The sequence below is a fragment of the Humulus lupulus genome, chromosome 2 (genome assembly GCF_963169125.1).
Source record: "Humulus lupulus chromosome 2, drHumLupu1.1, whole genome shotgun sequence".
Lineage (NCBI taxonomy): Eukaryota > Viridiplantae > Streptophyta > Magnoliopsida > Rosales > Cannabaceae > Humulus > Humulus lupulus.
In genome coordinates this window covers 73,937,092-74,009,180 of record NC_084794.1, presented here as the reverse complement: position 1 = coordinate 74,009,180, position 72,089 = coordinate 73,937,092, and the positions used below count along the sequence as shown (strand labels likewise).

Below are 72,089 nucleotides of genomic sequence, written 5' to 3'. Positions count from 1 at the left end.
TTGAGAAGATGGATCTGGAGTGGACGAAGTAGGAGGCAGAACCTGTTTGGACTTAAGAGCTTTGCAAGACTTTCCAAATGATGGAACAGCTGAAGGCACATCATGAAGAGTCAATGTTGGACCACCTCTTAAGGCAATTTGATGAACTAGGCAAGGAAACGGGAGAACATTCCTTGTTCCCGTGGCTAAAGCAGCATCCACAATCTTTCCAAAAATAAGGGCAGGTAAATCAATAGAGACCCCAGTACCAACAGCAAATAAGAACTTAACAATCTCAGTTGTGATGGAAGTGGTATGAGTATTGGGCAACCAGTTATTTAAGGCAATGCGATGTAGCACCTTGTAAAAATGAGATAAAGCCGGAACAGGCAGATCACCATTACCCCATTCAAAAGAATCAGAACCAGTCAGAGTAACCCCCATTTCGAGCTTAGATGGTGTAAATTGAGGGTTAAAGTCAGGAGACAGCTCTTTTTGAAAAGACAACACCCTAGACACAATTGAAGGAGAAAAAGGAAAACGTTTTTCCTGAATGTACGCTCGGTACTTGAGAGCACTTGTTTCACTAATGATCCTTTTATCAATATTGGCATAGAACTCACGGACAAGTGTCGGACAAGGTGGTGTGAGATTTGTAACTGTACTGAGCCACCCCCGAGATTCTATTAAGGCTTTATGGAGGGGAAAATCATCAATAACAACATTGTATTCAAACCATAATTTTCTCCGAGAAACCTCATCCCTATAACGCAGTAGTTTATGGTCCGAGCAAAAAGGATGGTTAGGTTGACTATGGTGTAGAGTTGTAGTGGTTGGAGGAATGGAAGAGGTAGCTGGAGCCCTAGACGTTTTCTTGGGTCGCTTAGGCGGAGACTTCGATGAAGAGGGAGGTGATTTTCTTTTTGATGATGGGGTGGGTTTGGATGTGGCGGGTTTGGAGGGATTGGGTGAGGACAGTGGGGTGGATGGACTGGACAAGGCAAGAGACGACCTAGTAAAATGTTTAGGAAATGAACTAGGTGGAGAGCTCATACCTTTGGGTGAAGGAGGCGAACCCGTGGGTGTGGAGGACGACGGTGAGGGTGACCGTACTTGAGGCAACTCCGTGGGTGAAAGAGGCGACGCCGTGGGTGAAAGAGGCGACGGCTGAACAGGAACAATGCCCACAGACAGTGACGGAGAAGACGCTGGAGGAGGGAGAGGCCGATTGGCATTTTTGGTTTTCACCATTTTTTTTTTAAAGAAAAAACTGAGAAGAAGAAGAGGAGTCGGACTCTAAAAACAAATGAGGTGGGAAAATGAATAACACTATTGAGATATATAGCCGTGAACACAAAAAAATGAAATGACTCATTTACCCTTTTATGTTGAAATTTTTTTATTTTTTTATTTTTGATGCTTAGAACTCAACAGACTAATAGAAATCCCAAAAATGAATTGAAGGCACTCATGCAACTCAATTAAAAGGACCCACACTCAATAAAAAAAATGATATCAGTGTATGACAAATGAGACTAATACAAATCTAAGCTGAGTATCGTAACTAAAAAAAAATGAGGCAGAGGACACACACAAAAACCATTGATGCAAAAAGAGACATTGTTAAAAAAAAAATGCCTGATCAATATGAGAATGCTTATTGAGAAACACCCAAGAATGCTATAAACATCACAGTATTAACCCCAAGCAACATAGGACATCTTAGCTTTATGAGAAGATCAAGGCACATACCTCACTCTTGATTGGCAAACAGAAGACCCTCAGCCAGAATTCTTCATGTGTGTGTGAAGATGTCCTCATGTGAGCTTTGATGCACATAAAGCAGAAAGCTCACTCACTCTTGATTGAAAAAAAAATTTATATATATTTTTTTTTGTTTTTTTTTTCACTCTGAGTTTTTTTTTAAGAGCAACCAGCTACGGCTTTCACTCCTATCTAGAGATGTAGCCGTCTCCTTAGGTTCAAGCATGTACCAAGTGGAAGGAGCAAACTACCTGAGGTACATATTTACTGAAAGGCGGCTCTTCCCATTGCATCTAGATAAGGTAGCCTGTTTAGCTGAGAAGAACTTGGCTGAAGATCTTTGTTTAGATGAGCAAGTTAAGGTTGTACTCTGACCAAATCAATAAACCAGAAACCACAACTGCAGGGAACACAAATTGTGAGCTATAGAAAAAAAATGTGATCAGACAAAACAAGAGAACTCTCAGATGGTACAGATACTTATACTTTGTCTCAAATGAATGTAGGTTTTTGCATCAAGAGCCTTGGTGAATAAATCAGCTAGTTGTGCATTAGTAGGCACATGAGAAATGGATAACAGCTTAGACTCAACCATATTTCTTAGAAAATGATACCTGATATCAATATGTTTGGTTCGTGAGTGTTGGACCGGATTTTTGGACATGTTTATTGCACTTGTATTATCACAGAAAAGGACTAAAGAATCTTGGGAAAAACCATAGTCTGTTAGCATCTTGTTCAGCCAAATTAGCTGAGTACAACAGCTACCTGCAGCAATATACTCAGCTTCGGCTGTGGAAAGAGAGATAGAGTTCTGTTTTTTGCTTAGCCATGACACTAGATTATTTCCTACAAAGAAACATCCCCCTGACGTACTTTTTCTATCATCTACACTGCCAGCCCAGTCAGAGTCACTATAACCAACCAAGGACATGGTGGTATCACATGAGTACCACAATCCTAAATCTATTGTGCCAGCTAAATATTTAAAAATTCTCTTGACAGCAGTAAGATGGGATTGTTTAGGATTGGCTTGGTACCGGGCACAAAGTCCAACACTAAAACTATTATCAGGACGACTGGCAGTTAAGTAGAGGAGACTACCTATCATACTCCTGTACATAGTTGGATCTACCGACTCGACAGTTTCATCTTTGGTCAACTTAGTAGTTGTGCCTATGGGTGTATGTGCATGCTTTGAGTTTCCTAGACCAAACTTCTCTAACATGGTTCTGGTATACTTGGATTGAGAAATGAAAATACCAGTCTCTAATTGTTTGATTTGAAGTCCTAGGAAATATCTAAGATCCCCAATTAAGCTCATTTCGAATTCACTAGTCATGAGGTCAACAAACTTAGGAATTTCACTTGCACAAGTTGAACCAAAAATAATATCGTCCACATATATTTGAGCCACAAATATACCTTCAGTTAAGTACCTGATGAATAGGGTGTTGTCTGCATTTCCTCTAGAGAAACCATGTGACATCAAAAACGTAGTAAGACGGTCATACCATGCCCGTGGAGCTTGCTTTAACCCGTATAAAGCTTTGTTGAGTTTGTATACATGATTGGGGAACTGTGGATCTTCAAAACCTTGAGGCTGTTTGACATAAACTTCTTCCTGGAGGACTCCATTCAAAAAGGCTCTCTTGACATCCATTTGGTGAAGTTTAATCTTGAGATGACATGCAACAGCCAGTAAGAGACGAATTGATTCCAGACGAGCCACTAGAGCAAATGTCTCGTCAAAATCGATACCTTCGACTTTCTTATACCCCTAAGCAACCAGTCTTGCTTTGTTCCGTGTAACCGTTCCAAACTCATCTGACTTGTTCTTATAGGCCCATTTTGTACCTACCACATTTGCACCATCCGGTAAAGGAACCAGAACCCAAACACCAAGTCTCTTGAAATTTTCCATTTCATCTTGCATAGCAGCTAGCCAGTATTCATTTAAGAGAGCTTCAGCCACGTTTTTTGGTTCGTGTAAAGCGACATAGCAAGCATAAGCGATGAAATTTGCGATTTTCCTTCGTGTTACCATAGTCTCATTTGGATCCCCAATAACTACTTCTGGCGGATGAGCTTTTTGAATCCATGCAGGTGGTCCGTTCTTATATAGCTTGGCATGTGCAGTTGAGGATTGTTGTTTACTAGTGACTGGAGAATCTAGATCAGTTGGATCTTGGAGGTTCTCAGTGGAAACAGTCTGGTCTGTGTTTGTGGAGGAAGTAAAATTTTGATTATGAGTCACGGGACCAGGAATACTTCCAGAAGGACTGGTTAGCACAGGTTGATCTTCTTCTTCTGGGGACGCTTCTTGCACTTCCAGATCATCAAACTTGACATTGATAGATTCTATCACCGAATGAGTCCATTTGACAAACACACGGTAAGCACGACTGTTTATCGAATACCCAACAAAGATACCTTCCTCACTTCTGGAATCAAATTTTCCAAGGTGCTCACGATCTTTCAACACATAACACGCACAACCAAATATATGCAAATGACTTAGGTTTGGGGTTTTACCTTTCCAAATCTCATAGGCTGTCTGAGTAGTTCCAGTCCTGAGATGTACTCTATTACTGATATAGCAAGTTGTATTCACAGCTTCAGCCTAGAACCTTTTGGTTATTTTCCTAGCCTCCATCATTACCCTTGCCATTTCTTGAAGCGTCCTATTCTTTCTTTCCACAACCCCAGGAAATCACTGATTCTCATAGAATCAGAAGGCTCTGATACCAATTTGAAGGTGCAATACCTAACTTCTTGAATCAAGAAACTAATGTACTAGAACGAAAGAGACAATTAAAGCAAAGTAAAATCACACATAGAATTTTACAAGCTTCATCTACACTGGAACAAATTCCAGTCGACTAGTGCTTGGATCGGGTAAGATGTAACTTTCACTAATAAATCCAAATGTTAATTACAATGACTAGTTCAGAAATGAAATCAACATCTTAACACTACTAAAGTTACAGATTACCCTAAAAATCTTGAATAACCACTCAAGAACAATTTCCAAATCTCTTGGAACTTATGAACTGAATCCCTCGGAACTCATGAACCGAATCCCTCGATTCTAAAACGCTCAAGATCCCCTCAAGCACGCTAGTTGAATCCCTCTACTAGCCGGATCTGAACTCCCTTCGAATCAGATCAAAACTTCCCACAGCTCTGCAACAAGCTTCACCTTCAACAATGGTGAACCTGCAAAAAAACAAGAAAGAAAGAAGAAACAAAGAGAGAAAAACAAGATTCTGTTTTCTCAACAAAATGAGCAACTAACTGAAAGAGGGTTAGGTTGTTAGGAACAGATTATTATATTTATAGCAACCCTAACCACTAACTGATGAACAAAACAAACAGCTAAAAAGATTTAACATGTTTCCAATTATACTGACAATAGCTGACGTGTACTCATTAATCTGCAGCACCCAGTAGATGTAACTGGAGACTAAGTAGTACGAACAGACACAACATATGCAAAATTCAATTCAAAGACTGAACAACAAACTCTGTAGATGAAACACCACAGACATATTTTGACAATCATATCAAAAAGGCTGTTACAATATCTTCTTGGAAAGGCTTTGCTCCCCGAAGTGATTGTCGTAGAAACCTTCATGTACTTCCCACAGTATTGAACTGGCTTCTGGTCTGGACACGCACCAAACCAGAGGTAAAGAATAGCCTCGTCTGTAAAGCTTATTATCCATAATTATGTACCTCGGCACTTGGTACAGCAACTTCCTGGCTACCTTCTTATCCTAGGACAACTCCCCTAAGACGAGGTATTTAATTATCAGCTCCATCCCAACCATCTTGGGGTTGTACTGTTTCTACCTCGCCTGGAGCCATGATACTCGAAGAATCCAAGTAGTTGATGGGGACAACGCTAATTAATTCGGTGTCTTTAGTTGTAGCCAACTTTTCTAGGGCGTCCGCATTGGAATTTTGCTCCCTCGACACCTGCTAAATAGTGAATTTTTGGAAGTTGTGTAGCATTTCTTGAGCCTTTGTCAAGTATGCTGCCATTTTTGTGCCTCGGGCTGGTATTCTCTGAGAATTTGGTTCACCACGAGCTGTGAACTGATAAATATCTCGAGTCCCTCGGCCTTGAGTTCTAATGCCACACGAAGTCCAACAATTAAAGCTTTGTACTCTGCTTCGTTGTTAGAGGCGCTAAATCCAAAGCGAAGAGTACTATGCACTTTATGCCCCTCGGGGGAGACCAAAATAAGTCCTGTCCTTGCACCATTCTCATTTGAAGATCCATCTACAAACAATTTCCTCACCAGTCCCACCATCGGGGTGTACTCGGCTCTCTCCTGATTCCCAGTACACTCGGTGATGAAATCGGCGAGTGCCTGTCCCTTTATGGCAGTCCTTGGGAGGTAGGTAATGTAAACTGACTTAATCCCACCGACCATTTTAAGAGCCTCCCCGAAGACTCAAGCTTCTAAAGGACTTGTCTGAGCGGGCGGTTGGTTAAGACCTTAATTGGGTGTGCCTGGAAGTAAGGTCTTAGCTTCCGAGAGGCCACCATCAAGCAGAAGGTTAACTTCTCCATTAGCAGATACCTAGACTTTGCTCCAAGGAGCCTCTTGCTAATGTAATAGACGAGGTGCTGAACGCGGCTTTCCTCCCTAACCAGCGCGGCACTAATGGCGTCCTCCGACACAGCCATGTAGAGTAGAAGGGGCTCTACTGGCTTGGATAGTATAGGAGGGTTTGCCATAAGCGCCTTGAGCTGTTGGAACGCCTATTTGCACTCTTCTATCCATGCAAATCTCTGGCCTCCTCGGAGAATGTTGAAGAAAGGGACGCACTTATCTGTTGCCTTAGAGACAAAATGGCTCAAGGCTGCAATCCTCCCTGTCAAGCTTTGAAAATCCTTATGCTTCCGAGGAGAAGGCATTTCAATTAATGCCTTGATTTTTTCGAGGTTTGCCTCGATCCCTCAAGTACATACGATGAAGCCTAAGAATTTTCTAGAAGCCACCCCAAATGTGCACTTCTGTGGATTAAGCTTCATCTCGAACCGATGGAGCACAACGAAGACCTCAGCCAGGTCGCTTACAGATCTGGGGCGATCCGGGATTTAACCAGCATGTCATCCAGGTAGATCTCCATGTTCCACCCTAACTGGTTCTTAAACATTGTATTAACCAGTCTTTGGTAAGTAGCACATGTGTTCTTCAGCCTGAATGGCATCATAATGTAACGATATACACCCTTGTCAGTCCGAAAGCTAGTTTCCTTCTAATCAGCGACATGCATGGATATTTGGTTATATCCTGAGTATGCGTCCATAAACGACAGCAACTCGTAACGGCATCGACCATCTGGTCTATCATTGGGAGTGGAAAATAGTCCTTCGGACATGCCTTATTAAGGTCTGAGAAGTCTATGCATGTCCTCCAAGTGCCATTCAGCTTTGGCATAAGGACACAATTTGACAGCCATCAGGGCAACTGAGCTTCTCGGATAAAATCGTTGGAGAGGAGCTTGTCTACCTCAGCCTTGAGGGCTTCCTTCTGGGTTTGATCGAACATCCATTGCTTCTACTGGACGAGGGAAAAGCCTGGGTCGGCATTCAAGGCATGGCATATGACATTGGGGTCAATGCCAGTCATGTCAGAATGTGACCATGCAAACACATCTTGGTTCTCCCAGAGGAAAACCACTAACGCTTCTCGAACTTCTGGCTTCAAGTCTCCCCCGACTTTTACCTTCCAGTCGGAGGTGGAGGTAATCAGAATCACCTCCTCTGTCTCCTCTAAATGTTCAATGGACCTCTCCTCTTGAACCCTCGGGTCTAACTCATCAGGCCCCAAGTTTTGCACAACCCCCGGGATTCTAAAGATCTCTGGGACTTCTTTCCTTACCATCATTATGGGAGGCTTGAGGGAGACATTATAGCATTGTCTTGCCTCCTTTTGGTCACCAAAGACGATGTCGATTCCCACATTCGTGGGGAATTTCATGCACAGATGGCAGATGGAAGTGACGACTCCGAACTCCACTAGTGCTGGCCATCTCAAAATGGCATTGTATGCCGAGAGACAATCCACCACCACAAATTTCCAGTACTTAAAGGATTGGCGAGGTACTTGCCCGAGCATTACTGGGAGCTTTATCTATCCCATCGGGATGAGGGCCTCCCCCGAAAACCCATAAAGCGTCAAGGCACATGGGGACAGGTCTATCGTAGTCAATCCTATCTTCTCGAAGGTTGATCTAAACAGGATATTCACCGAACTTCTGTTGTCTACCAGAATTCGAGCCACCATCTTGTTGGAGATTTGGCTTTTAATCACCAACGAATTATGATGTGGGAAATGCACTCTCCGAGCGTTGTCTTCGAAGAATGTTATGACTTGGTCAGTCATTCGTGACATTTGTGCAGGTAATTGGGTCAAAGCCATTACCTCATCGTCGTGGTTCAAAGCTCGTGCATATCTATTCTTTGAAACGTTTAATGTAGGCCTTGAGGGTTTCAAATGGCCCTTGATTGATATTGGCCAAGGCGTTGACCTAAAATCTCACTTTCCAGACTCCTATGAATTGTCTCCGGAAGGCGGATGATAACTGTTGCCACGTCTAAATGGACCCAGGAGGGAGTTTCTTAAACCATTCATCTACTGGTTCTGTTAGGGTGAGGGGGAACACATGGCATTTTTCATCATCGGAGACGCGATGCACTGACATTAACCTATTGAATTTGGACAGATGGTCTGTGGGATCCCAACCACCATCATAAGCTCGTATGTTTGGCATCTTGAATCCCAGAGGTAGTGGGGCCTCAATGAGGTGCGAAGTGCATGGCTCCACCTCCTCATCTTCCGAGTCCAACTCCTGGCCTTGCCGCCTGGCCATCCGAAGCATTATCCACTTTAGACTTTCTAACTCGACTCGAAGTGGGTTGCATTCCCTATTTATGCTATGCACTGGGCGATCCTATCTTTGAGCATTGAGATCATCTCGGAGGTTGGACGGGCCTCTACCAGCAGACTCACGTACTCCAACTTTATTACACCTCCAAGCATTGAGGTTGTCTCGGAGGTCGGCTTGTCCTCAAAATGCACCGTTATCTTCTAAGCGGGCCACCTCTGTTTCTCCATCGGACTCATTTTCGTTTACCGAAACGCTGATGGCCCACTTCCAATTCCATGGGACATTCCTTGGGCGATGGTTTCTATGGGGCTGGTTAGGTTTTGAAGGGATACCAGCTCCAGGTCTTGCGCAGCCCGTATGAGCGCGTCGGGGTGGAGGCCCCCGCGCTCCACGAGCGTGGTCTACCTGGCGGTGTCCTCAGGCCCTTGTCCCATTTCCCTTATCAGCTTTATGCGGCGCAATGTGGCCATCGGGCTCTTGACGGGCCTTCTTACGCTTCAAGGTGGGACCATCATTGGCCTTCCCTTTACCAAGGTCTTGCGATGGCACCAAGGCTCCAACTCTTGCTGGGTTCCCTTTGGGTACCCCAGTTGGCAGATCCTGCGCCTCCGCAGCCGAGTGCTCAAGTGGCACCTTTGTTATGTTGATAGGCGGCACTCCAATCAGGTGCACCGGTGGTACACCTATTGGGTGTCCCAGTTGGTGCGTTACCGTGGGGGTCCACTCTCAACCCTTGGGCTGCAAGAGTGGACTTCATGGAAAGCACCATCTCTTGAAGAGCAATGATGTTACCCTCTTGAGTGTCAAGCTTCTGCTGCTGGTTAGCCACCTGCTCGCGGAGCACCACCACTTCTGGCGTCTCTTCTGCTTCCATGGGTTGAGGATATTCATCCTCATAATACCCATGGTCGGCATCGTTGTCCTCACCATCGAACTTAGCCTATTCATCGTAGTCCTCTGCCATCTCAGGCACGTCCTGAGGTGGTGGTCTACTGGGCTCTCCCCCTTCAACTCCGGCGGTAGGAGGCACTTCATATGTAATGTTTGTGTAGTCACCATGATCATGGGTGTTTCAAATTCTTTCTCCAGCCTCTCAATGAAAGCACCAAAATGTTGACTACCTTTTTTGACCTTCAACGTTTATAAAATAGGTTGAAGAAATAGCTATATGAACACAAATTTTTACGTGGTTCAGGTTATAAAAGAACCCTAGTCCACGAGTCTTTTTTATTAAAGAGATTGCTTGTCGGTAGTTGTAAGCTTTTACAGTATCTTCTCAGGAAGCGTTTAGATTGCTTTGAGTATCAGTATTTCTCCATTAAAAATCGATCCCCTTACAATGAGACTTCCAGCCCTATTTATAGTGGCTAGGGTCATTGATGTTAATCATACACAACTAATGCACATTCCTCCCATAATTGAGGGATTAATACACTTCAATGCATTGGGCTACAATGAACAGAGGCTTTGGCCCAATGCGGGATTTGCAGGGCCCGCAGCAGAAAGGTAACCCCTTTACGGGGAACATGCCCCTGGGACTTTCAGGGCATGCTGCACACATTTCTATGTCAGGCGGCATAGTGGGCATGCGAATTGTCGAGTCATACATGGGCAAACCTGTTGACGGATCACCCACAAAATTAGACAGACAATCTTTTGACTCTGAAAACTCGCTCCTACTAACACGTCGCTTTTTGTCCTAGGTCCGAGAACTAAGACCTCGGATGTGGGAGGCGACCGAGAGATGAAAACCCTCGCCTTAACTATCTGAACTAGAGAACTTTCATCTTCGATCCCGAGCATTAGGGGGATAACCCACCAAAGCACCTGCGGTCCCCTTCAAGGATAAGGCCTCATCTAGGAAGACCCTTGTTCAGACTATAGGCCTCAGGCAGTAACATGCCCCAAGGATGTCCATGAACATCCTATACAAGCATTGGGGGTTGCCATATGTCGGTGGTAAAAAAATATGGACAACATTGAGTATTCTCAGTAGAATTTTTGCCTCAGTACAAATGAAATTCCCCAGGCTATTTATAGACCCGATTGACATAATATATTTCCCTTCTACTCTAGGGTCGATTTCTTCTTCGATTTCAAAGACAGACTCATTTATTTCCCGGATAACATCAAGTGCATGTGCACTTGTTTGGCTCTTCCCTCTCATGGAAATGGTATAACATTCCCGAGCGGCCATCTGGTCTCCCTTCAGTGTCCCAATGCCACTAGATGTCAGGAACTTGATGGCCAGGTGTCTAACAGATGATACTGCCCCCAGTCCAATCAGGGCTGGTCTCCCGAGCAGTATATTATAGGTTGATGGGGTGTCCACCACTATAAACTCCATTCTCTTTGTAACCGAGACTAGATAGTCTCCCAAGGTTACTGGGAGCTCGATGGAACCCATACTAGCTATCCCCTCTCCTGAGAATTCGTACAACATCGTTGCACAGGCCTTCAAGTCTCGAACCGTGAGTCCCATCTTTTCTAAAGTGGCTTTATAAATGATGTTGACCAAGCTCACGTTATCTATCAGGACCCGACGCACCCTTTTTTTGGTGAGCTGGAGTGTGATGACCAGAGGGTCATTGTGGGGAAACTGGACATGTGATGCATCCTCTTTTGTGAAACTGATGGGTTGAGTTTCAACCCTTTGGTGTTTTGGAGCTCGCGGCTTAGTTCGTAGGGAGATCCGTCCCCTGTCTTGAGCTCGTTGACATATCTTTCTGGGCATTCCAACTCGACCCAGCGAGGTGTGGGCCTCTAGAAATGGTTACCACGTCCTCCCCATTTATTGGGGGAGGACGATCATCCTCCCTCATTCGCGAGGTCGTGTTCTGTTGGGCAGGCTGTGTAGGAGCTACCATTTGTCTAGTTAACGCTTGGGCTAGATTTTTGTTCCTTACACATTCTCCAAAATATCCTCTCGAGATCAAACCTTCGATCTCGTCCTTCAGTTTCGTGCATTCATCAGTGGTATGTCCAATATCTTTATGGAATCTGTAGTACTTATTAGTATTTCTCTTTGATTTTTGATTTTGCATTGGTTCAGGTCGTCTAAACGGGACCTGATTTTTGTTTGCAATAAAAATGTTTTCTTGAGTTTCTGTAAGCTCGGTATAAACTATGTAAATGGAGAAATATTTATCTCCTTTTTTCTTTTTCCCCCCGTCTGCCTCCGAGTTATTCCCTTCATTTTTCTTCCTTTTTGAAGGGTTGTCTCTTAAGGGCCGCAACGTTGATGGAGCAGCCAAGGTTGAGGCTGAGTTGACGTTCGTCATTGTAGTTATAATAGGTTGGGAGGTCAGTTTTAATGCTGACCTTGCCTCATCTACATTGACGAACCTCTGAGCCTTTTTATTGAACTCAGTTATTGTCCTTATAGGTTTCCGTTGCATATTGTCCCAAAGGGGACTTCCTGGCAATATCCCAGCTTCATACTGCCATAGGATGAACATTGTCGTCGACATTATGGGCTCGCGCCACCTCTATGTTAAACCTTGCTAGGTAGCTTTTTAATGACTCTCCCAGTTGTTGTTTAACATTAGTCAAGGTCGAGGCTTTGAGTCTAATGCCCACCATGGCTTTGAATTGTTTGTTGAACTCTTTTGCTAATTGTTCCCAAGATGAGATCAAGTGCCTTTGGAACTTGTCGAACCAATTTTTTGCTGGCCCCATCAACGTGGTTAGAAATAGCATGCAATTGAGCTCGTAAAAAACATTGCTAGCGTGAATTATTGTGTTAAACGTGCTAAGATGGTTGTACGAGTCTGAGTTCCCGTCAAAAGGAGCCACATGGGGTATCTTGAATCCGTAAGGAAATGGAGTGTTCGATATGTGTAGAGCAAAAGGCTCAAGCTCCTCATCAGAGTCGTCTACCTTGTTCTTATTCCTTTCATCTTGAAGGAGTCTGAATGCTCTTTCGAGCTGGTTAATTCTTTCCTGGATCAATTCCACCGGAGGTTGAGCTTGCACTTGGGGCAGCTGGTTATTGTTTGTGAAAACTCCAGCTCCTTGCCCTAGTATAGGGTTATACTGATTCCCGTATACTAGCTGCATGGGCTCTTTTCGGCTATTCAAATGTGCTCGTAAGTCTGGGTTTGAAGGGTTAACTTGCCCCTGGTTTTGATTCAAATGATCTTGAAGATCAAGGTTGTGTTCTCATAATTCTCCGTATTCATGGGCTCGGTATTATATACACTCACCGGCCTACTGAGGTCCAAACTTCCACTCATGAAACTAACACTTCTCTCTGGTTGTGTGGCTCAATGGTTGCGAGGTGGATCTTCCACTGGCCCCCTGGCTCCCTGTGTCCAGGTCAGGCCCTGTGGTTCTTGTCTCGGCTACCATTCTGAGACGGTCTTTGAGGTGCTTATTCCCCCATCTAGTTCCCATCAGGAGCTGGCTTGGATGCCTCTCGAACTAGAGATGGGTGCCTTATTAGCGACAGAGGATGCCTTATTGGCGATGGCATGGGCCTTCCATTGTTGGGCCTGGAAGGTCCAGAATTGGCTCTCTCTGGGTCATTCCTAACAGGCTCGGGGTTATTGTTCTGAGCTACAGAGGGAGATCGGTTATTCATCGTTCCAACAATTACACTCACCGTAGGATTGCCAGTAACATCATTTTGAGTATTTCTCCCAGGGCAACTGTTGCCGGTATTAACCCTAGGCCTCGGCTGGGCCTAGTGGGCCCTTTGTTCGGCCATTTTGACGGCTGTAATCCAACGAGGATGCCCTCTGGTCCTCCGAGGAGGTGCCTGTGCCTTAGCGACTTGCCTAGCAAATTCCTCGTTACGTCGTGTGGCTTCGGCCAGCTATTGGCGTGGTTGGCAATTCTCCAATTCCACAATGGGCACATGCCTCTTGGGATTATAATAAAGATCCTCGCCGGGCCTGGGGGTTGAGCAGGTGACCCCTTGGAGTCGGATGATGCACTTCCTTCATCCGGGCCCTGATCTACCATAGGTTGCTTCCCAGGCCTTCGCGGGTAGTTCTCAGTCTGAGGAGTTCGTTCCTCAGGGATCTGTTGCAATAGTCGTCCACCATTTCCTAGATTGCTTGTGGCGGCCATCGAAGCTATGCAGGAGGTTTCTGATTAAAAAATACATAGATTTGCTTAATGATCTCAACAAAAGCACCAAACTTTTGACGCTATTTTTCATCAACTTAATTATGAAGAGCACCAAACAATGTTACAGAAAAAAACAGAAGAAATTTGCCTAGTCCACAAGTCAATATTATTTATCTTAATATTCTCTCAAAGCTTTTTCAAAAAGAAATTTGGCAGAGTATTCTCAGTACAATTTTTGCGTCAATACAAATGAAATTCCCCAGGCTATTTATAGACCTTGTTGACAGAGTATCTTCCTCTTATTTCGGGAAGTTACAATCAATCATTCAAATTTGAAATAAATGCAAATAAATACACACAATATCTCATAATAATTGAGATTTAATATCTGATAATAACAATTCCCTAAGAAATAAGGATTTCCTAATAGTTGTCGCGTGGAAAACGCGTCGTTGAGCTCGATTGTAAGTGTTGACGGTGAGAACTCGTCAACTAAGTTGAGTTGGAAGAAATTATCAAGTCAGGATCATCAATAAAAAAGCTATAGAAATCAAAGCAATAACTCAAGAATTATGACAGAATAACAATGGAGAAATCAATCAATCTTTCATTAACTCTCAAGCCTTTGCTACAGTAAAACTTCCAACCCCCTTTTAGGTGGTCTTAGAGTTCATTTTATAGTAGGCTCTAATGGCCTTAGGTACATAGTGGTCCAGGAGACCATGGGGTACATGAGTACTATGTCAGGGGAGTGGCTTCAGAGGTTGTGGTCGTACATCCAACACAGGAGCAGGTGTCAGGAGAATGCCTCCACTACTTGTCTGTACCCATGTCTGATGAGTGGTGGCAAGCGTAGTGGCGCAGGAGGTAGTGGTGTCGGCTCTGACCTTTGGCCGTAGACGTACGGACCATGACTCTTACCCCAGCAGCCTCACTAGCACTGGTATCCGTACTTAGTACTAGGTCGTACAAGTATGTCCCATTCGACTCGTACTGGAGCCTCTAAGCATTGGTGTCTCAGGGTATGAGGAAGGGGGCACTTGGTGCACATAATGGTCATGGTGCGAAGTGGGGGGCTCTCGGGTCCTCGGCACGAGATTCCTGAAGCACCCCGAAGCCACCCACCAGCATGGGTGATAGGCACGTGGCCTCGCCAGATGTCTAAGTGTGTGAGGCTAGATGCCTCCCCCGCAAGCCTCCCACGCAGGGCCTCCCTCGCGTGGTCTCCCTTACGTGGCCCCCTGACGGTGTGGCTTGGACCCAGATGCGTAGTGCGACGGGGCAACGGCCTCCTGAGGAGATGATGGCCCGTCGGGCCTCTCGGGAGTGTGCGCGCAAGGGCCTCGCGCATGGGCGCCGCTGGTGGCCTCGCGAGATGTAGGAGGTCCGAGGGCCTCGCGTGATGCCAGCCTCTGTCGGCCTAGCATGGCTTCGCGCAGGGGCGCGCCCAACAGGCCTCATGGGAGCGCGCGCGCAAGGGCCTCGCGTGGCCTCGCGCATGGGCGCCGCTGACAGCCTCGCGAGATGTAGGCGCGCAAGGGCCTCGCGCATGGGCGCCGCTGGTGGCCTCGCGAGATGTAGGAGGTCCGAGGGCCTCACGTGATGCCAGCCTCCGTCGGCCTAGCATGGCTTCGCGCATGGGCACGCCTAACGAGCCTCACGGGAGCGCGCGCAAGGGCCTCGCGTGGCCTCGCGCATGGGCGCCGCTGACGGCCTCGCGAGAGGTAGAAGGTCCGAGAGCCTTGCGTGGGTGCAAGCACCTGATGGCCTCGCGTATGGGCGCGCCTCGCGGCCTCTATGAGAGAGTGACGGGCATAGGATCTAACAAAGGCGTTGGCGCATTGGGGCCCAAGCGCGTGCTTTAGATCTTTTACATGCCTGAGATTTTGAGCATCAACAGTAAGGCTGATGCACTTTTCGAGACCGGTCCAGACTCGAGCTCGTAACTCTAGTCAACCTCATTCTCATCTAGCGACTTTGCCGACCTCACTCTTTGGAGAAGACTAGTGCCTTCGAGCCTACAACCTAAGCTCGAACAAGGTTACCCATGCTTGAGTTTTAATAACTAACCAAACCTGGAATCATGTCAATTTATTCAAGTGTACAACCAACACTTGTTATTTTCGAGCTTACTCTTTTTGAGCCTACATTTTGAGGCTATTTATTCATTCTCGAAATTTCACCGTCAAACCGATGGTCAGTCAGAATGTACCATACACATATTAGAAGATATGCTGAGGGCATGTGCATTAGACTTCTCAGGATCATGGAGTAAGTATCTTCCATTAATAGAAGTCTCTTACAACAATGGTTATCAGGCAACGATAGACCTGTCACCTTATGAGATGCTATATGGACAGAAATTTTGATCACCACTTCATTGGGACGAGGTTGGTGAAAGACGATACTTAGGACCCGAGGTCGTAAGAGAAAGAACAGAAGCAGTAGAAAAGATAAGACAAAGAATGATTGCCGCTTAAAGTTGCCAAAAGAGCTATGTAGATGCTAAGACACGAAACATTGAATTTTCAGTAGGCGATCAAGTCTTTTGCAAAGTATCTCCAATGAAGGGGATTATGCATTTGGAAAGAAAGGAAAGTTAAGCCCGAGGTTTATAGGTCCTTTTGAGATATTGGACAAAGTAGGGCAAGTAGCATATCAGTTGGCTTTATCTCCATCATTGGCTGAAACACATAATGTTTTTCCATATATCTATGTTGAGAAGATATGTATCAGATCCATCCCATGTGCTTGATTACAAGGCTCTAAAGTTGAAACAAGATTTCAGTTATGAAGAACATCCAGTATGCTTTCTGGAGCGGGGAACCAGGGAGTTAAGGTCCAAAAGTATCCCTATAGTTAAAATTGTGTGGAGCAATAGCACTGAAAGAGAGGCAACATTGGAATTGGAGGAAGATACGAGTGAACGGTATCTCGAGGTATTTGGTAAGTAAAATTTTGAGGATGAAATTTCTTTAAGGATGGAAGATTGTAATAACCAAGGTTATTATTTTCTCCTTAATTATGACTATATGTTAGTTTTTATTATAATTTATAGTTTAATTTGAGTGGTGAAAATTAAAAGGATTGCTTTAGGTTTTAATTAATTATTTTAAGTTATGATTTCTATGACTTAGAAAATATTTATAATTTAGATAATTATAATTATTATGGTTAGTATTTATAAGATTTTAGTATATGAATAAATTAGTGTATAGTTTTAAGTTTTTAATTAAATTAGAATATAGTTTTTAAGGATTATACATGTGACATAAAATTAAGTCCCAATTATTTAAAATATAGTGTATGGACAAATTCCCCTATAGTATTATTAGGTGGAATTTTTGTGAATTTACTTCTTAAGTAACAAAGTTTAATTTGAAGAACCAAGTAAAGACTTACTTAGTCATAGGCGTGTAACACATAAGTAGGAAGGATTTTGACTCATTTTGAATTTTAAAGATAGGTGTGACACTAAGCTTGAATCAAGTTACCAAGTTGAATCATTTGAAAACATTTGAACTTAAGAATGCATAGGTGTAGGAGTGGGCATGAGTTTTGGAGTTTTGGAGAAGATACTGGAGACTTTGACTACTTTGGTTACTTGTTAGTATATGTCATATTGAGAGGATTTGTAGCACCTTAGAATGGGTAAAAGTGGGCTGGCCCAAACTACTATTAGGGAGGGAGTTTTGAAAGTTAAAAACTAGTTGAATGGTGGAGGAGAAAATCAAGGAAATGAGTTGGGTTTGCAGCCTATAAATAGAGTTATACCTATCATTATTTTTCACACAAATCGAAGCCTTCAAGTGCTCTCCATTTTCGAAGTCTACATCTCCCAAAAGTTCCCATCTTTTTGCTCCATAAACACACCATATAGTCGAACCACTATAGCCTTTATAGTGCTCGGGAATTCTTTTTCTTCTATTTGCTCTATAAAGCCTCAAACTCTATAGCCATTATAAACCTCTATATAGCCAAAATACACAAGCCTATCAAACCACTTAAATAGCCGAAATTACCAAGTATCAAGCTCTTAGCATTGTTGTTGAGGATAGACATTTTTGATGGAGGCTCGGAATTTTGAAATTATTGATCTTTTGGTTCTAGGTTTAAGGTATGACTTTTATAAGGTTTAGAATTTTTGGAAGTTTAGTTATTATTATAAGTCTCTAATCTTAAATATTTTATGTCATATATAAGGTTTTGAGCGATTCTTTATAGCAAAAGCAATCTCTCTTTTCTTCTCTTATTTCCACACTCAAGGTAAGGAAAATTAGGTAGTTTAGTTTATGACCTATGATTATGACTTATTGTGACATATGATTATGATCTATGTTATGACCTAGAATATATTATGATTTTGTGTGATTAGTATAGGTTAGCATTGTTATGGAATTTTGTATGATTTATGATATATCTGATATGACTATTTTTGTTTGTATTTTTCTTATTGGGCTTAGAAGTTCACTCCTTATGATGTTGTTGTGCAGACAATTGAGGATAGAAATGTCTGTGGTGAGTGAGACCTAAAAGCTAAGTGATGTATTCGGGGGACCATATAGTCGAGGAATGATCAACGCGCCTATAATAATTATAAATTAGGACGTTAGAACTACACAAATTTAGTGTCATGTAAAATCCCTTATTGACTTTTCATGTTGTGTAACAAAAGCTGGCCTTCCTTTTGTAGCCCTGAATGAGTACAAGCCGCAAGCACTCCAAGAAGGACAACCCCATCAGGCCTGATCCCATCTTCCTTTTTCATCCTCTCCTAACAATGAATTGCTTTCCTAGCATGCCCATGTAATGCAAATCCTCCTATAATGGCTGCCCAAGAGAACACATTCCTTTTAGGCACGTTTTCAAAGACTTCCACAGCCATGTCCAGAAAACCACATTTTGCATTCACATCAACAAGCGCCGTCCCAATGAAGGTATCTGATTCAAATCCTTTTCTCTCCTTAGTGTACTCATGTACCCACGTCCCCTGCCAAAAAGCTCCCAAATGAGTACATGCCGCGAGTGCAGTAACCACACAAAACTCATCAGGCTCAAACCCGATTGACAACATATCCTGGAAAGCTCTTAGAGCCTCAGAAACAAAACCGCATCGAATATACCCATTCATAAGAACATTCCATTGAAATTGATCTCTTTCAGGAATTTCATCGAACATCTTCCTAGCATCATCCAACAACCTAATAAGCGCGGTCTGCACGTGACCATCCAACAAACCCAATTGTGAATTTGCTTTCCTTCAAGCAACCAAACGCCATTGACGCTGGTCAGAAGGGCAAAATGAAAGGTGCAGTGATCACTAATAACTTCGTCGCTTGTTCTTAACTTGAGCTGGAAGTAACGTAGAGCTAAGTGAGGCTTAGAACTGCGCGAGTAGGCTCTGATAAGGGTGTTGTAAACATACAAATTGGGTTTCTCGATATAATTAAAGAGATGAGAGGTATATGAGAGGTTGCCGGAGCCTGACAGTGCAGAAAAGGCAACGAGATTGCTGATGACGTAGTTGTTGAGGTGGAGACCGTGGGTGATAAAGATGGAGTGAATGACCATTAGTTGAATCATATTGGCGCATCGTTGAGCCAGAGACATGCACCGCTTCCATGCTCGGAGCTGCAGCTGCCACATGGATGAGTAATTAAGCAAACTGCCGCCGGGCTGGGCTATTGACTGTTCATCAAGCCTAGCATATCATATTTTGAAAAAATATTTGTCGTTTCAGTACAAAAACGTCTTGTCGTTTGTGAAGTGCTCTAGTATATCTACTCAACTCAACTATCTGATTACGAATCTGTAAACTCAAACTTGATAACCAAAGAGCCAAGCCAACTGGGCACACATGAGCTACACTTCGACTCGCTTCATCCGCCATTTTGGTCTCTCCTCGGCCATTGCATGCTCCACTCGAGACATTGGCTACCTCCTTATAACCCCCGCGAAGCAGAAACTTTGTACGGCTGCCTTTCCCATGGCCCAAAAGGTAAGACTCTTTTAACACTTTTTTTTCTTAATCAAATTGCAATGTTCCTACAATGGAAGTACATCAACAAATACGTCCTCCAAACATTTATATTTAACCGAGTACTAGGCTCAGTGATGAAAATAATAATTGTTTGTTTCTATCAGGAACCAAATTAATTTTTGTGTTTTTTCCTTCTATTAGTTTGTTGTTTTTTATCATTTTTCTTTGGTGGGCAGGGAAGTGAAGAGTTATTGGCTGTAGTTGGGGGTGGAGCAGCTGGGTTTTATGGGGCTGTTAGAGCTAAGACTGTTGCACCTAAGCTTAATGTGGTGGTTATTGAGAAAGGAACACCTCTTTCTAAGGTTTGTTCTCCTTACAATTTTCTTATTCATAGCTCTTTATTTTTTATTTTATTTTTTGGATTTATGCTTTCATTCCTTCTAACCATTTGTAGCTGTTGCATTGGCAGGTAAAGATTTCTGGGGGTGGCCGTTGCAATGTGACTAACGGGCACTGTGTTGAGAAAGTGGTGAGCTTTGTTATTAGTTATTACTTAGTACAAGGGAATAAATTTTAGTTAAGTAATTTGAGAAAGAGGACAATATAATTTGCTTACTGTGACTTTAACGGCAACTATATTTTGATTTTTCTATTGATTTATTTGTCCTCTAGAGAAGCCTTACATCAATTCTAAATTTAAGAAAGCGAAATTGAGCATTTTACTTTGCCTTCACGTGAGCTGGACAAGCTACACCATATTCTTTTTACTTAATTCTGAGCTTTAATTCTAACTAGTATGATTTCTTTGATATGTATTTATAGAACTGTTGTTTAAGCCATTTTTATATGTAATTTTGTTTAAAATGATAAATTGTTCATAGATTTTGGCAGAAAATTACCCAAGAGGTCATAAAGAATTCAAAGGATCTTTCTTTGACATGCATGGGCCAGATGATACCATGTCCTGGTTTTCTGATCATGGAGTGGACTTGAAGGTTTTTCCTATAAACCGGTGTGGTGTGTCAGTTGTTTCTTATTTTATATTTCTTCATGTGAGCTATATATGAAAAAGCTCTTATAGGTTGAGGAGGATGGAAGGGTATTTCCTGTCAGCAACAGTTCTTCTACAATAATCAACTGTCTCATGTCTGAAGCAAACCGAACAGGAGGTAGTCTATAAATTGAACTATAGTACTACTAAGTTACCTTATAGTAGGGAAGAGGGTGTAGTGAAGTCTCTCAAGTTGCATTTTACTATAAAATCTGTTGATATAGTTGCTGCAGAAATAAAAAATAGGAACGAAATTACCGATAATCTGGGTTGAGTCGCGGACTAGGTCGCTCTCTTTAAGACGTTCGCGGCACAGTTCAAAAATGTGCAAGCAGACTATCAGCCAGGTTGTCTCCGGGATAAAACAGCCCAGTCAATACACTGTATCGAACCTCCACTGCACCGTAGAGAACCGTCAAATACCACACCCTTAAAATGTTACTACTCGGAATCGATAAAACTCAGTTTAATTTTTTGATAGAAAAAATGAGATCGCACGAAGTGGATCTCAATTAACGGGAAAAAAAATGTTTTATTAAATAATTTTTTCCAAAAATAATAAGGTGCTCACCACACCAACCAGCTCAGCTCGGCTCGATCGGCGGCGCGCGTGTGTGGTGTTTAGGTGAGCCTTTATGTGACTCCTTCCTCTTCTATAAAAGTGGGTACCCCTTGGGGCACAACTCCAATGCTCAAGTCCACTATATATATACTCTTACAAATAAGTATTCCAAAGCAATGTGGGACTCTTCCTCTAGGGAGACAATAAAGCACATTTTCTATTTTTTAACAATTCACACATATATCTATAAGTTCCAACAATCCCCCACTTGAATTATTAAAAATATTTTTCCATCGAGCAGTAACCTAAAACAATAAGATTGAGCATAAACAAAGGTATCTTTTGACTTGAACCTTTGCAAGTGAATGCAATTTAGAATATACTAGAGTGACACGTAGTCTTAAACTCTATCTCTAACATTGCACCACGCACAATCTTTCTAGGGTGTAGTCCAAAAGTCTGTGCTTTAATGGTCATGCAAGTCTATCCCAATATAGTGAACGCTCTAGAAATTTGCCCAAAATTTCATCGGAAGAGGCCCCACTTCCACATTCACGTAGGTGAGTCTATCAAGAGTACTCCTGTAGCTCGGTACTCCACTCCACATAGAGTATAGATCTCATTAAGAGTTTCTATTAACTCATCCTTATGTCGCTTCAGTGTTTCATGCCTCAAGTTAACTTTAAGTAATAGCATGATCTAACTCATATCACATCATAACTTGTTATTACCCATTAAACCTATTTCTTGGGATCTCCAGTCTATAGGTCGGGTTACCATCATGTGTGACTCATCATTCTAAGGGCAACAGTCCCATTCCTTTTGATGTTTTAAGGACTTTCTCTCTAGCTAATCCTTTCGTCAAGGGACCAGCTAAATTTTCATCAGTGTGTATATGATCCAGTCTTACAGTTCCTGTAGAGAGGAACTCTCTAACAGTACTGTGCTTACGTCGTATCTGACGTCTTTTACCGTTGTAATAACGGTTCTGAATTTTTGCAATAGCCGCGGCACTATCACAATAGATCAACACAGCTGGTATTGGTTTTTCCCATATAGGGATCTCAGCTAGCAGGCCTCTCAACCATCCTGCTTCTTCACTAGCAGTAGCTAGTGCTATCATTTCTGACTCCATTGTAGATTGAGCCAGAATAGTCTGTTTCTTAGACTTCCATGAAATAGCTCCACCAGCTATGCTAAAATTATAGCCGACAAGGTGTTCCAGTCAGCATCGTTGTATCCTTCAAGGACACCGGGAAACTTATGATAATGCAATCCAAGGTTCATAGTTCTCTTAAGGTACCTCATGACCCTTTCTATAGCATGTCAATGCTCAACACTAGGTTTACTAGTAAACCTGCACAGTAGTCCCACAACATAGGCAATGTCGTGTCTAGTACAATCAGTGGCATACCTAAGGCTGCCAATGATGCTCGCATACTCTGTTTGTCTTACACCATCACCAGTGTTCTTAAAAAGCTTTATACTAGGATCATAGGGTGTACACACAGGTTTACCGTTAAAGTAATTGTATTTCTTTAAAATCTTTTCAATGTAATGAGATTGATCCAATGAAATTCTCTTTTCAAACCTAATGATCTTTATACCAAGGATCACATTTGCTTCTCCTAGATCTTTCATGTCAAAGTTTTCACACAGCACAGATTTCACATCATTCACGACATGCAAGTTTGAACCAAAAATAAGCAAATCATCCACATATAAACATATGATGGTGCTAATGGCATTCTCAGATTTTGTTGACGGTTAGAAAAAATAGGGTATTAATGTTTGATCTTTGGGATTCCTATTTCTATTTCTAATTCTGTGAATCGATTCCAAGGAATCGATTCCTAGTTCTATGATTAATGTAGTTATTCCTGTAAATTCTATATATATCTCTAGTCCTAGGTTGTACAAAGTGTATCAGTTAATAGAAATACAGCTAGAAAAATGTTTTTTTTTTCTCACCATTTCCACATGGTATCAGAGCTGTAAGGCTTGATTCCGACCACCCTCTTTTTTTCCTCCATTTTTTCCAGCGCTCGTCCCTCCTTCCAGTCACAAACCAGTCTAGTGACACTCCAGGCACTCCAGCGAAGTCGTTTAGCACCTGCTCCAGACCGGCAATCCCTTCAGTCGCTCCACTCCGGCGCTCAACCTCCAGTCGCTCCACTCCGGCATCTCGACCAGTCCAGTCTGACGACAGTCCAGCCCGGCGGCGCTACACTCGGCCCCCGTAGCCCTCAGAAGCTCTCGGCCAGCCCTCAGAAGCTCTCCGCAACACTCCTCAGCTCTCCCTCACAGCCTCCAATCTCACTGAGATGTCGAGCAGTGATGAAGTTACCTCTCAGACTATTGGGCCTCAGTCAACCCAGCCCAATGAAGGTAACCCTAACCCCAACTCAACCCAGTGGGTCTATGGGCTCTCTTTATAGCCTTGATAGTGGTTCACTTAATATTACAACCCATAAACTTGATGGAAAAAATTATTTACAATGGGCCCAATCTGTCAAACTTGTCATTTGTGGTCGTGGTAAACTAGGATACATTACTGGTGATCTCCCTGCACCTCTTTCCAATGATCTTACATACAAGGTATGGCAAGCTAAAAATTCTATTGTACTTGCATGGTTAATTAATTCAATGGACTTAAAAATCAGCCGCAAATATCTATTCTTTAAGATTGCTAAGGAGGTGTGGGACACTGCCCGAAAAATGTATTCTAACCTTGGTAACGTCTCTCAAATTTACGAAATCCGTACCAAGCCTAAAGAAATCAAGCAAGGTAATCAAACTGTTACCCAATATTTTTCCGACTTACAAGACTTGTGGCAGGAGCTCGATTTGTATCTAGATACCACACCACTATGTGCTAACTGCACTACAATCCAGCGGCAACAGTTTGAGAAAGAACGAGTTTTTGAATTTCTTATAGGGTTAAATAGTAATCTTGATGAAGTTAGAGGTCGTCTTGTGGGTCGTGCCCCATTTCCTGACACTGAAGAAGCCTACTCTGAGGTTAGACGTGAAGAAGCACGTCGTCGTGTCATGCTCACTACTCCTGACCTGCAGCCCATTGAAAGCTCAGCTCTCGTATCAAAATCTGGCCCCCTACCACATGGCAGATCCACTCCTGACCCTCAACCTAATCGTAAGGGTGATCGGGTGATCGGGTGATCGGCCTTGGTGTGATCACTGCCAACGTCACGGTCATACTCGATCTACTTGTTGGGTAATCCATGGTAAACCACTCAATTGGACCCCTCGCCGCCAAAATGAAAGAAAGGCCTATCAAACTCAAACTGAGAGTACCAATGATCATAATAGTGCTGATACCCCTTTATTCAATTTATGTTTTTAAAAACCCAAATTGATGATGTTTTTTTTAATTAGAGTTAAGATTTTAATTTTTTTTAATTAATTATGATTTTGGTTATAATTTAGATTTTGGATTAAGTTTTTTTTTTAATTTAGTATTTTAATTAGTAAATATTTACAAATTTAGTAATTTTGATTTGTTAATTAGTTTTAAGCTTTTAATTTTCTTTTTCATATTAATTTCTATATTTTTTTAATATTTTAAATTCATTTTTAATTATTTTAAAAAATTTTAAATCCATTAAATTAACTTTTAAAAATAGTTATGAGCTGAACAAATCAGGTAATGACATGTAATAGTCCAGTCATCACCAAACGAAGATCAACTGACGGGACTAACGGAATTACAGTTTTTCTGACTTTGGTTATTATTGCCACTAAAAATAAATATTGGGTCTATACCGCGTACAAAACCCAAACATTGGGTACTTATGTCGCAAATATCCCTTTTTGTAAATAAGAATATTACTGATTTTCATTGTGATATTTGTCAATTTGCCAAGCACACACGTATTTCGTTCCCTCACAAAATATATACACCTTCCAACCCATTCTCTCTAATTCATAGTGACACATGGGGACCTTCCAAGGTCAATACTTCTCATGGTAAGCGATGGTTTATCTCTTTTATTGATGATCACACACGTCTCACTTGGGTCTATCTTCTTAAAAGTAAGTCTGAAACATGCCAAATTTTTCAGAACTTTCATCAAATGATCCAAACACAGTACCAAACATCTATAAGAATACTTCATGCTGACAATGGTACTGAATATTTCAATACCACTCTTGGTCCCTCTCCTCTCAAAAATGGGATTGTCCATCAAAGCTCGTGTGTTGATACTCCGCAAAAGAATGGAGTTGCTGAACGCAAAAATCTCCATCTCTTAGAAGTAGCTCGTGCTCTTATGTTCACTATGCATGTCCCTAAACATCTTTGGGGCGACGCTATCCTTACAGCTGCTTATCTCATTAATCGCCTTCCTAGTCGACCCCTTCAGTTCAAAACACCATATTCTGTTCTTCAATCTCTATATCCTCACATCTCTACAAATACTCTACCAGTTAAAGTATTTGGTTGCACTGCTTTTGTGTATGTTCACTCCCACCATCAGAGTTAATTTGATCCTAGAGCCATCAAGACTGTGTTTTTGGGTTACTCGCCTACCCAAAAAGGTTATCGGTGTTATTGTCCCATTACGAAAAAAACATTCATTTCATGTGACGTCACCTTTTTCGAGAATACTCCTTACTTCACTCCCACATCGCTTCAGGGGGAGTCCAACCATCACCAACAAGAAGCTTAGTGGTCGTGGGGGTTAGAATTACCCTTAACAACTCTTTTTCCATTTACCTCTTCCATTCCATTCTCTTCTGAATCAGATATCCAGACTTTCTCTCCTGAACAAGGAAACCCAACTATTTCTCCAGAAAATCCACCAATCTCTCCTAAAAACACTGAACCAGAAGGACATCCTCAAGACCAAAACGTACAGAAAGAGATTAGGGTGTATTCCAGGAGAGAGAAATAAACAAGTTATGAATCCTCAGCAGAGTCAAACGCCCAATCCGGTGATGGAACCGCTTCCCTCAAAAGATTCAGGTATTCTCCCATCTAACAAACAGTCAGATCTAGATAATCCTATTGCATTAAGGAAAGGAACCAGATCATGTACCCAACACCCAATTTCAAAGTTCATTTCTTACTCAAAATTGTCATCTCCATTTAAAGCTTTCACCTTGAATCTATCAAATGTTGTGATTCCCAGGAATATCAAAGAAGCACTTGATTCTCTCCAATGGAGAGCACTTAAACATAATGGAACGTGGAAATTAGCGGAGTTACCACCAGACAAGAAGGTAATAAGGTGCAAATGGGTGTTCAGTGTCAAATTCAATGCAAATGGATCTATTGAGAGGTACAAAGCTCGGTTAGTTGCCAAACCTATGGAATTGACTACACGGAAACATTCGCTCCAGTTGCCAAACTCAACACTATCAGAGTTCTACTCTCACTAGCTGTTAACATGGATTGGGGATTACACCAACTTGATGTAAAGAATGCGTTCTTGAATGGGGAACTTGAAGAAGAAGTGTATATGAGTCAGCCTCCGAGATTTGAAGAATCTCTCAAGACAACCACAGTTTGCAAACTGAACAAATCACTCTATGGCTTGAAACAATCTCCCTGAGCATGGTTCAATCGTTTCCTAAAAGTTGTCAAAGGGCTTGGATACATACAAGGCCAGACTGATCACACTCTTTTTGTCAAACACTTAGGAAGTGGAAAAATTGCGGTACTAATCGTATATGTTGATGACATAATTATCACTGGTAATCACATTGAGGAGATAAACTCAATCAAAGAAATGTTGGCAAAGGAGTTCGAAGTCAAAGATCTCGGTGCTCTCACATATTTTCTGGGTATGGACTTTGCTAAAAGCAAAAAAGGTATTTCTGTGTCCCAGAGAAAATACACTCTAGATCTTCTAAAGGAGACAGGAATGTTCGAAAGCAGGCCCAACAGAACTCCAATTGAGCTTGGAGACCAAAGGAAAATGTTTGAAGGAAGTCCAGTTGACAAAGGGAAGACCAACAGCTGGTAGGAAAACTCATCTACCTCTCACATACTAGACCTGACGTTGCTTTTGTAGTGAGTCTAGTCAGTCAATTCATGCATGATACGTGTCAGGGACATCTCAATGCAGTGTATAGAATTCTGAGATATCTCAAGCAAACACCAGGAACGGGCCTCTTTTTCAGGAAGACAACTGAGAGAAAGGTTGAAGTGTTCACAGATGTAGACTTGGCTAGTTCAGTTGATGATAGAAAGTCTACATCTGGATATTGCACAATGGTATGGGGGAATGTAACCGCATGGCGAAGTAAAAAGCAAACTGTGATTGCAAGAAGCAGTACAGAAGCAGAGTATAGAGCCATGACTCATGGAGTGTGTGAAGCTATATGGATCAAACGTCTACTAGAAAAATTGAAGATTGAATATGAAGCCCCTATTCAGCTCTACTGTGACAACCAATCTACTATTAACATTGCACATAACCCTATACATCATGACAGAACCAAACACGTGGAAGTTGACCGTCACTTCATCAAAGAAAAAGTTGATGGAGGAGTTATCAACATTAGATATGTGCATACTAATCAACAACTTGCTGATATTCTCACAAAGGGACTATCTGAACAAGCATTTGATTTTCTTGTAAACAAACTTGGACTCATCAATATCTATAGTCCAGCTTGAGGGGGAGTGTTGACGATTAGAAAAAATAGGGTATTAATGTTTGATCTTTCGGATTCCTAGGAATAGGAATCGATTCCTATTTCTATGATTAATGTAGTTATTCCTGTATGTCCTATATATATATCTAAAGCTAGGTTGTACAATGTGTATCAGATAATAGAAATACAATCTCCCAGAAAAGTGTTCTTTTTTCTCACCATTTCCACTGATTTATAATAAATGCATTTGTCACTTTCATTCACTTTAAAACCATGAGAGATAACTAGATTGTCAAACTTTTCATGCCATTGCTTAGGCGCCTGTTTCAAAGCATACAGAGATTTATCTATATTGCACACTTTATGTTCTTGACCAGGAATCACAAATCCCTCAGGTTGGTCCATGTAAATCTCTTCTTCTAATTCACTATTTAAAAAAGCAGTTTTAACATCCATTTGATGCACAACAAGATCATATAAAGAAGCTAAAGCAATAAGCACACGAATAGATGTTATTCTGGTGACAGGTGAATATGTGTCAAATAAATCTACGTTTTCTCTCTGTCTAAAACCTTTGGCAACAAGACGTGCCTTGTACTTATCAACAGTACCATCAGGTTTCAATTTCTTTTTTAGAATCCATTTACATCCTATTGTCTTACATCCTGGTGGCAAATCAACTAAATGCTAGGTTTTGTTAGACTCAAGAGAGTCCATTTCATCATTAATGGCTTCTTGCCACAGGTCAGCATCTAATGAGGTCAAAGCTTCTTGGAGGTTCAAAGGATCCTCCTCTAAAGTATATGCACAGAAATCAGAACCAAAGTCTTTAGAGACTCTAGCTCTTTTACTTCTTCAAGGTTCAGTTTCTTTACCCTTATGATGCTCAATGTCCCTAATCACAGGCATGTTACTAGATGATGCACCCCCACTATTTCTCAATTTAAATGAAAATCTATGTTCATAAAAATCAGCATCATTTGATTCCAAAATAACATGGTCTTTCAAATAAAAAAATTGATATGTTTTACTATTAACAGAATAGCCAATAAACGCACATTCATATGCTCTACTAGCCAATTTTATCCTTTTAGGATCAGGAATTCTAACATATGCCAAACAACCCCAAGGTTTAAAATAAGAGATATTTGGTTGTTTATTTTTCAAGATTTCATAAGGAGAAATTTTGCTTTTAGATTTTGGAACTCTATTAAGCACATAGCATACAGTCAATAATATTTCTCCCCACTAATAAGATGCAGTACCAAAATTAAGCAAAATAACAACAATTGATTCAGTAAAAGTTTTATTCTTCCTTTCGGCTTTGCCATTCATTTCAGGTGAGTATGGTGCAGTTTTTTCATGTATAATTCCATGTGAGTTATAAAAATCAACAAACATGCTAGAATCATATTCAGTGCCTCTATCACTACGAAATCTCTTTATCTTTCTATTAAATTGATTTGCAATTTCAGTCACAAAAGATTTAAACATATAAAGAGCATCACTTTTATTTTTCATTAAGTACACATATGTAAAATCAGAATAGTCATCAATAAAAGTGATAAAATAACGTTTTCCATTTTTGGTCAACGTTTCATCAAGTTCACAGATATCAGAATGAATTAAATCTAGAGGTTCAGTTTCTCTGGTCACAGATTTATGCGGTGTTTTTGTGATCTTAGCTTGGCTACAATAGTCACATTTTTCAAAGTCATTTAAAGATAATTTAGGAATTAAGCCTAAACTACTCATATTCTTAAATAAACAAATCAGCCCCCAATAGTCTGTGTAAACCCCGCCTTGTTGAGAAGGTAGCCCAAGACCAGATTCTTTCTCATCTCTGGAGTGTGCATGACTTCCTTAAGAATCACAGTTCTTCCAGAGGTAAACTTTAATTCCACATCTCCAATACCAGCAACAATCGTAGTGTGTGAATCTCCCAGCAACACTTTCTTATCCTCAATAGCAGCAGTATATGTCTTAAACATGGTTCGATCATAGCAGACATGGCGAGAAGCGCCAGTGTCTACCCAACACCCTTCTGATCCAGCAACAAGGTTGATTTCAGATTTCATAGCCGTGAAAGGCTCTTCAGTTGTCAGGTTAGCTTGCGGTGCAGAGCTTGGCCTGTTCCTGCACTTGCGTGCCATATGACCTGGTCTGTTGCAAACAAAGCACAAAAATAGTGCAGGTTCATTCTTATTATTATTATTAGGGGGTGTTGCTGCTGTCTATTTTGGTTCCTTTGATGATTCCAATTCTGATTATTGTTCCGAGGTTGATTGTTGCGGTTTGAGTTCTGCTTTTGATTCTGAGTCTTAAGGTTTTTCCCATTGGGTTTCAGAACCGCAGTAGACTTTTTGTTAGCATTGTTGTTGCTGGATACACCAAGCACTTCTTCTTTCTGGTCTTGTTTACGAATTTCCTCCTCAATACGAAGGCGAGTGATCAGACTTTCCAGTGAAAATTCTTTTGTTTTGTGCCTGATAAATTTTTTAAAATCTTTCCACGCAAGGGGTAGTTTGTCAATAATCACAGCAACTTGAAATTGTTCATCTAAAGACATACCTTCAGAAATGATTTCATGAGTGATTTTCTGAAGTTCATGAGATTGGGCTTCCACTGACTCGTCATCGGTCATCTGAAATTTGAGGTAGCGATTGACAGCGTACTTCTTGGTTCCAGCCTCCTTAGTGTCATACTTCTTTTGCAGTGCGTCCCAGATTTCCTTAGCATTTTTGTTAGAATTATAATAATCATACAGGTCATTAGATAAACCATTGAGAATGAAATTTTTGCATAAAAAATCATTTCGACCCAAGCCTCTAATACCTTAGTTTGTCTGTCTTATTCATCGTTCTTATCTTTTTCAGAGACAATAGGCTTATCAGTAGTCAGAGCAGTTGTTGACAGTTAGAAGAAAATAGGTTTTTAATGTTTTGATCTTTGGGATTCCTGGAATAGGAATCGGTACCTATTCCTGTATTTAATGCAATTACTTATGTATTTCCTATATATACCTCTAGTCCTAGGTTGTACAAAACTATCAGTGAATAGAAATATAGTAAGAAACAGTTTTTTCCTCACCATTTCATCATGGTATCAGAGCCATAAGGCTCGATTCTGTCCCCCCCTCAGCTTTCCTCCATTTTTTCCGGTGGTCGTCCCTCCTTCCAGTCGCAAACCAGTCCGGCGACACTCCAGGCCTCCGGCGAAGTCATTTGGCACCTGCTCCGGCGCTCAACCTCCAGTCGCTCCTCTCCGGCGTCATCTCCAGCGTCTCGGCCAATCCATTCCGGCGGCAGTCCAGTCCGGCGGCGCTACAGTCGGACCCCTGTAGCCCTCAGAAGCTCTCGGCTCCACTCTCGGCACAGAAGCTCTCGGCCCCGTTGCCCTCCAGTAGCTTCTCTCTGTGATGTTGAATAGTGAGGAGGTTACCTCTCAAAATATTGGGCCTCACTCAACCCAGCCCAATGAAGGTAACCCTAACCCCAACTCAGCCCACACTCAACCCAGTCAGCCCATTGGGTCTATGGGCTCTCTTTATAACCTTGATAGTGGTTCACTTAATATTACAGCCCATAAACTTGATGGCAAAAATTATTTACAATGGGCCCAATCTGTCAAACTTGTTATTTGTGGTCGTGGTAAACTAGGATACATTACTGGCGATCTCCCTGCACCTCTTTTCAATGATCCTACATACAAGGTATGGCAAGCTGAAAATTCTATTGTACTTGCATGGTTAATTAATTCAATGGACTCAAAAATCAGCTGCAGATATCTGTTCTTTAAGACTGCTAAGGAGGTGTGGGACGCTGCCCGGAAAATGTATTCTGACCTTGGTAACGCCTCTCAAATTTTCGAAATCCATACCAAGCTTAAAGAAATCAAGCAAGGTAATCAAACTGTTACCCAATATTTTTCCGACTTACAAGACTTGTGGCAGGAGCTCGATTTGTATCTGGATACCACACCACTATGTGCTAACTGCACTACAATCCAGTGGCAACAGTTAGAGAAAGAACGAGTCTTTGAATTTCTTACGGGGTTAAACAGTAATCTTGATGAAGTTAGAGGTCGTCTGGTAGGTCGTGCCCCATTTCCTGACACTGAAGAAGCCTTCTCTGAGGTTAGACGTGAAGAAGCACGTCGTCGTGTCATGCTCACTACTCCTGACCTGCAACCCATTGAAAGCTCAGCTCTCGTATCAAAATCTGGCCCTCTACCACAGGGCAGATCCACTCCCGACCCTCAACCTAATCGTAAGGGTGATCGACCTTGGTGTGATCACTGCCAACGTCACGGTCATACTCGATCTACTTGTTGGTTATCCATGGTAAACCACCCAATTGGACCCCTCGCCGCCAAAATGAAAGAAAGGCCTATCAAACTCAAACTGAGAGTACCAATGATCAGAATAGTGCTGGTACCCCTTCATTCAGTAAGGAACAACTTGCCCACCTATACACTCTTTTGAGTCAATCATCCATAAAACCCAATTCCGATCCTGAGACTCATAGTGCCTCTGTTGCACACTCTGGTAATTTTTCTTCCACCTCCAACACACCATGGATCATCGATTCGGGCGCCACTGATCACATGACAGGTTTACCACATTTGTTTGATACTTATTCTCCATGTTCCACTAAATCTAGTGTCACAATTGCAAACGACACCTATTCTCCTATTGTTGGAATAGGCACTATTAAATTATCTGCCGACCTCATTCTTAAATCAGTACTTTATGTTCTTTCTTTGAAATGCAATTTAATCTCTATCCAAAAATTAACCAGTGATAATCATTGCTTCGCTAAATTCATGTCAAATTCTTGTCAATTTCAGGATCTATCATCGGGGAGGATGATTGGTAGTGCTAGGGTTCATAACGGACTTTATTTCTTTGAAAGGCAACATCCAGTTAACGAGCTCTCTTCTCTACTACGTTTGGGTTCAAGTTCTATTTCTAATTCTTGTTCAAGTTCATCGTTTGTTTCAAACTCTGTTTCAAAAACAATTATGTTATGGCATTGTCGACTTGGGCATCCAAGTTTTTTATATTTAAAACACTTATTCCCATTGTTTTTTGTAAATAAGAATATTGCTGATTTTCATTGTGATATTTGTCAATTTGCCAAGCACACACGAATTTCGTTCCCTCACAAAATATATACACCTTCCAACCCATTTTCTCTAATTCATAGTGACATATGGGGACCTTCCAAGGTCAATACTTCTCATGGTAAGCGATGGTTTATCTCTTTCATTGATGATCACACACGTCTCACTTGGGTCTATCTTCTTAAAAGTAAGTCTGAAACATGCCAAATTTTTCAGAACTTTCATCAAATGATCCAAACACAGTACCAAACATCTATAAGAATACTCCGTACCGACAATGGTACTGAATATTTCAATACCACTCTTGGTCCCTATCTTCTCAAAAATGGGATTGTCCATCAAAGCTCGTGTGTTGATACTCCGCAACAAAATGGAGTTGCTGAACGCAAAAATCGCCATCTCTTAGAAGTAGCTCGTGCTCTTATGTTCACTATGCATGTCTCTAAACATCTTTGGGGCGATGCTATCCTTACTGCTGCTTATCTCATTAATCGCCTCCTTAGTCGACCCCTTCAGTTCAAAACACCATATTCTGTTCTTCAATCTCTACATCCTCACATCTCTACAAATACTCTACCAGTTAAAGTATTTGGTTGCACTGCTTTTGTGCATGTTCACTCCCACCATCGGAGTAAATTTGATCCTAGAGCCATTAAGACTGTGTTTTTGGGTTACTCTCCTACCCAAAAAGATTATCGGTGTTATTGTCCCATCACCAAAAAAACATTCATCTCACGTGACATCACATTTTTCGAGGATACTCCTTACTTCACTCCCACATCGCTTCAGGGGGAGTCCAACCATCACCAGCAAGAAGCTCAGTGGTCGTGGGGGTTAGAATTACCCTTAACAACTCTTTTTCCATTTACCTCTTCCACTCCACTTTCTTCTGAACCAGATATCCAGACTCTCCCTACTGAGCAAGAAAATCCACCAACCTCTCCTAAAAACACTGAACCAGAAAAACATCCTCATGACCAAAACGTACAGAAAGAGATTCAGGTGTATTCCAGGAGAAATAAACAAGTTATGAATCCTCAGCACAGTCAAACGCCCAATCCGGTGATGGAACCGCTTCCCTCAAAAGATCCAGGTATTCTCCCATCTAACAAAGAGTCAGATCTAAATATTCCTATTGCATTAAGGAAAGGAACCAGATCATGTACCCAACACCCCATTTCAAAGTTCATTTCTTACTCAAAATTGTCATCTCCATTTAAAGCTTTCACCTCAAATCTATCAAATGTTGTGATTCCCAGGAATATCGAAGAAGCTCTTGATTCTCCTCAGTGGAAAGCAGCAATGCTTGAAGAAATAAGAGCACTTAAACATAATGGAACGTGGAAATTAGTAGAGTTACCACCAGACAAGAAGGTAATAGGGTGCAAATGGGTGTTCACCGTCAAATTCAATGCAAATGGATCTATTGAGAGCTACAAAGCTCGGTTAGTTGCCAAGGGGTTTACTCAAACTTATGGAATTGACTACACGGAAACATTCGCTCCAGTTGCCAAACTCAACACTATCAGAGTTCCTCTCTCACTAGCAGTTAACATGGATTGGGGATTACATCAACTTGATGTAAAGAATGCGTTCTTGAATGGGGAACTTGAAGAAGAAGTGTATATGAGTCAGCCTCCGAGATTTGAAGAATCTCTCAAGACAACCACAGTTTGCAAACTGAACAAATCTCTCTACGGCTTGAAACAATCTCCCCGAGCATGGTTCAATCGTTTCCTGAAAGTTGTCAAAGGGCTTGGATACATACAAGGCCAGACTAATCACACTCTCTTTGTCAAACACTTAGGAAGTGGAAAAATTGCGGTACTAATCGTATATGTTGATGACATAATTATCACTGGTAATCACATTGAGGAGATAAACTCAATCAAAGAAATGTTGGCAAAGGAGTTCGAAGTCAAAAATCTCGGTGCGCTCAAATATTTTCTGGGTGTGGAATTTGCTAGAAGTAAAAAAGGTATTTCCGTGTCCCAGAGAAAATACACTCTAGATCTTCTAAAGGAGACAGGAATGCTCGGAAGCAGACCCAGCAAAACTCCAATTGAGCTCGGAGACAAAAAGAAAATGTTTGAAGGAAGTCCAGTTGACAAGGGGAAGTACCAACAGCTGGTAGGAAAACTCATCTACCTCTCACATACTAGACCCGACATTGCATTTGCAGTGAGTCTAGTCAGTCAATACATGCATGATCCGTGTCAAGGACATCTCAATGCAGTGTATCGAATTCTGAGATATCTCAAGCAAACTCCAGGAAAGGGTCTTTTTTTCATGAAGACAACTGAGAGAAAGGTTGAAGTGTTCACAAATGCAGACTGGGCTGGTTCAATTGATGATAGAAAGTCTACATCTGGATATTGCACAATGGTATGGGGGAATGTAACCACATGGCGAAGTAAAAAGCAAACTGTGGTTGCAAGAAGCAGTACAGAAGCAGAGTATAGAGCCATGGCTCATGGAGTGTGTGAAGCTATATGGATCAAACGTCTACTAGAAGAATTGAAGATTAAATATGAAGCCCCTATTCAGCTCTACTGTGATAACCAATCTACTATCAGCATTGCACATAACCCTATACATCATGACAGAACCAAACACGTGGAAGTTGACCGTCACTTCATCAAAGAAAAAATTGACAGAGGAGTTATCAGCATTAGATATGTGCATACTAATCAACAGCTTGCTGATATTCTCACGAAGGGACTATCTGAACAAACATTTGATTTTCTTGTAAACAAGCTTGGACTCATCAATATCTATAGTCCAGCTTGAGGGGGAGTGTTGACATTTAGAAGAAAATAGGTTTTTAATGTTTTGATTTTTGGGATTCCTGGGAATAGGAATCGGTACCTATTCCTGTATTTAATGTAATTACTTATGTATTTCCTATATATACCTCTAGTCCTAGGTTGTACAGAATTATCAGTGAATAGAAATATAGTAAGAAACAATTTTTTCCTCACTATTTCATCAGCAGTGTTAACATTTTTCATTGTGAGAAAAAATAACATCTTCTGTTTCCATCTTTTAAAATGGTTACCCTCAAAACGAAATGGTTTATTAATGTCAACAACACCAGAGTTATCATCGGTAGTCATGGCAAAAACTTAACGTCTTAAAATAGTTGATATAGTTGCTGCAGAAATAAAAAACAAGAACGAAATTACCGATTAATAATCTGGGTTGAGTCGCGGACTAGGTCGCTCTCTTTAAGACGTTCGCGACACTGCCTAGAAATGTGCAAGCAGACTATCAGCCCCGTCGTCCCCAGGATAAAACAGCCCAGTCAATACACTGTATTGGACCTCCACTGCACCGTAGAGAATTATCGAATACCACACCCTTAAAATGCTACTGCTCGGAATCGATAAAACTTAGTGTAATTTTCTGATAGAAAAAATGAGATCGCACGAAGTGGATCTCAATTAACGGGAAAAAAAAACATTTTATTAAATAATACACCACACCAACCAGCTCAGCTCGGTTGGCGGTGCGCGCATGTGGTGTTCAGGTCAGCCTTTGTGTGACTCCTCCCTCTTCCACAAAAGTGGATACCCTTTGGGGCTCTAGGGAGACAATAAAGCACCTTTTTATATTTTTTAACAATTCACACATATATCTACAAGTTCCAACAAAATCATAGTTACTGTTATTACTATATCCACCCTACCTGTCTTGCTTATAGTATGAACATCATCTAATTTAAAAACATTTAGATGTGAACTTTTTGTATCATAGCTCATGAGTTTTTTTTTACTGACAGCCTTAGGTGCATATTCATTATCAGTTGTTTTGCAGACTGGAAAAACTGTGAGAACAGCATCTGCTAATGGTGGGAAATTTCTTCTTGGTATTGGGAAGCAGGCAACCAGTCCTATTGAATATGTTGAAGCAGATTATCTATTGATTGCTAGTGGAAGTAGTAGTCAGGTTAAGACGGACAAATGAGGTTTCAAATTCCATTCCTTTGAAATATATCATAGAGTTACTGAAATATGCTTGTTCTTGTTACAGGGTTTTAGTCTTGCATCTCAGCTTGGTCATTCGATTATAGACCCAGTGCCAAGTTTGTTTACTTTCAAGACTCTGGATCCACAGTTAGCAGAGTTGTCAGGAGTAATGTTTCTAATTCTTTTTTTTAGAGGTTAACCATATCATGTTTATAGTTGACTGTTGTATTTGGAACCTAAATTCATAAGGAATACATAACTGGCTGAAGCCTGGAATGATAAACTAGTGGTATCCAAATATACATTGCACCTGGCTTAAAAAGTGTGAAACTAGTTGCTAGTAGATTCTTGTGCGGGGCTGATGGTTTTCTAATTCCGATAGCAGAACATCTCTTTTTATTTATTTTAACTCTTCCAGCTTTCATTTTATGGATATGATTTCTTTTTGCTTAGAATTGTTATAATAATTAATATCCTTCAGATCCCTTAATATTCAGACTCATTATTTAACGCTGCATGACATTGATGATATGTTAATTGTTAACATGTAACTTTTGGATAAAATAAATTCAGTTTATAAATATTAACTTTTTTTCATGATATACAGGTTACGTTTCCAAAAGTAAATGCAAAGCTGACATTAGAAAGTGTTAAAAGGAATGTACAACAATTTACACAGGTCTGCTTTGCTCCTTGGTAACTTTGTCCTTTGATTTGAATCACATATGACATACCCAAGACCTGTATAATTGTAGGTTGGCCCCATGTTAGTGACTCATTGGGGACTTAGTGGGCCTGTAATTCTTCGGCTATCTGCTTGGGGTGCTCGTGATCTATTCTCATCTGGTTACAAAGGTAAAGAAATTTCCCAAGTTTTCCTGGTTAGATTTCGTCATGTAATAGAATTTTGTTATTTTTCAACTTGATTGCATTGGATGCAGGGACTGTTACTGTGGATTTTATGCCTGATTTACACATAGAAGACGTCAAGTCAATGCTTAGTCGACACAAGCTTCAGTTCTTGGTATATCCACATGTTATTGTTTGTTTTGTGAAGCTTTATCATTGTATCCAAGTTTTAATTTGTACAAGTAGGAAGTAATTTATTAATATCTGTCTAAATATCATTTGAGTTATGCCTACACTGGATATGGTATGTCAAACGTGATGGAGCTTACTAATTTTAAGTTTGCTTCTTAAAATAAAACCCACATAACATGACAACCCATTTAACTCTTCCTATAAACAAAAATATTACAAGCAAGCTGGTAAATGAATTCCACGTTAAAATTATAAATTTGCAGTTAGGCAGCCTAATCTGTATCTGGTGTTTTAGACTAGACGGTGGATAAAATATTAAGTTGGCTTCTTGGCTTTAAAACTGCATAACATTGCAGCCCATGTAGCTTGCTGTATACCTAAATTTTCAGGTTGACTTATGCCACCTTAACATTGTAACACAGTAATTAGGCCATCTTAACATGGTATGTTTCTCAACAGGTAAAACATTCAAATTTGGTTAAGTAGTTTGGTAAGATGTTAATCTCAATATTGGGCTTGACTTCATAGCAGATGCAAGATAATTTGGTGATGACTTCATTTGTGACCAAAACTCTGTGTATGAAGTGTCAATTATTTTTCTCTTTCTGGCTACCATGCAGAAGCAGAAAGTGTCCAACTCATATCCACCAGAATTTGGTCTTGTGAAGAGATTCTGGAAGTATATATTGGATCGCCAGGTTTTACGCCTTTTTTTAAGCTTCATCTATTGTTTTCTTGAATAGAACATCTCCCCATATATTATACTTAAATTTGCAGGGTTTATCTGGAGATGACTTGTGGTCTTCTATTCCAAATAACACTTTGACTTCTGTTGCTTTTCTATTGAAGAATTGTGACTTCGGAATTACAGGGAAGGTGAAACTCTGAACTTCCAAGTGATTTTTCTTCAATTATTCTTTTGATTTTCAAAATCATTTTGTTATTCATACTGGGATTAAGAAGCATTTTTCATGTTGTGTAGGGTCAATTTAAGGATGAATTTGTCAAGGCCGGGGGTGTTCCACTATCTGAGGTCTCTCTCTCTCTCTATTTCTATGTATATACCATATATGTGTGTGTATCTATTGTTCAAGTACATTTTATTTTTCTACATGTACATATTTTAATAAATTTATGTTGCTCCTCTGAAGATTTCGTTGAATACAATGGAAAGCAAAATTCATTCAGATTTATTCTTGGCCGGGGAGGTAATTTTCCATGAAGACTTTGTGGGTCTAATTCTATGACAAAATTTGACCAACGTTTACAAACTAGTATCAATGTTCATAATAAACCCATGACCATAGTTTATCCATTTCTTGACACAAGTGAAATATGTTTCAGGTACTGAATGTTGATGGGGTAACTGGTGGTTTCAATTTTCAGGTAATGAAAATTGTCATAGTCTCTTCAAAATTAATGTGTATAACTTAGTAATCTTTTACATACATAGCAAACAACACCTGCTTTAAAATTCACACCCTTGTAAGCAGTTTTTATGATTGAACTTATCCTCAGGATAGCAGTACAAACATACTGTCATTAAAAATTTTCATTGGTGTAAGATTCAATTTAACTTTTACATGGTGAAATATTATTAAATGTCCAATCTATAGGCGTAAGATTTTGTCCATTCCTTTTTGTATTGCTAGTGATTTGTCCATCACTAGTGGATTCTGGCTAATCCACTAGTTTCATTTCTTTATGCAGAATGCTTGGTCAGGTGGATACATAGCTGGAAGTACTATTGGTACACGAGTAAGTGATGCTCATCTCAGGGGTTTGGATTTAGCATAAACTTGGTTAACATAGAGGATTGCTTATTGTGTCAAATCAAATATTTCGTTTATTTTAAGAAAAGTTAATATATATAGAATCTCCTTCGTGAGTTGTCTTTTTTTTTTTTTTTTTATTTATATAGGCTTTCGATTTGAGACCCATTTCGGGATAGTGCCTAAGTGATGATTAACTTTGATTAATAGGAGGTCCTCTCTTCAATCATGGCTTTGCTTAATTATGTTTATCCCTTTGGTTGATCTTTGAGTAAAAGAAAAGCCATACTTAAAAATAGGTTTTTTCAATTGTATGGTTGTTGTATGGTGTGTATGTCCTGGTCCACCTCTTTTGGGTAGTTAGTTTTCATGTAGCTTTTTGTTGCCTTTTTCGACATATAAGGATGTTGTAATGACATACCTGTTCCACCTTTTGTGTGTGTGGTAATTTTGGTATAATAACGACAATATGTGCATACCAATTTCTTATGTAGACTGATAAATAGCTTACTAAATAAATAGATATGGGCAATATATACCCTCTTGGGTAGAGAATATGCTCGCATAACTAAGATATCACCTTTGAGAAAAAAAGAAAAAAATGAAAACAAAACAAAAAATCCTGAGATGTCACATTTCACAATGGTCGTCAATCATGAAAGAAATTGTCAAGAAACTACAATGAAAATGCCCAACTGCCCAATTGTATTATACTACACTTTTACGTTATTTGTCTCTGTGTTTGTGTCTTTCTTGGAATCACACAGGTAAAATAGTTGAAAGGTGACATATGGGTTATTTGGAAATAGGTGATAAAATTCCAAAACCAAATCATTAAAAAAACCAAGAAAGTGAAAAAGTGACTTTCCAACCAAGTGATACAGTTTATTGGATAAAGATTGAATTAATCAAAATATTTCCATCTATAATAGTAAGATTCCGCCGAATAAAGTACTTATTGAATTGACAATAAGTCTTCAAATTCGCATGCAATCTGCTAACCATTGGCGTGCAATCTCAAGTTGATGAGTCAACGGTCAATCGGCGTTTTAGACCATTTGAACCGGCATGAATGTTTGACCTATTAACAAATAAATAAAAACTCCCTACAAAAAAAATTAATAAATAAATAAAAACTAACAAAATCGTAACATTTTACAAAGTAAAAAATTTGGGATGGGATATTACTTGGATAATTCTATTTATAAAATGTAATTAGCACGTTAATAATTTTTTTTTAATGATTAAGATATGTGAATCCTTCCTTAATAAAAAAGAAAAAGAACGAAATGCATTTAAACTGTTAAGAATTTGGAGTGCATTATAGGGTAATTGATATAATATTCTTTTGGGGTGAGGTAGAGGTAGTACACTGTACATCACTAGTTTATAAATAAATATATATTATACTCATAGGACTATTATAAGTAATTTTTTAGGGAATTAAACAGCAAGTACTAGTAAGATGGCCATGTGTTTATATATAAAGACTGTTTGGAAATAGTTGTGGAATTATTAATTACATTATATTTTAAAATACAAACTATATTTAGATGTTAAGTAATAATTATTTATGAATTTATATTATTATATTTGACAAAATAATTAGGAATTATATTATAAAACAAAGTGTCATTACACTGGAATGAAATGAAAACCATTAGAAAAAGAAAAAAACAGGAGCAACATAGTCAGATAGAAAGATCCCAAAGCAAGACTTCCAAACCAAATAAGATCATTTATTTAGTCCAAATAAATAATTTTAAGTAGTACCGAACAAAATCCACCACCACCCATTTATAATGATAATTCATTAATTTATTTTCTCTTAAATGACAGTTTTCTTGGGTGAGAATTAGCCTATAGAAAATTAAATGGACCACAACCAATATTCGGAGTTGAGGTAACTGACTGACACAGATGGCTATAATGCATTCAGAGAGAATCCAAATCTCTCTCTCTTTCTCTCTCTTAGTCACAAGCACTTCCCTTTCCACGTCGTCGTCCAAAGCCACTCCAGACTCCTCCCAGTTTTGGCTTTGTATATTCTAGAATCTAATAAATAGATAAATAAATATGTTTTTATCTCCACACAACACAACCCTTACATATATATTACTTTCATCTTCATTTGCCTCCTATAATCGTCTCATTCTTTTCTCTCTCTCCCTCCTATATTTTTTATCTTCCGTGACTCATTTCATTACTTTCCTCTGTCTGTCTTTCGAGTCGGCGAACCGAGTTTCCTGAAATTTGCTTCTTCTCTGGTATGCGCTTGCTCTCATTTCGCTACAAATGAATCTGTTTGTTTTGTATTTGTATTTGTACTTTTTCTTTTTGTTTTTTTTGTAGAGTTTTGTGTGGTTAACAATGGCGGTGACTCGTTGATGAGCGTGAGCTTTGTGGTTTCGTGTTTTTTGTTTTAGCACTTGGATTTTAGTTGTGAAAGTAGTAGGAACTGACGATTAGGAATGCAATTGGATTCAGATTCTGTTGTTTTTGAGAGAACGATGGAAGACGATGGAGATTTCGGAAAGAAAGTCACGATTGGAGTGTGTGTAATGGAAAAGAAGGTGAAGAGTGGTCCCGAGGTTTTTGTTTTTTGTACTGTGTCTTGCCATTTTTGCTCATGATCCAAACCGTAACACGTTTTTCTCTAAATTCGCACACACTACACTCGCACATGAGGTATATGTAATACGTGTATCTAACTTGTTCATTGAATGTAGATGTTCTCTGCACCAATGAAACAGATTCTTGATAGATTACAAGCATTTGGCGAATTTGAGGTAGATATTTGTTTTGATCTGTTTCATTCGTATGCATATTTTTTTAATTGGATTTTAATCTGTGATTTGTTTTCACTAGTAAAGCTAAATCATTTAGGATTTGTTATTGATTTGCGCTTTGTTTGTGTGTATACTGTAAGATTATTCATTTTGGAGACAAGGTCATCCTCGAAGAGCCAATTGAAAGGTACATTTTTAAATGATTGTTTGAAACATGGAACTTTAGTGTATGTTCTTTTAGTGGATCAAACAGTTTTGTCACAATCTATTCAATAGAATTGTGATTTACCAAGTATTTCTTTGGTGGTCTGAAATCTTTACATGAGCATGTACAAGTACGAAAACATAGAGATGTTGATGATATCCTGGTTCAGTAACTTGTGACTTTATTCATGTTGTTTCAGATGGCCCATATGTGATTGCTTGATTGCCTTCTACTCCAATGGCTATCCTCTTGAGAAAGCTGAGGCATATGCAGCCTTAAGGAAGTAAGAATTTATTTTCATAATGTCGCCATGTAGTGGAAACCCTCAATTCTGTTAGTTTTAATTACAATATATTTATATTTATTATTTCTTAAAATTTATTATTGTAATTACTATTTAAAGATAAAGACTACTTCTGAAGAATGCCTTTTGGTGTTAAAAGATCCATAGAAATCCTTCCCAAGTTTAATTAACTTGTGGAAGAGTAGTATTAAATATTTCGGTGAATTGAAACAATTCCTGAACATGCAGTACTTATGTAGTGTTATGAGAATTATTGCCGAATAAACATGTAGGATGGTACTTGATAAAAATGAGATTGACTATCAGCTTGTCTTTTGGGATACTATAATTATTATTATTATTGTTATTGTTATTGTTATTATTATTATTTGTTTTTGGTTTATTATTAATATTTTTCAAAACTCCTTCATGTTCGATTCCTCATAAAGTTGGTTTTTTATATTTTGCTTACATATGTGTGTGCGTACGTATATTTATTTATATTATAAGCTTCTACTTTTTTGTTCTAGGCCTTTTCTTGTTAATGAACTGGAACCGCAACACCTTCTTCATGACCGAAGGAAGGTGTATGAGGTATGTGAAGTGATTTTTTTTCCCTCTATTTGGTGTTTCCATAAAATGGTAGCTGTTTTCAGATGTATAATTGCACCCAACATGAAAAAAATGTAAATAAATAAATCTCTTTCTGCAAACTCTTACATCTCTTTAGCATTTTTGAACGTGTACAGTCTTGCTTAAAGCCTAAAATTGAACTTATAAAGAATTATGGATCGAAAGAGGAAATTTAGAAGTATTACAGACTACAGTTTGGTTCTTCTGGGCTTCTGTATATGCTCACTTGTTCAAAAGGTTCAGACTTTATGACCCAAGTAAAAGTTTAAAATTGTAGAAGTTACTAGGAAGAAAAGACATAATATGGTGTGATATGGTATTTAGAATGGTCATTGGTTCTTGTTATTATTGCTCGTCTGGTTCTTATTTCTGTTTATTTTCTTTTTTTCATCTTTATTTTAACAGTACTTGCAATATTATTTAGCCATGTGTACACTTATTAGAAAGTGCCTGATGTAAGTGAGGTTAAGGATTAGCTTTATAAGTCAATAATAGGTATCATTTAAAATACAATTCTCTTAATAAAGAATATTTTGTTATTTTGTAACGTATTCTTTTCAATATTTATGGTTTGTTAAAGTTGAACGACATAAACTAATACCTTAATCTTGTGGGCTCAAGCGCCTTGAAATGTATGGCATTCCTGTTCCAAGATATGCCCTTGTAAATAGAGAAAAGCCTTATCAAGAACTGGACTATTTTGTCGAGGAAGAAGATTTTGTTGAGGTTCACAATAATCGATTTTGGAAACCATTTGTGGAGAAGCCTGTTGATGGTAAGCTTGTTCCAATATTTTAGCTTTTAAAATATTATATTAATATGTATTATTGCTTTACCTGTATGTTGTAATGAATGACTGTCTGTCTTGTCTTCTGTGAAGGGGATAATCATAGTATAATGATATATTACCCTAGCTCAGCAGGAGGAGGAATGAAGGAATTATTTAGAAAGGTGAGCTGCTACTATATTTCCATTTATTTTCTAATGTTATATGGATTTGACTTGGAGCTAATAAAGGTTTGTGGCTGTTTGAGATTATTATCTGTTACATTGTAACAGTGTCCAAGTCCACGTGGAATGTGCTTTTAAGGATTGGTGGGAGGTTCACTAGATATCTTGAATCATTTTCTATTATGACATGTTTTTGAAATAATATTTAAACACATTTCTATTTTAAAAAAAAAAAGAAAAAAATAGAAAAAAGAAATAACAATTAAACATAATGATTGTCATATTAATAGAAATGTTAAGCTATGAACAGTTCACCCATGAAAAGCGTTGATGATTATTGCTATATATACTTGTGCACATATTTTTCATTTCAGGTTGGCAATCGATCCAGTGATTTTCATCCTGAGGTTAGAAGAGTGAGACGTGAGGGCTCTTACATATATGAGGAATTTATGCCAACCGGGGGGACAGATGTCAAGGTTGTATAGTTTGGTATATATTACCTACATAGTGAATTTCTTTTGTATTTTGAATTCTGCAAGTAGAAAAAGGCACAGTGAATGGCATCTTATTTATTTCTTATCCTAGCATCTTTCAAGTCAGTTTTGAAATGATTGAATGTCTGGAGTAGCACTTTATGTCTTTATAGTTGATGAATTACGTTTTTTAAATGGTAGAGTTTACTGTACTCTAGTGGAATATGTACTCTAGTGGAATATATTGTTTTGCTTTTGTGTTTACAGTTGAAATACACCATTAGCTCATGCTGTATGATTGCTACAGGTATACACAGTTGGTCCTGAATATGCGCATGCTGAGGCAAGGAAGTCTCCTGTCGTTGATGGTGTTGTCATGAGAAATCCTGATGGCAAGGAAGTAAGTACATGTAACCTTGTTCTAGTCCAAAATGGTTAATATATATCTACGTGTAGTTTTCTCAAGTCATTTGCTATTATCAAGTAGCTGTGTGACTTATGTACCATTTCCCACATCTGAGATTTGTGTGTCTCTCAGACATCCAGACAATAGCCAAACCCGTAGGAATATTGATATTGGAACTACTTGAAAGTTATTATGTTCAATATCTGATTTGACTAGAGACTCATTGGTCAAGCTAGTGACAGTGATTCTCTTATATTATACTATTGATGTTTGAGGTGCATTTAGGAACTATTTGCTGGGGTACATATTCTGCAGCATGCTAGAGTAAACTAACATTCTCATCAGGACGAGTTGAAATGGTGATTTGTGAAACATTTTGTTATTTTATTTGACAGGTACGATATCCTGTCTTATTGACACCTATGGAGAAACAAATGTCGAGAGAAGTCTGCATTGCATTCAGGCAATCGGTATGATATTTCTATTTGACAAAACATGGTCATGTTATAATCACTTGGTATTTTTATTGTCCACCAGAAATGTTTTGAGTTTTAGATCAGTAATTTGTTTGTGGTCATGGTTACTATATAAATGTTAAATCAACATACATGTGCCAATTTTCTGTCTTCTTGTATGAAGAAAGTGTTTGTAGACTGATGTAATATTGGGTTATGTGGTGTTCTTATAGTCATTGAGTATCAAACTGTCAGAAACACTAGTTATTGAGTACTGTTAACCATTCTATTTTTAGAGTTAGGATGTAGAAGGTCCTATACACAACTATGCATATGTTCAGATATGCTGATGATTTTCTAATGAAATGGAATATACTTTGGTCCATTCTTAAAGTCGTACTCATTTTATAATCCTCATAAGTTTTTATGATAATTCTAGATACTCTGATGATTTTCTTATTAATGGTCTATACTTCTGGGCCATTTATCAATTCTTCTTGTTGTATGCAGGTCTGTGGATTCGATCTTTTGCGTTGCGAGGGGCGCTCCTATGTTTGTGATGTGAACGGATGGAGTTTTGTGAAAAACTCTTACAAGTAATGCTTTTAAGATGGTGCTGTACAAATAACTAAGTTTTGTGGTCTTATTGCTGTAGTGGCTTATTTGTGTCTAATGTTGTCAATGACTTTTACCTTACATTTTGATTCATCAGTTCAGCCTGAAAATTTGTGTTTTTTGAATGTTCAGAAGAATTGTCGTTGACCTTGTTTTGCAAGCCCCTTGCCCCCTCCTAAAACTGCTTAAGATGTTGAGATTCTACGTGATGATTGTAGCTGGACAAACACATTTTATTCTTCATTAAGCTCTTATCATTTTCATCAATTAGTGACAATGAGTTCTCTTAATCCTGCATAGAACCTTCACTCAAATGTGTTGGATTCAGTACTTAAACTTACTGACTGGTGGATCTTATTTTGGCTCATTGAGTCACTAATTTTACTTACCTGTTTTCATTAAGATTTTATAATGCTTCATATATATGTATATTTTTAATGATGTCAGGCACTTCTGTTCCTTTCTTGGCAAGAGTAAGTGTTTATTTTTCCTCAATGCAGGTATTACGATGATGCTGCTTGTGTTCTTAGGAAGATGTTTTTAGATGCCAAAGCTCCTCATCTTTCTTCAGTAATTCCGCCAACTTTACCATGGAAAAGCAATGAACCAAGCCAGGCTTCTGAGGGTTTAACTCGTCAAGGAAGTGGAATCATTGGCACATTTGGGCAGTCTGAGGAGTTACGATGTGTGATTGCTATCATTCGTCAGTATGTTATATTTCACTTCCTCTTCTCTTGGTTTTACAAAAGATTTATATATATATATATATATATATATATCCTTCTAAGCCTTGCTATGTTTTTGAGCAGTGGTGATAGAACTCCCAAACAAAAGGTGAAGCTGAAAGTGACCGAGGAAAAGCTTCTAAACTTGATGTTAAAGTACAATGGAGGACGCCCTAGATCTGAAGTTATTATTTGCTCCTTTTACTTTTACATTTAACGTTTTCTTGCTCGAGATATTGTATAGTCTAACCACTAGTTGCCGGTTCTCTTTGTGTAGACAAAACTGAAAAGTGCTGTCCAGTTGCAAGATCTGCTAGATGCCACTCGAATGCTTGTACCTCGTATTAGGTAGTCTCTAGATCCCTTCATGAATTACATTTATAGCTTGCCATTTGTTATGTATATCATAACTTGCATCATTTTACACCTTTCTTCCTTTCTCAAATTTAATGGTGTTTGAAGTCCTTTATGGCAAATGTAAAACAGTTTGATATTTGATTTTTATATGAAAAAGCAGAAATGTTCTTAATTATTTTTTTAAGAAACCTTTACAAGGGACTTGAACTCACCATTCAACACACATCCATACCCAACCACGTGAGCTAGCCTTGAGTGGCACAGAAGTGTTCTTAATTTTTAGTTATTTTTTGCATTGTTTAGGCCAGGTCGAGAAAGTGACAGTGAAGCAGAAGATTTTGAGCATGCTGAAAAACTTCGCCAAGTTAAAGCTGTCCTTGAAGAGGTTCCATAGTAATTTCAGATTTAGCATTTTTCTTTTAAATACTCAGCTAGTTGTAATGTGATCCAAGGGTATAGATTATCTATGTGTGAGTTGAGTCCTGAATTCATTACAATATACCATTAAACTGCCTCTAATCATCTGCAAATTATTATATTCAGGGGGGACATTTCTCTGGAATATATAGAAAGGTTCAGTTAAAGCCACTAAAGTGGGTTAAAGTAGCAAAAGCTAATGGTGAAGGCGAGGAGGAACGACCAGTTGAAGCTCTAATGGTCCTTAAATATGGAGGTGTCCTGACACATGCAGGCAGGAAGCAGGTGCTGATGTATTACTTTTATGTCTTCTTTATTTGTTATATTGTAGTTAATTTATTTATCTTAGTTTTTCATTTCTTTCATCTATTTTCAGGCTGAAGAACTCGGTAGATATTTCCGAAATAATATGTATCCAGGTTACCTTCATACTTGTTGGAATTCATGCAATAAATTTTCTTGAACATATTTTCCTAGACAACATGTGTCCAAAGTCCATGACAACTCATCTAAAAATAGTCACTCTTGGCCCAAGAGTAGGAGTTGCTCATAGGTAGGTAGGTAGGGAGGGAGGGCTAATATACATCCAGATACCTGATGATAATGATTTAGGCAAGAACTTCAGAGGAAGTCAACATTATGTGTAATGGACAGAATTTACCTTTTTGCATGCACATTTTTTGTTTGTCAATTACCTTTCTATAAACATTTTTACCTCCTGAAACCATGTAGTTTTGACTTCTAGATGTTTTCCTTTTCTTAAGAAGCATGGGAAAGGTTAACAGCTTATGTTTTTGTGGTCAATCATAGTGCTTTCTGATTACGATTTATTTTTCTAAGTTCCTTTTCAAAATGTTTTTTTATAAAATTGCAGGTGAAGGAACTGGCCTGCTTCGCCTTCATAGTACATATCGTCATGATCTTAAAATCTACAGTTCTGATGAGGGTCGTGTGCAGGTACATCTGCACGAGAAGCTTCACTTACTTTTCTTCTTGTTCTGCTCTTCAAACTTTTAGATCAATTTTTTGTTGCTTGTATTGATAATCGTAAACTTGGCATCCTCAATGAGTAACACGATTTTTAATGCAATTATAAACAGATGTCTGCCGCTGCATTTGCAAAAGGCCTCCTTGATCTAGAGGGACAACTAACACCAATCCTGGTTGGCTTTTATCTTAAAAATGTTTTAATTTCTTTTGGTCATTGAGGAATCAGAACTGAGTCTGACTGTGTCATATTTTAAAGGTCTCCCTTGTAAGCAAGGACTCATCTATGTTGGACGGACTTGACAATGCCAGTGTTGAGATAAAAGAGGCCAAGGTTATTATGCTTATTCTCACTACTAGCACGCAATGATTATATATCACCCTGTTTCAGAACTTAGCAAAAGACAAAAAGAACAAAAATATGTATATATATATGTGTGTGTGTGTGTGTGTGTGTGTGTTGTTAAATATTTCGTAATTAAACTATTTGAATTTAATTGTTATTTTATAATTCTTGGATTTGATCAGTGAGCTAATGTTCAATTAGCCTCAACGTGCACAGAAGGCAGGGCTTTTCAGCAACCCAGAATAGATTACAAAAATAGTAGAGCAAATCTAATTAGTTCATTATTTGACTGATCAGATTCTTTGCAGTACAACATCTTTTAGTGTTAACAGTTATATTGAATATCAAAAGATGTTCCTCTCTTCCTCTAATTTCAACATTGGTTTACTCAATCTTCCTAAATGTTTGTGGTATGTTCTTTCCCAGGTCGTAATTCTTTCTTTTCCACATTATATGTTTGCAGGCAAAGTTAAATGAGATCATCACTTCTTGTGCCAAGACAGCTCACAGCAATGGTTCACCTTCATGGATGGCTGATGGAGCTGGACTGCCATTAAATGCTTTTGACCTTCTACCAAAATTGGTAATCACTTTTATTTTTTTTAAGAAGATTATCGTTAAACATTTATTTCATGGCTAATATGACATCTAAATAATATTGAATCGATTAATAGGTAGAATTGACTAAGAAGGTTACAGAACAAGTAAGGTTGCTAGCTAAAGATGAAGATGAAGAACTTACTGAGTCTAGTGCTTATGATGTGATTCCCCCTTACGACCAAGCAAAGGCACTTGGAAAGACAAATATTGATATTGACCGTATTGCTGCTGGATTACCATGTGGTAGCGAAGGATTTCTTTTGATGTATGCTCGCTGGAGAAAGCTTGAAAGAGACTTGTACAACGAACGTAAAGTGTGAGTATTTATTATTTCTACTTTATCTTGGTTGTGTCTCACTCTTGAATGTGGTTTTGCAAATTCTTGTTTGTGTAACATTTTTTTTATACCGTTTGTTTGGATCTTGGATTTTAGGAGAGGAAAAAAGTTAATTCCAAAGGATATCATTTTCTCATGTTTGGATCCAAACAAATATTGAGAATTCTTTTTTAAGAAAAATAAATCTTAAATGTAGTATCAATTTATAAAATTTTGAACAATTATAAATATATTAAAAAAGAGAAAATTATTAAAAAAAAAAGTCTCTTATAAGATTTTAAGGAAATATTTTCCTCCTTTTTTCCTCTACTCTTTTCCTCATAAATTTTTCCCAAGATCCAAGCATAGCCTATATATGGGGGCCAAAACAGATTCATGTATTCTTTTGAAACATTGATATATATCTCAAAACATTTCACTTTTTCAATTTGTAATTCATCTAGACATTAGGATATAATCTAAATCAGCAGTCAGTTTTCTTAAAATAAATATGATATCTGAAGCCAAGATTATTATTCTTAAATATTTTACATATGTTTTATGAAAGTCAGTCTCTGATAATGTGGATTAACTTGCAGGAGGTTTGATATCACTCAAATTCCTGATGTCTATGATTCGTGCAAGTAAGTTACCTGTTATCATTCAGCTTTGGATGCTTGTATTATTTTATTTTTTGTGGCGGGTGGGTTAGACAAAATTGTCTACACATTTTTCTATCATTCTATTTACTTACGCCTATTCAATTTATGATGTCAGCCTGATATTATTTTTTTAGAATGCATTTGCTACAATTCTCCATTCTTCATTTCTGTTGCATGAACCTCCTGACTCTATTCCCTCTCATTTAGGTCATTAAATTCTAATATATACTTTTAGCCTGTACGATCTCTACTGCTCTTTAATGCAAAGTCAGGAAAAGAAGCAGTTTAAACCAAATCTTAACTTAACTATGCCATTGCTAAAAATTATTTGTTGTCTTGATTGATCACTTGGCAGATATGATCTGCTGCACAATGCTCATCTCAATTTAGACGGGTTGGATGAGCTCTTTAAAGTTGCTCAGGTATGGAAAGAAAGTTAACCACATTCATCAGTCTTTCTCTCTCTATGCTTCAGGAAAAATTCACACAAGGAAAAAGATACTCGCTTGCAACAATGTATACGTAATATGTGCATATCAAATGAGGTCAGTTTATGAAGATTTTTCTGAGCCCTCTTTATTTTATGACAATTGCAGCAACTTGCGGATGGTGTAATTCCAAATGAGTATGGAATCAATCCAAAGCAGAAGCTCAAGATTGGCTCAAAGGTAGCTTCTTGCTGTCTTATCCTATTATTCTTATTAGCTTGCCAACAGGATGTTGGGTTTAATAGATATGATTTTAACATGAACTTATGCTCTATGATTGAAGAAATTTCTTTATAGTAACTTAAATATATTTTTGAAATTTGTAATCCTGAAATATTGTTGATGTTGTATATTATAACAATTTAAATGTTTGAATGTTTCTTAAATATTGATGTTGTATATTATAACAATTGAAATGTTTCTTAGAGCTTGATGTTTATGAAAGTTGGTAATGTAAGCGTGTAATTTGTGTTCATGTTGTTTTGTTCCATAGAAGCATGTTTCCTTAAGACATTGAAAATAAATATTTCTGAAATTTCCCTTATAGATACTTGGATGTAGGCCAAACTGATGTCCATGTTGACAAATTTGTTTTAACGATCTTAGACATAGCATTGTAGGGCACTGCTTAGATGTTAGCAATCTTTGGTAGTCTTCAAATTGGTTTCTTTCCCCCCAAAAAAAAAGTGCAGTGAGGAGAACTTTTTATTTAGGCTTGGGTTCTCAAATTGCTCCATTTCTAACAGAATTGTATGTCCTACATATCAGATTGCTCGCCGTCTGCTGGGTAAAATGTTGATCGATCTGAGGAATACTCGTGAAGAAGCGATCAGTGTTGCTGAGTTGAAGTGTAGCCAAGAGCAAGATTCAAGGCTTGATACTGAGAAGGAAGATGCAGAATATCAATCAATGTTCAATATTAAGAATGATGACATGAAAAAATTAAGCAGCAGTAGTGAAATGCTAAAGGTTAAAATTAAGAATGATGACATGAGACGAACCAGCACTACTACAAGCGAAATATCATTGGATCAGGATGAAGATGATGATAAAGAGCCCAAATACCGTTTGGATCCAAAGTGAATATATGAGTCTTTTTAATGCAATTTTACTACGTCTCCAAACTATGATTGCTTGATTCATGTTTTTCTTCTCTTTATTCTTTCAGGTATGCAAATGTCAAGACACCTGAACGCCATGTGCGCACACGCTTATACTTTACATCAGTGAGTAGAGCAATTTTTTCTATTATCTTGCTTTTATGTTTCTCCCTGCAGTAAAATCTTCACTCACTCTTATATGCCTGTAGCTCATTGATGTCTGTAGTGAGGGTGGAAATTCTCTCTCCAACTATGGGTTTGAGAACCTATTGAACATACTTTTTTTATCATTTAAAATTGCTTGAAATACTTTTGGAACTTGGCAGGTAAAGTCTTGAAACAAATATCATCTCTCAAAGTGCTTATAATTCAAGTTGTTTTATGACATATAGATTCCTTCTTTACAAACATTTTGTCTTGTAAAAACTCTTCCAGCTAAAATCAATCTGAATAAAAGATTTGAAATGTGCGGAATAGAGCATGCTTGTTGATAAATGAATTTTTCAAATTTATTTTCTAGATCCTTGTTCTTTTGAGACCAGGAAGAGGGGAACTATCGTGATTTTTTTTACCTACCATCTACCTGTTTTTCTGTGGTTTACCATTTTGTGGTTTCAATGAAATTTAATCATTCTAATACTTATAAAAGTGGCATATATATGTATGTGTGTGTGGCCGTGCCTTCGCATAATACTTACAAAAGGGAGGGGAAGAGGAAATCTTTGAAAAGCTGAGTGAGGTTTCGTAAGGAAAACAAGCAATGGTCATAGGCTAAAGTTTTTTTTTTCCATAAATGAGAATACTGGTGTTCTGTAAGTTATCTATAGTAATGATATCCAATTATGATTGCTATCTGACATATCTGTATAGATAAATTATTTGCTTTACATAATAATTAGCATTGAGTTGTGATATTAATTATCTGTGGTAATTCTAATCAAGATTGCTATTTGACTTTTCTGTATAACTAAATAATCTGATTTACTCATTGACTAGCTTTAAGTTGTGCAATTAATTATCTATGGTAGTGATGTCCATTTAAGATCACTATTTGACTTGTCTGTATAGCTAAATAATCTGCCTTACAATCTTACACATTAGTTAGCTTTAAGTTACACGAGAGGCAATTCCTCTCCTTTAACCCATAATTCCCGTAACTGAAGTGAAGGCAGGATATGATCTCTCTTGTCTTTGGATTTAATACTAAGTCGCTTATAGAAACCAGCTTGTTCCTTTAATTCCGAATTGTTTTTATCCTCCTAATTTATGTTATTATTTGATGACAGGAATCACATATACATTCTCTCATGAATGTTCTTCGGTACTGCAATTTGGATGAATCTCTTCAAGAAGAGGATAGCCTTGTTTGTCACAGTGCTTTGGAACGCTTACATAAAACTAAGGAGCTTGACTACATGAGTTACATCGTGCTGAGGATGTTTGAGAACACGGAGGTATGTATTTTTGAGGTTATTGTTAACGATTGCCTAGTATATCTTTTTCTTTTAAGATACATCCACAGAAGCTTGAACCTGGACCGAGTATACCATTCTTTAAGCTAACTGTAACTATAAGAACTGTCTGACAGGATTAGCAACTAATTACTGTTGCTAACATTTATCTTTATATTATTTTACCGAGCAAATAAGATCTGTATATAGATCAACCTGAATCCAGCAACTTCTTTTAACAAAAATTTGCTTATGTAACAAGCTTGATCATAAAAATCAAAATTTGATGATACAGCGTGATAATAGATTTTAAAACTAAAAGTGACATGTAATTTTCCACAACTCTGAGCATATTCCTTTCCTCTCGTAAGTGCCTTCTAAATGACAAATTACTGCTGGCATTGTTGAACTAACAAGTCAGAACCATATTTGTTTCTTGGTGAGATATTACTATCATTAAGTTGAGTGCAGTTATGTGTTTGTGAAATTGAAACGGCAGGTAGCTTTAGAAGACCCAAAAAGGTACCGTATTGAGATGACTTTTAGCCGAGGCGCAGATTTATCCCCCTTGGAGGTAATCAGTTGGAACTGAGCAACCAACCTTGTCCAACTTTTCTAATTTGTTATTATCAGTTTAATGAAAGTGTTTTATTTTTTGGTTCCAATTAATTTAGAAAAACGACAGTGAAGCTGCTTCATTGCATCAAGAACACACACTACCAATAATGGGTCCAGAGAGGCTGCAAGAGGTGGGATCATATCTGACATTAGAGACAATGGAGAAAATGATTCGTCCATTTGCAATGCCAGCTGAAGACTTTCCACCACCATCAACCCCAGCCGGCTTCTCTGGCTACTTTTCAAAGAGTGCGGCAGTCCTCGAGCGACTGGTAAATCTCTGGCCTTTCCATAAGAATGTAAATTCCAGTGGAAAGTAACAAGGCTTTTTCTCCCTTTCAATTTTCAAGACCAGCTTGTCTTCATCTTTTCATTCTCTTAATCTGAATTCCGATTCGTTAAACAATAGGAAGTTGGTAATTTTGAGTCTCTTCTGAGAAAATTACCGGAGAGACTTTTACTAATATCACTGGCAGAACGAACATCGTGGGAAGTAAACAACCACGGTGATCGGAACTGAGATAGTTTTGTGGTGTGCCGTTTCTTCATTATACCGTCGTGAATATATCAATTTTTGTCAGTTATTGATCTCACGACTCTCCGCGTAATTGCTGGTGGCTAGAACCAAAATAACTGTTCGGGGCGTTCAAGATTCTTTAGTAAAACGTACAGGTATTATCGTTGCAATATTGTTTGTTTCAATGTTTCCTATTTTAATTTATAATTAGAAATGTAATTTTTTTTATATGTTTACTTACCAGAATTGTATATATAATAAGATAAATGTCGTCCCTTGCTGAGACTAACCACATGATTTTAGACATAAAAGGCAATGGATTTTTTTATCTACCACGTGTCTAACTATTCATAAACGACGACATATTTGTAACAAGAATGTCTCTTTTAAAAGTTCACCACGTTATATTTTGAGTTAAATAAACATGCACTTGATGTTTAAAATTTATTATCTGACCTTTAAATCTTTCGAATTTGATTTCTGATATTTTAAATGCCTCATTTTGGTTCGTCCATCCTTTATATTATTATGAATATAACTTTGAATATAGATTTATCTTATACTAAATATTTAATACATATATTAATATAAATTTAAATATTATAAACTATCATTATAACAACAATATATAATGCGTAATCTTAATTTTTATTACAAAAATTATCATTTATATTTTAAAAAATTATCATATTATATATATATTTAAAAGAAATCATAAGCAATGTTTTGGTTCACTTTTTTTTTTTATATAATATTGTTTATTTATTTAAAATTTATATGATAATAATACAAATTTAATAAAAATATAAATAAAATTGCATTGTATATTGCTTGTATTTAATGTTTATATAACCTCAACTAATGATAAATTACTCTTAATTATCTCAAATTTTAGCATGCGAAGGCTACTCTTTTTAAAAATAAAAATTAAAAATAAATGGAAGAATTTAATAACAATTGGCCAAATAAATGTAGTCAATTATTCAAGAACTTTTTAAAATATTTTATATTTAATTAGCAATATATTTATGTTAAATTGGTCGTGTTTTGCCAACTTAGACATAATTAGAACTCATATATCGTATTGATTTAACAACAAATCGTCTCTTTGTCAAGTATGTTTGCTTACTTTTATTTATAGAATTTATTAATTATTTTTATTAAATTTGTATCATTGTTATATAAATTTCAAATAAATAAACATATTTTATGAAAAATTAAACAAAATCATTGTTTATGATTTTTTAAAAAATATATATATATAATATAATAACATTTTTAAACATAAATGATAATTTTTTAAATATTGTATTATATATTATTATAACGATATTTTATAATATTTAAATTTATATCAACATAAGTATTAAATATATAGTCTTGAATATTATTATAATAATAATATTTTATAATATTTAAATTTATATTAATAGAATTAATAAAAAATATAATTATATATTATTATCATATAATATTTTATAACATAAGATACATATGGGGAGTCAATGGCAGTAGGAGCAATATACATATGGCTTCTTGGGCGAAGGTTTGTCTTCCAAAAGCATATGGTGGTCTTGGGTTCATAAATAGTTTGGTTTGGAACTATGTCATCTTAGCTAAGTATATATGGGCTATCTCTGAGAAGCATGATATGCTGTGGGTTAAATGGATAAACTCAATCCATTTGAAAGGCTCAAACTTCTACTCTTATAAGTTGCCTCCGGATACTAGCTGGTATCGGAGGAAATTATGTAAATTGAGAGGTAAATTCGGCTGTGATGATATTAAAACTGCTGGTATATCTGGAAAGTTTCAATCATCAAAACTATACAATAGTACTCTTAGCCAACAACAAGTTGGTTATCATCGAGCTGTATGGTGTAGATTGTCTATTCCTAAGCACAGATTTCTGTTATGGCAAGTAGTTAACTCTCAGCTGCTTACTCGTGACAATATGCTCCGATTCAGTGTGCCACTTGATTCCCTTATGTGCCCTGTTTGTGGTAGATATGCTGAAAGTCATTCCCATCTTTTCTTTGCTTGTATTCTTTCCAAACAGATTATGGACCTTATATTTGATTGGATGGCTTTTAGTGCCTAGCCTACTGAGTTTGGTAGCTGGAGGATCTGGCTTTCTAGCAGAAATCATGGCATTCTATTTTATATCACAAACATGATTTTGGCAGCTGTGGTATATAGCATATGGAGGAATCGTAATAGATGTGTTTTTGACAATTATTCTAGGACTGCTGTTGGTATTGCAACTGAGATAAAATCTACAATACAACACAGACTTTACATTGTAAAAAATAAGAAGTTGTCTACACAGGAACAAAGATTTTTAGCTAAAATAACAATGTAATTAGTTGGGTGGGCTGGTTTGTAGTTGCTTGAGATTGTATTTTAGGTAAGGATATCTCTTGTATTAGACGGGGTTGGCTGAGTTTATAGCCTCTGTTTGTTTAGTTTGGTTGGTTTGTATATTTTGTCTGGTTGATTAATGAAGTTCAATTCTTCTTCTTGAAAAAAAATATATATTTTATAACATTTAAATTTTTCTTCTCTCTCGCGATGAAGAAAAAGAGGGTGACTCGAAAGCCAGTTCGTCTTCGAGATGATGAGCCCCCTTCAAACCAGATTGCAACTAAACAGATCTGTGCTGAGATTATTGATGCAGGAATTGAACAAAGGGAGTAGATCTGCCCAACAACAGAACCTCAAATCATTGCTGAGGCATTGAAGTCGAATGATTTGATTCATGATTCGATGATCCAGCGTTTAACCGAGGGCGAGGGATTACGTTCTAATTGGGAAAATGAGACGGAACAGGAGGATTTCCAAACTTCTGCTCATAAACATTGGGCGAAACTGAATTAGGTTAGTACGGATGCGAAGCTTCACTATGCGGAGCCGATTGTTAAAGAAGGCAAGAAAATAGCTCAAATGGATATTGATGAAGTTGCTGAGCATACTCAAAATTGGAATACGACTGTTATCTGTATGGTTCTAGGTGCTAATCCACCTATCTCAGTTTTTGAAGGCTTTGTCAAACGCATTTTGGGGCCATCTGGGAATTGAAAGAGTTGTTCGAATGAGTATGGGGCTAACAATAGTCAAATTCAATGATGAAGCTACTCGTGATCTGGTATTGGAAACAGGTGTGGTGCAATTTGATCGAAAACCAGTTATAGTGCGGCCATGGTCTCCAGACTTGGATGCAATAAGGTTAGTTAGCTCAGTCCCTCTTTGGATCTGTCTACCTAATCTGGGTTTGCAATATTGGGGCCAAAAGTGTTTGAGTGCGCTTGTTAGTACCATCGGCAAACCAATTATGGTTGATAAAATTACTAAGGAAAGATCCATGGTAAAATTTGCTAGAGTTCTGGTTGAAATGAACATTACTGATGATCCTCCTCATATGATTCAGTATCTCAATGAACATGGTCAATTGCAAGATCAATTTGTTGAATATGAATAGTTACCGGTGAAATGCAAAAATTGCAAAGGTTATGGGCATACTATGGCTGATTGTAAGAAGGAGGTTCCTAAGACTTGGGTGAAGAAGAAACCAGATGAGGTTCCTAAAGTAACTAGTACAGAGCACACTGTAATAGAGGAAAAGAGAGAAATTATTGTCCAAACACCAAAACTAGGGGAAGCAGAGCAATGGGAAAAGCCTAAGAAAGTTGGGAATTCTATGATTAAAAGGAAGAGTATAGATACTGATTCAACTGAGACTCAAAATGTGTTTACTGTGTTACAAAAACAGATACAAGATGTGATAGTGGATACACTTCCTCAGCAACTTGATCATGGACTACTGCAACCTAATTAGCTAGAACATTCGGGGTCTAAATAAAAGAGATAAACAAGAAAGCTTGATGAATCTCTTAAGATTGAATAAGGTGGGAATTGCTGCCATTTTAGAAAATAAATTGAAAGGGGAGAAAGTAGGGGAAATGGTGGAGAGATTTTGTTGTGGTTGGGACTTTCATAATAGTTTAATCACAGAAGGGCTTATTGGTTCTTTGGAGGAAGGACTTTGTGAAGGTCCATATCCTTGCTGAGAATCAACAATTTGTTCATTGTCAGGTGAACATGGTAGGATTGAATTCTGTTTTCTGTGTAACATTTGTGTATGGTTTTAATACCATAGAGGAAAGGGCTGGCTTATGGAATGGGCTTGCTGGTGTAAATTTTCCAGTTAAGCCTTGGATTGTTTTAGGGGATTTTAATGCTTGTTTCAACTATGATGATAGGGGGGGGGGGGGGGGGGGGGGGGTCAGTCACTAACTTGGAGCTGCTGGACTCAACTGCTTAGCTAGCTCAAAGTTGGATTGCTCCTCTTAAGAGTTCAAGATCCAAATATACTTGGTCTAATAATCAAGATGGAGGTGATCGAGTTTATTCTAAAATCGATCATGTCTTCGTCAATGAGGACTGGATCGATTCCTTTCCTAACACTGAAGCTGATTTCCAATGGGAGGTGATCTCGGATCACTGCTTTTGCCTTGTGAAGTCTCATCAGCTGGGAAATCTAGGAAGGAAACCTTTTAGGTTTTTCAATATGTGGACTCACCATAGCAAATTTGAGGAAACTGTTTTGTAGAGTTGGGGAGGAGCTATACATGGGACTGGTTTAAACAGGATTATGAAGAAACTTTTGAGACTCAAACATGAACTGAAAAGATTCAACAGACATGAGATTGGGAATGTTGAGCAAAACTACCATATTGCTAAAGGTGATTTTCAAAAAGCTCAGCTGGTGGCTCAATCTAATCCAGCTGACTACTCTTTACAAGAAGCCGAAAAGGAAGTCGCCGATAGGTATGCTTTTCAAGCCAAACAATACAGAAGTTTTTTGATTCAACGTAGCAAAGTTACTTGGTTGCAAAAAGGAGATGATAACAATGCCTACTTTCATGCCACTATTAAAAAAAGAAGAGAGGAAAACCGTATAGTTTCTTTTGTCAATGAGACTGGACAGAAAATAGAAGATTATTCAGAGGTTGTTCAGCACTTTATCAGCCACTTTCAGAGCATCATGGGCAGTCCTAGTTCGGTTACTAAGCCTCTCAACTCCCAGTGTATTAGTATGGGGCCTCGACTTGATCTTGATAGGCAGTTGAGATTGGTTAAGTCTTTTAGCAAGGAAGATGTGCGAAAAGCTTAGTTCAGCATTCCTGGAACTAAAAGTCCAGGCCCGGATGGCTATGGCTCAGAATTTTACAAAGCTATGTGGAAAGAGATTGGGGACGAATTACTATTGCAGTTCTTGAGTTCTTTGAAATAGGGTACATTTCAGATGAGCTAAATGACACCACTATAGCTTTAGTTCCAAAGACGGATGTACCAACGCGAGCAGTGGATTATCGTCCAATTGCTTGTTGCAATACACTGCACAAGTGTATCTCGAAGTTGATCTATAGCAGACTTGCTGAGGTTCTTCCTTTTCTCATCAATCAAAACCAAGGGGTCTTCATTAAACAAAGGTCCCTTGCTCACAACATTATGATTCTGCAAGACCTGGTTAAGAATTATAGCAGAAAAGCTGTGTCCCCCAGATGTGCCTTGAAAATTGATTTGAGTAAAGCGTATGATACAGTTGACTGGCTGTTTTTAGAGAATCTCCTTATCGCTTACTGTTTTCCTTCCCGTTTTATCAATTGGATCATGGTCTGCCTTAGAGGTACAAAATATTCTCTCATGATAAATGGGAGATTCCAAGGGGGTTTTAAAGGAGCTAAAGGCTTGAGACAAGGAGACTCTGTTTCTCCTTTGTTGTTCGTGCTTGTAATGGAATACCTCACTCGATTACTTCAGTTTGGTGCCCAGGATAATTCTTTCAGGTATCACCCTTTGTGTAAAGATCTTAAGCTCATCAACTTATGCTTTGCTGATGACCTTATCATCTTTTGCAAGGCCAACATCAACTCGGTTCGAGTAGTGGCTACAGTCTTTGATGAGTTCTGCCAAAGTACAGGACTTTCTGCTAACAAAAGCAAATCACAGGTTTTTTTTGGTGGTGTTTCCCAGCTGGAAAAACAAGAATTAATGAGGATTGTCAAGTTTGAGGAAGGGAGTTTTCCTCTCAAGTATTTGGGGGTCCCTATGCGACCAACCAAATGGAAGGCTGAAGATTGTGGTGTCATCCTGAAAAAAATAAAGCTGAGACTTCACACTTGGGCTAGCAGGCATCTCTCTTATGCAGGTAAATCCCAACTCATTAACTCTGTTCTTTTGGGGTTGAGAAACTATTGGATGGGAGTTTTTTTATTACCTCAAAGTATTATTAAAGAAATAGATAAGCTTTGTATGTGGTTTATTTGGGGTAATAATGGATCTAGAAGCAAATTTCACCTAGTTTCTTGGGAAAAGATCTGTCTTCCTAAAGAGTATGGAGGACTTGGCTTCAGAGAAGGTTCAAAATGGAACAAGGCTTTAATTGCTAAGTATGTTTGGGCTTTAACCTCAAATCAAGAGTCTCTTTGGGTCAAATGGGTGAATCACATTTACTTAAAAGACTCTGATTTTTGGGGGCATCAACTTAAGCCGGACACAAGCTGGTACTGGCGAACGTTATGCCATATTCGTCAATTGTTTTCTAAGGAAGATATTGAGTTTGCTAGAGCTCTTGGGAAATTCTCTACAGGCAGATTGTATAATTGCTTGCTTGAAGGGAATAAAGTGACCTATCAAAAATTTGTGTGGAATAGATTGAGTATTCCAAAACATTGTTTTGTGTTATGGCAGGCTGTAAATTCCTCTTTACTTACTAGAGATCACCTGCTAAGATGCCAGATCCCTGTTGAAAATTCTCTTTGCTCTGTTTGTGAGATGACTGAGGAGGATCACAGTCATTTGTTGTACTTATTCGAAGCGTGTGGTTCAGCTTCTGCAAAGCTGGACTGGGTGTATTTGGCCTCTTAAATATGAGGATTGGCTGCGTTGGATTGAAGGCTTCAAGAAAGGGGTGAAAACTGAGATTTTGGCAGCAGTTTTTGCAGCTGCAACTTATCACATTTGGATCAATAGAAACACTTGTATATATGAAAATTACACTTATAGTGTGAATCATACAGTTGAAAAGATTAAAAGAGAGATTCATTATAGATTATTTGGTTGTACACAGAGAAAAATGACAGATGATGAGAGGGGATTTATTTTTAGAATTGGCTTAATGTAATTACTGGTTTGTATTTTGGGCCAGACTTGGCTTGTTTTTGTATTGGCTTTGTTCAGAAATTCCTTTCCTGATAATTTTTTTTTTATATTAATATATTTATCAAATATCTAGTCTGATATTATATATTATTATAATAATGATATTTGATAACGTTTGAATTTAAATTTGAATTTATATTAATATAATTATTATATATATTAAATATTATTATAATAATGATATTTTATAATATTTGAATTTATATTAATATAATTGATAAATATATATTTTTAATTTGTTTTAAAGGTATATTTTGTTAAATATTTAGAATATTTTGTTAAAGTTAATGTTATACCCAAAAAATAGGAAGGTGCATTCTAGGAGAGTTAAGGGGAATGGTCCTAGGAGACCCCAAGGAGGATGTGGTCCTAGGAGACCCCAAGGGTGTGTAGGAGGTAAGCCTCCCAAGGTTTTCTAAGTGTTGGCTCGAACGTGTCCAAGGTAAATAGCTAAGGAGGAGGAGTCTCATGCAAGAGAATGGAGACTTAGATTTTGATAAGGAGAGCCTATACAATGTTCGATCGGACATGTTTGGGAGATGCTAAAGGAGGTTGCCTCAATGTTGTTCAAGGTGAGGTTGCCTTAATGTTGTTCAAGGTGAGGTTGCCTCAATGTTGTCCAAGGTGAGGTGCCAAGGAGGTTGCCTCGGACCACCTTGGTCCGAGGAGAAGCCAAGGAGATTGGTTCAAGGAGGAACATGGCATGCTAGAGGAGAGTGCATGTTAGAGGAGAGAAGTGCATCTCCTACCACCATGCACGTTCAACCCACCAAAAACATGTCCTACCACCATGCATATCCTACCACCATGCATGTTCAACCAGCACTTGCATGGGTAGTGGGTAGGAGGTGGACCAACTAGCTAGAGGAGACTAAGTCAGACACAACTTCAACAACATACGCGGGAATCTCTCATTCTTCCCACAAATGGGGAGTTTGTTACATTTTGAATTTTGAATGTTTATTTGTAATATAAATGTAATAAATATAATAAAATATCCCGATCATAAGGGGATATCAGTTGAGGATCCCAGGCCTATAAATAGGGAGCTTATGGGATGAGAGAATGGGCTTCTTCTGCTTCTTCTTTCTAGAGAGAGAAAATTGGGACTGTCTATTCTAGAGAGAGAAAGTGCTGAAATTAGAGAGATTTCTTGTATTTTCACAATCTGTACTGAAGAAACTCAGTTGGCTCAGTCCATCTGATCTTGAGTATAGATTTATAAATCACAACTCTAAGTGGATTAGGCTATTACCGACAATCGGGGCTGAACCACTATCAAACTCTCCTGTGTTCTTTATTTTTCTTGCTGATACCGTCTGTTGTCGTTTTTATTTCTCTTGAAGGCTTGTCGTAATTGACGTTCTCACGTCGTTGGCTAAAAACGCAGTCAACAGTTAATAAAACAAACCGTTAAAACCAAGAATTTCCGTTATCTACACACTTTTTTATATAGAAGAGATATTATAAATGTGACTTTAATATAAATTGCTAGTTTCTATTATATTTAATATTTTTTTTTCTAACAACGTTAGTTTTATAATTGTACGCCCTAATTCTCCACGGGCTATTAGCAGGCTGGGGTATGGCGTAATTGTGCATCAGCCCCGTGGGTGGCCTGTACCCGGAGCTGCTGCTCCTAGGTCCCACCTCTTTAGCTCGAGGTAACTGCAGGTTCACTGAAGTTGCTAAGGAGTCGGGTCAGAAGCATGGACACCGCGGGCTAAGAAGATATCCAGCTCGAGGTACGAGCCTGAGTTGGCGTCTATGACCCCTTATAAAATCAACCACGCAATGTAAACATGCATATATCAGGCATCACGTGTCTGATATATCCCTGAATTCTTGGACACAAAGCCTAAACGTGTGTGTTCAGGCACCCACGACTGGGTTGGGCTGTGCGGCCCATTATCTCCCTTACTTATTGATTAGACCACACTTCAGTTGTCAGGTTTTAGGAATTAATCATGAATGTCACAAAGATGACATGATGGGTAAGAAGGTCAAGGGATGACCCCCCTTGCCAACCCCCAGGTGCCCTCTCCTATAAATATGGAGACCCTAGGAGTTGCAAGGGGTTGGACTCTATTATGTAAAGAAATACCCTGCAAAGAATACCAGGAAACTAGCAATAATATTGGCTGGTGGAGTAGAAGGATTTGAACCTTTGAACCACCTAAAAAAAAGTATTCGCATCACCGTTTTATTTTAAGATTAGTCATCTGTTTCGGTTCATTACTTAGCACTAATCCCACTCTCTTATTCTGTTAATTACCTGTTGTCGAAGAACCGCGTCAACAATAATCATCTAAATAAGGTAAATAAATTAAGATAAATAAAAAATAATAAAGTCATCTAAATAAGGTAGATAAATTAAAAATAAAAAGTAATAAATGAGTCATAATAATTTTTTATTACATATTTTAAAATTTTATATCAAAGTATTTAAATTACCCTGTCAATTATATTTTCAAAAATATAACTGAAAACTTAAATTTATTCTTTTCTTTTATTAATTGTCTATTTTCTCATTTTATGTACTTTGTTTATCCAAATTATATAATAGTGATGTAAGACATAAATACACATTTTTTATTTTGTCGTTTAGTTTTTTTAATGAGAAATTACTTATTTTAATTGCTCTAGCCACTAATTAAATAATATTAAATATTTTTATAAAAAAATTAGAAAAAAATATTTAAGTTTAAAACTAGAATCGCCATATATAATATATAAATCAAAACATATAAAATTTCAAATTTTAAATTACTATGAACACTAAATTTTAATCTAATAAACAACATCAAATTATTTACTTTAAAAATAGAATCCCCATATATAGAAAGTGTGTATCTAATAGATTTTTTTTTTTAAAATTATCATTTTTTTTATAATATATAAAATATTTGTATGTTATTCTTTTAATATATATGAGAGTGTTTATTTATTTAAAACTTAAATGATAATTAAAAAATATAATAAAAATAAACTAATACATATTTTAAATAAAACTAAACATTAGAGTAGCTATTCTTGAAGTCAAAACAGCAATCTAATACCCTATAAGAATAAGAAAACAACACCATTTTAAATTTTGAAAAAAGTAAAAGAAAAGGAGACATTAGAGTAGCATGTTTTTCCAATTTATTTCGTTTAACTTGTGTGTTTGTAGTCAATTAAGATAAGTATTAGCACTTGTATTTTGCTAGTAAAAGAATTAACACTTTAATATCATGATAACATTTCTTTAAAGTAAACAACGTATTACTTGTAGCCACGATTTCACGGTGGGTGGAAGGGGACATATGTTTTCCCATTGTTCAACCTAATACAGTCTCACAGTCTACCTAAACCCACCTCATTTTCATGTGACCCGCCTATCATTACCTACACCTGTTTGTGCCAACAATCTTGTCATAGCTTCTATAATGACAACCAAATGTGGTTTTATGTCCCACTATTTGATCGCCAAGATTTCGTGGGCCTAAGCTTAGAGAAATTGCAACGGCCATTATCTTTCCTTCTTTTCTTGGGTAGGCATCTCATATTTTCACATCTTCCTGTGACATTAGTCAAAAACGGCAAACCCACTTTAACCTTGAAGCTTCATTTTGTTACCTTCACCAAATCATGACCGGAACTTTTTCATTGCATGATATATTCTGTGGAGAGGGTTTCATTGTTATTGAACTTGGTTATTTATTGTTATGGTTTTTAAGCTTTTTTTAGTTCAGTTTTTGTTGCCAATCATCAACGACATTTGGCATATATCTATAGTAGGTAATCTACTTTTTCCCTCCCTTATCTCAATCCAGAGCTTTCATGAAAGAGATTTGTTTGTAGTACTAAAATTGTGAATAAAGCGTTTGAAAAATGGTGGGGGAAAATCACTTATCTTATTTTTATAGTAAGAATCTTGTAATGGGAAAAGCTTTATGGTATTATTATTGGTTCTTTCTTTTAATCAACTTTTCCTTACTTTGGAATCGGGTAGCTTTTGTTGGCCATGTTCTATATATGATTTGATTACTCGTACTGAGAGTACAGAACCCATATATCCGAGATTAATTGCACTAAAATTTATATTCTCATCCTAACAAAATATATTCTCAGTATTTATGTTAACGATAATAACAAAATATATCCCTGCATTTTCACCGTAAGCGGACCTAGCTTAGCTGGCCCTTTAATTTTTTTAATTATTTTTTATATTTTGTTTTTGCGTTTTAGTCTTTTTGTAAAAGAAAATTGCTATTATGCCTCTATTGATTTTTTTTTTTATTTCACTTTCACATATAATTTTTATACTTTGTTCATTACTTATATATTTATAGTATTATATATTTTTTTATATATTTAATATAATTTTAAAATTTTTGTCTTCGGTACACAGAATTTAGTTTACTCAAAATTGACACGGAAAAAAATATTTTCTTACTTTAAACTTGTAGCCAAATAAATACAACCAAAAATACATATGAAATTAAATAATAATCAATAATGGGTTAGAGAAAAGATGAATAAAATTAAGAAATGCATAGAATTACCCAATTTTTTGTTGAGGGTATCTTATTCATGTAAACTTGACCAAATTAGGAGGAAATTTTTTGAATGAATTTTTTAATTTACGAAAATAAAAAGGATAGATTTGGCATTTACAAAAAAAAATGATACAGTAGAAATGTAGGAGCAATTTTGTCGCTATATTCCTTTCGATAATTAAATTATTACTGCCTATATATGTGCATTCTTAAATATGTTTACTCTCTAGTTAATCAACACAATATATTGTTCGTATCTCTGTGTTCTTTTGATATCGCTTCATCAATTTTGAAGTATTCACAAAATATTAATTTTTAGGATCAATTAAACCAAACGTTATGAAGATTGCTGAGAATTGAAGCTTAATTAACTTATATAGTATGAATATGCCCTCTTATAATGTGAAGTTTTACCTTTCATATATACCGCTCAACAATCAACATTATAGTATTAGTAGTGATACTATGTTGATTCAGTTCTAGAGCCTTTATTGGTATTTAGACATAAACACTTTTGTCTTGCATCAGTGTATCCATGATTAGTGATCAATCATTATAAAATAAATTTCTTGTGCATGTGTGATTCTATTTTTAAAATAAAAACAAGTAGATCACTATTATGGCCCTTTTATTTATCTTTTTAATCACTCATTTCATGATCAAATAAGCTCGAGATGAGAAATGCGTGTGAAATCCCTATTATGAATATAAAAGTATTAGTTTGCATACAGTTGTTTTGGTTTTGATTGAGTAAGCTTTCGTTTTTGACTTGAGCTTTTGGAATGAATGGAAAAGTCAAATGATATAGTTTATCACTCAAACTAAGATGTCATTTGAAGGAGTTCAAAGCGTGCACATAATATTAAGTTTATGTGAAGTTATTATTAATTGATAAATAAAGCTCACCAATCTTTGATCTTTTTTGCATTTGTTGTTTGTATGTATATGTACTTTAAGAATGAAGACATGTGACATTGTAATTTAGGAAATGTAGTAATTTAATATAAACTTAGCTTTATTTTTTTACGAAAAAAATAGACATAGTTGTTAAAACAGTGCGACCATTAATTCTATTAGTTTTAATTTATTTTTATTAAAAAATATTACTTTAGTAATAATGTTTGTGCTTTAATTTAATATTTTATTTTAAAATCAATTTAAATCATTTTTGAAAATTTATGAGTTGGACTTATTAAAACGTGATATTTGTTAAGCGACCTCTGTTATTCCAATGAACATTTTAGGTATTTTTGTTGTAAAAAATTTAATAATAATATATTATATTTCAAAAACATTTAATATTTATGTCATCATTTTTCCATTACTTATAGTAATAATAAATAAATAAAACTACAAAATATAAACAGTGATTAGAAAACAAAATGTATAAAGCAGGACTTTAGTCAATTCCATTAATAAAAATAATTAATCCTTCATTTTGTTGAGATGAGGTTACCACTTACCATTAGTTCTACATAATTAAATATGAGTTCATTGATAAATCTAGCAGTATATAAAATATTGTTGATATTTATCAAATACATATGTAGAAAAAATTTAGGTAGTGATTGTTTTTAATTACTACTTATAGGTATTTTTAGTATATTTTATATATGGATAAGTTGATGTTGGGAAAAATTATGCGAATTTTTTTATGAATCAGATTAGTGAGAATAAAAATAATAGTGGAAATAACACACACGCAAAAATGTCTAAATCTGCTGCAATTCTTTTACTAAAATTGAGAAACAAAAAATACACAAAGTGTTTACAACACTTCTCACAACCCACACCCCAATTATACCCAAAAAAATTTTCTCACAAAAATTCTCTCAAAAGCTTTTCTCTCTCTAAGCTTTTCTTCTTTTTGTTTTGGGATGTTTGAGAATGAATACATAAAACTAATTTATAGGTTTTTCTAAACCATATAAACCACACATTTTTTTTTAGTCATCCTATATATACTAATTAATATAAGCCTTTCCTTATTTTAGTAAAGCTATATTAATAACTCTTAATATAGGAATATCTAAATATAGTATTCATTTTCTTAACAATCTCCCACTTGAAGACTGATTTCAATCTGTCTTCACACTTTACTCTATGCAGCAGAGCTTTTCGTTCTTATTACTCTTGCAGGCCAACTAAAGTTGAACACAACTTCAGTTTCTCAATCGTCACCATCTTTGTCAACATATCGGCTAGATTCTTACTTCCTTGGATCTTCTCCAGTATTAACACTTCATCTTCCAATAAAGATCTGATGAAATGATAACGAAGTCCAATATGCTTGGTTCTAGAATGAAATGCTGAATTCTTTGCCAGGTGGATCGCACTCTGACTATCACTATGCAAAACATTATTCTCTTGCTTGAATCCTAGCTCAGTTAACAAACCTTGAAGCCATATCATCTCTTTACTGGCTTCAGTCACTGCTACATACTCAGCCTCTATAGTGGATAAAGCTACAATCTTTTGCATTTGAGACATCCAACTAACAGCTGTATTTCCAACAGTGAATATATAACCCGTGGTGCTTTTTCGGTGATCGACTTCACCTCCGAAGTCTGCATCTACATAGCCATGTACTTTTAATTCACCTTTTCCAAAGTACAAACACTTATCTGTGGTGCCTCGTAGATACCTCAAAATCCACTTCACTGCTTCCCAGTGAGCTTTTCCTGGATTTGACATAAACCTGCTAACAACTCCCACTGCATGTCCAATATATGGTCTTGTACAAACCATCGCATACATCAAACTCCCAATAGCTGAGGCATAAGGAATCTTAGCCATGAAATCTCTGGCTTCCTCTGTCTCAGGGGACTGACCCTTGGATAGGCGAAAATGACTTGCCAACGGTGTACTAACTGGCTTGGCATTGCCTATGTTGAACCTCTGCAAAACACGTTTGATGTACTCTGACTGAGACAACTGCAAAATCCCTCTATGCTTATCTCTTGTGATTTGCATTCCAAGAATCTTCTTTGCTGGACCTAAGTCCTTCATGTCAAACTCTTTTGACAATTGCTGCTTCAACCTTCTGATATCATCCATATCTGGACCTGCTACTAACATATCATCAACATAAAGTAGCAAAATGATAAAGCTGGACCTATATCTTTTGAAATAGCAGCAGTGGTCAGCGTTGCACTTCTGGAAGCCTTCCTTGTGCATAAAACCGTCAAACTTTTTGTACCACTGCCTTGGGGCTTGTTTTAGGCCATACAAACTCTTCTTAAGTTTGCATACCATGTTCTTCTTCCCATTCTCTGAAAAACCTTCTGGTTGATGCATGTATATCTCCTCATCCAAGTCTCCATGAAGAAATGCGGTCTTCACGTCTAACTGTTCAAGATGAAGATCTTCAATGGCAACAATACTCAACACTGATCTAATAGTATTGAGCTTTACAACAGGAGCAAAAATCTCAGTATAGTCAACTCCTTCCTTCTGCTGAAATCCTTTGACTACTAATCGGGCTTTATATCTCTTAGAGCCATCATGCTCTTTTTTCACCCGATACACCCATTTGTTGTGAAGTGCCTTCTTACCCACGGGTAACTCAACTAGTTCCCATGTCTGGTTGGAAATCAAAGACTGCATCTCGTCTTTCATGGAAAGCTCCCACTTGCTTGCATCACTAGTCTGACATGCTTCATCATAGCATTTAGGCTCTCCTTCATCAGTCAACAACAAATAGTTCATATATCTCCTATTAGGCACATGAGGTCGAGAAGACCTTCTCAATACAGGAGCTGGAGTAGGAGGTAATGTTGCGTCAGACTGTTGCGTACCGCTTTGTCCAACAAGTTCCTTTTGCTGAGGACTTGTCTCAATCGACTCTGTCACATAACTATCTGGGTCATAATCTCCATCTACAAATATTGGCCCACTATGCTCTGAGTCAATAGCGTCAATTTTGTGTCTGTCCTTGTACATCACTCTTTCGTTGAAAATCACATCTCTACTACGAATGACCTTTTTGTTTTCATCATCCCAAATACGGTAGCCAAACTCATCCCCGCCATAGCCAAGGAATATGCATTTCTTAGATTTGGGATCAAGCTTATTCCTCCCTTGATCACTAATATGCACATAAGCTACACAACCGAAAACTTTTAGATGTGATAGGTTTATCTCTTTTCCACTCCATACCTCCTCTGGTATTCTGTGCTCTAGTGGACTTGATGGGCCTCGATTAATCAAGTAAGCTGCTGTGTTGACAGCTTCTGCCCAGAACTGCTTTGGTAAACCTGACTGTATACGCATGCTTCTCGCTCTTTCTGTCAATGTTCGGTTCATACGCTCAGCTACACCATTATGTTGAGGTGTTCCTGGCACGGTTCTCTCCATTCTGATTCCGTGCTCATAACAAAACTTCTTGAATATGTTGTCTTCATATTCACCACCATTGTCAGTTCTGAGCTTTTTAATCTTTAGACCTGTCTCATTTTCAACCATAGCTTTCCATCTCTTGAAAGCCTCAAACACTTCGGACTTATGCTTTAGAAAGTAAACCCATACCTTCCGAGAATGATCATCGATAAAAGTCACAAAGTAGTGTTTCCCACCAATGGATGATGTAGTCGTTGGTCCCCAAACATCAGAGTGAACAAGCTCTAATCTTTCCTTCTTTGGGGTTCTACTACTTGTCTGAAAGCTTACCCTCTTCTGCTTTCCAAGTATGCATTCTTCGCACATGTCTATCTCAACTGATCGTAGACCTGGGAGTTTTCCCTTCGAATGCATGAGTTTCATCCCTTTCTCACTCATGTGGCCAAGTCTCTGGTGCCACATATTAGAATTTTCATTCCCTATTGCAACTGAAATTGAATAGCACCCACTTGCTGTCATGTAAAGTGTGCCGCTCTTCTTGCCATGAGCAACCGTCATTGCACCCTTTGAAATCTTCCAATTATCACCTTGGAAGTTTGTAGTGTAGCCTTCACTAGCCAACTTCCCTACTGAGATCAAGTTTTTTCTTAGTTCGGGAATATGTCTGACATCCTTTAGCTCCCAAACAGACCCATTTAACTTAATCTTCACTACACCTTTACCAACAATATCACAAGGTTGGTCA

The 72,089-nt window shown here is 37.8% G+C and overlaps 3 protein-coding genes and 1 pseudogene across 11 annotated transcripts; 3 read left to right on the top strand and 1 right to left on the bottom strand.

Moving 5' to 3' along the window:
• Positions 1-18,316: 18,316 nt before the first annotated feature.
• Positions 18,317-19,371, bottom strand: LOC133814407 (pentatricopeptide repeat-containing protein At3g28660-like; annotated as a pseudogene).
• LOC133818044 (uncharacterized) lies at positions 19,248-40,073 on the top strand. 4 transcript variants are annotated; one of them, XM_062250731.1, is made up of 17 exons: positions 19,248-19,723; positions 19,942-20,067; positions 20,175-20,234; positions 20,587-20,700; positions 20,787-20,874; positions 36,869-37,011; positions 37,096-37,197; positions 37,639-37,710; positions 37,787-37,886; positions 37,973-38,055; positions 38,693-38,770; positions 38,850-38,948; positions 39,055-39,105; positions 39,224-39,280; positions 39,417-39,458; positions 39,783-39,830; positions 39,994-40,073. In XM_062250731.1, the coding sequence occupies exons 1-17, from the start codon at positions 19,583-19,585 to the stop codon at positions 40,021-40,023; spliced, it is 1,434 nt and encodes a 477-aa protein (XP_062106715.1). In that variant the 5' UTR covers positions 19,248-19,582; the 3' UTR covers positions 40,024-40,073. The 4 variants fall into 4 exon arrangements, with proteins under 4 accessions (XP_062106715.1, XP_062106714.1, XP_062106716.1 ...); XM_062250730.1 differs by having other exon boundaries at positions 39,783-40,073; XM_062250732.1 differs by lacking the exon at positions 20,787-20,874 and having other exon boundaries at positions 20,587-20,722; positions 39,783-40,073.
• A 1,771-nt stretch (positions 40,074-41,844) lies between these two features.
• LOC133818043 (inositol hexakisphosphate and diphosphoinositol-pentakisphosphate kinase VIP2-like) lies at positions 41,845-55,573 on the top strand. 6 transcript variants are annotated; one of them, XM_062250726.1, is made up of 32 exons: positions 41,845-42,111; positions 42,197-42,237; positions 42,332-42,435; positions 42,574-42,633; positions 42,774-42,820; positions 43,038-43,121; positions 43,652-43,715; positions 44,376-44,529; positions 44,635-44,705; positions 45,080-45,184; positions 45,489-45,581; positions 45,983-46,057; positions 46,553-46,638; positions 47,158-47,364; positions 47,467-47,566; positions 47,660-47,730; positions 48,043-48,124; positions 48,283-48,441; positions 48,533-48,575; positions 49,031-49,113; positions 49,257-49,319; positions 49,403-49,477; positions 49,953-50,072; positions 50,164-50,405; positions 51,005-51,049; positions 51,423-51,489; positions 51,664-51,735; positions 52,324-52,634; positions 52,724-52,781; positions 53,942-54,109; positions 54,606-54,680; positions 54,781-55,573. In XM_062250726.1, the coding sequence occupies exons 3-32, from the start codon at positions 42,355-42,357 to the stop codon at positions 55,042-55,044; spliced, it is 3,225 nt and encodes a 1,074-aa protein (XP_062106710.1). In that variant the 5' UTR covers positions 41,845-42,111; positions 42,197-42,237; positions 42,332-42,354; the 3' UTR covers positions 55,045-55,573. The 6 variants fall into 6 exon arrangements, with proteins under 6 accessions (XP_062106710.1, XP_062106711.1, XP_062106707.1 ...); XM_062250728.1 differs by having other exon boundaries at positions 41,846-42,111; positions 42,332-42,417; XM_062250727.1 differs by lacking the exon at positions 42,197-42,237.
• A 3,549-nt stretch (positions 55,574-59,122) lies between these two features.
• LOC133814406 (uncharacterized) lies at positions 59,123-59,850 on the top strand. The gene is made up of 3 exons (XM_062247370.1): positions 59,123-59,291; positions 59,398-59,459; positions 59,563-59,850. The coding sequence occupies exons 1-3, from the start codon at positions 59,123-59,125 to the stop codon at positions 59,848-59,850; spliced, it is 519 nt and encodes a 172-aa protein (XP_062103354.1).
• Positions 59,851-72,089: the final 12,239 nt, after the last annotated feature.

Coding starts and splice junctions, on each gene's coding strand:
- LOC133818044 (XM_062250730.1), top strand. CDS start 19,583: ATGAGCTACACTTCGACTCGCTTCATCCGCCATTTTGGTCTCTCCTCG. Junction 37,012..37,095: donor CTAGTGGAAGTAGTAGTCAG/GTTAAGACGGAC, acceptor TTCTTGTTACAG/GGTTTTAGTCTTGCATCTCA. Junction 37,711..37,786: donor ATGTACAACAATTTACACAG/GTCTGCTTTGCT, acceptor GTATAATTGTAG/GTTGGCCCCATGTTAGTGAC.
- LOC133818043 (XM_062250723.1), top strand. CDS start 42,316: ATGCAATTGGATTCAGATTCTGTTGTTTTTGAGAGAACGATGGAAGAC. Junction 44,530..44,634: donor TGTGGAGAAGCCTGTTGATG/GTAAGCTTGTTC, acceptor TCTTCTGTGAAG/GGGATAATCATAGTATAATG. Junction 52,782..53,941: donor CACGCTTATACTTTACATCA/GTGAGTAGAGCA, acceptor ATTTGATGACAG/GAATCACATATACATTCTCT.
- LOC133814406 (XM_062247370.1), top strand. CDS start 59,123: ATGAATCTCTTAAGATTGAATAAGGTGGGAATTGCTGCCATTTTAGAA. Junction 59,292..59,397: donor GGAGGAAGGACTTTGTGAAG/GTCCATATCCTT, acceptor TTAATACCATAG/AGGAAAGGGCTGGCTTATGG. Junction 59,460..59,562: donor TTCCAGTTAAGCCTTGGATT/GTTTTAGGGGAT, acceptor TCAACTGCTTAG/CTAGCTCAAAGTTGGATTGC.